The sequence below is a fragment of the Pleurodeles waltl genome, chromosome 2_1 (genome assembly GCF_031143425.1).
Source record: "Pleurodeles waltl isolate 20211129_DDA chromosome 2_1, aPleWal1.hap1.20221129, whole genome shotgun sequence".
Classification (NCBI taxonomy): domain Eukaryota; kingdom Metazoa; phylum Chordata; class Amphibia; order Caudata; family Salamandridae; genus Pleurodeles; species Pleurodeles waltl.
Genome location: NC_090438.1, coordinates 558,020,241 through 558,092,329, shown reverse-complemented (window position 1 = coordinate 558,092,329; position 72,089 = coordinate 558,020,241).

Here is a 72,089-nt window from a genome sequence, read left to right as displayed (position 1 = left end):
TTCTGGGATCTGAGGTGTGAGTGCAGATCTGCAATATTTATCCTTGCTCCTGGGGTGGAAAGCAGGGGGGCAACTCCACTCACAGGCAGGCCACCACCTACTTAGATGACCACTTCCTGGGAAGTATGGCAAAAGTCAATCACAGGGAGAAACATTCCTTAAAATTCCAAAATGGCAGGAATTCATTTTTGAGGGTTAGGTCTGGGCACTGGTGTGGCTAAACTTTCTGAACACACCCCTTTCCTGCCCTCTCTGAAATTAATCATGGGGGCACCTGGTTGTCTGGGTTTGCTGGAAAAGGGGGAGGTCCTGAGCTTTTCCAAATGTCCTTCCCTCCTTTGAAGTCCATTTTGGCTTCTCTCCCCTATCCTGTTTCACCATCTGCTGAGACAGGTCTCCTTCCCCAGGCACTTCCTTTGTGTTCTGTGCAGGCCACTTCACACCTCATCAAGGCATCCTGGCCAGGCTGCCAGAGGCTGGCCAATCAGAGAAGGGCACTACAGAGCTGAAACTAGTAACTTGTAGGAAGAGGTCTCAACTTATTTCTAGGTGAAAGCAATAATAAATTCAACAATGGCAAACAATAAGTTTGATGTCAAACTTGAAATATCTAGCTCATTTTGAGACTTTATTAATTAAAAATAAATTATCCCCATGTTTGCCTATGGAGCCCATTCACTACAATAGGGTAAATTAATTTAGCTATGTTTGCCTCACCAGGGCTTATAAAACACCTTTTATAAAGTCCCTGCTCATAGTTACACTACACTCAACCCTGGAGACACCTAGGTCACACTTTAGGGGTGACTCATATGTAAAAATCAGGTCCTTTAAGACTTTGGAATTACTTTTTAAAAACCACAAGTCCCACAATGCCTGTGCACTAATATAAGCAGAGATAATTGAAACATCATGTGTATGTGTACTCAAAACACCTGAGGAAGACTGAAAAGTATAAATGTTTTGTGGTGATATGGAGCTCGCAAAGTGATCAGTTGGTGTTGACAATTAAAATAAATTAGCCTAAAGAGTCCACGGGAGTGCAGCATTTTCTTTTTGTTGAAATATGCACAGAGGTGTTGGTCCTAACCCCCTACTGGCACCAGTAGACAGAGTGTACCGCTTCTTAGACCAAGTTGTTTCAATATTGAGTACAGCGGCAGCCCTTGGTATGTGGCATTACTTTGTGAAAACTACAAGGTGGTGAGGAGGTCCAAATCTCCTGCAGCTGTACATTAGAGTGGAAGACGATTTCCAATATGCCTTGTGCCATCATGAATTTCTGACAAAAGTATCTAAAAATACTGAAGCGGCCCGTGTATAAAAGAGTGTGTGGAATTGCTGTAACGTTTGCCAATACAAAGAGCGTACTAAGATCATTTAATTGGTGAGGCAATTAGGCTGCTATTGTGGGACCATTGTGGATATTAAAATCCATGGATAAAGAACTTGATGGCGGTGCTTTATAAATGGCGATAAGAACTTACCAGCAGCAGCAATATGTATTTGCATGTAAAGCAGGAGCTGATATGCATATTGAACTAATTTTGCATTACATGGATATGACTCCCACAGGTGGAGGCCACTGAACTACAAGACCCACAATGCCTTTGTGCTAATATAAGCAGAGTTCATTGAAACATCATGTGTATGCGACCTCGAACCCCCTGAGGAAATCTGATAAGTTGAAACAAGTTGCGTTGATATGAAGCTTGCAAAGTGATCAATTGGTGTTGACAATTAAATGAAATGCGGCAAAAGAGTCCCCAAGAGTGCAGTTTTTTTTTGTATTTGTGTGTATATATATATATATATATATATATATATATATATATCCCACTGTTTCCTTCTGGAAAAAGTCAGGATGACTGAAACGCGTTGGGCGGCTTTGTAATGTGTTGCTGTATGGATTAATAGAGTTCAGCATTAAAGCATGAGAATCATACAACAACCTTGGAGTGCGGTTAATCTTTCTTAAAAGAAGGAAACAGTGGGATAAAATAACGGCTTGCCCGACCCTAAACCAGCACCACCAGTAAAACGAAAGTGCACCGCAGTACGCCACCGAAGGGCAACAACAATAGTATTACGAAGAATGCGTAGGCAGCCGCCATGAAGAGGAGTGCAGACGGTTACAAATACCCGGAGAGTTGAGTTCGACAGGCAGCGACTGGAGAGTGGCAGTCAACAATGGAACAACAAACGGGGTAAGGAACAAGAGCGTAGTAATTATAGCACCCTCTATGAATGACTACAACATGGGACCATGAGATACAGTGCAAACTGAACAAAAGGCAGTTTAATATCTCAGTTAGGTGAAAGTTGTTGTATATATTTTTTGAGCTCCGTGTGCACACAGATAAAAGGCCGGATAGATCAAAGGGAAGCAAAACAGATGGCAATGGCTGCAGAAGTCTTTAATGATGTTACAAATATTTCAAGTTTAGGTACAGATGAAGCAGGTCGAGTTCAAGGTCAGAGCGATACCAAAATGAAATTTGTGAGAATAGGAAAGATTATCTCATAAAGAAATTAACAAATGTTGGGAAGTACTTACATTAAAGAAATATGTGGAGGTCAATAGAATACCAAGAGGTTTATGCATAGGAATCATGCCAAGTCATCAGGATGCCAGTAGTGCACTCTTGGATGAATGGGGTGAACATATTTTGAATTCTTCAAGAGGATTGATATTAATTCTGATTAAACATGCAGAAATAACGTTAGACAAAACCCAAATCAATTAAAAACTCTGGAACAAGAGATAGAACATTTAACATTAACAGAGGACTAATGTAAAATAAAAAGTGATCTCAGTTCTAAAATTAATAAACACAAAGAGACTGTAAAAACATGGAAGCAGTTTAAATTTCAAAGAGACAAACTGGATTATGAGGAGGGAAGAATGTTTACATTTGCCAGGAAATTTCAAAGCGTGAAACAAAAGGAACAAATTGATGCATCACAATCGGAAAAATCTAGCATGGAGTCTATATCAACAGATACTGATTTAACTGAAGGAGAGGGAGCTTCTGTAACATCAAAAGAACAAAAATCTACCTTTTTAAATTAAATGCGCCTTGCCCTCCAACAACAATCAAAGGATCAGCAAGTCAAAGCAAGAGGGAGAGGACGAGGACGGGGTGCAAGAAGAACAAACGTACAAGAAGGGGACAAAGAGGTAAAACAAAGAAATACCAGAGCACAAACAGCAGCATTGTTCAAGAACTAAATGTAATAATTTCGTCAAGTAGAGAAATGTGCCCTGCAAAAAAATCTTAATTGAAGAAGGGCTTGAGTTTTTATCCTGTTTGTGATATGGACTTGGTACAAACACGAATAGATCTGTACAAATATGTACACAAAATCAAACTTGGAAGAATATTTAAAGAGGTCAAGGAAAAAACAGAATTGCCAGAACCAAGGTATGACTTAACAGTAGGGGACAAAGACACACTTATAACTTTTGTGAATTTAAACATAACAGAAAGTGAGAATGTAATAAAAGATGCAGAGGCAATACCACCATTGGGAGCAGGCCTTACAGGAAAAAAAACAAAATCATTGTTTTATCCTGTATTACCAGCGGGCAATAAAGTAGATCTGTTTGCTGAAATGGTAATCCATGATCTATATCAACAACGATGGCACAGAGATGAGAGTAATTTATCCTTGCTGGAGAAACAAGCTCTTCGGAATTTACAACTTGACATAACCTTGGAAATTAAACCTGCAGACAAGGGAGGCAACATTGTAATATAAAACAAACAAGATTATGTAAAGGAGTCAATGTGCCCACTCTCTGATAAAACATGTTATAAACAAAAAAATTCAACCCAACGACGCAATTAAAGGATAAAATCTATTCACTTTTGAGACAATGGGAAAGTAAAGGCTTAATTCATTTGGCTGAAGGGAAATATCTAAAAGTGGAACATCCGACTACTCCTACAATGTACTTCCTACCGAAAATTCATAAACATCCCACAAATCCCCTTGGAAAATCTATAATATCAGCTAATGAATCATTATTGGAACCTACGTTAAATTATATTGACTTCTTTTTGGCACCTTTAGCATGCAATCTAAATTCTTATTTGCGTGATACAGGGGATCTATTCCGACATTTGGAAGGTATCCCCTGGCAGAATTCTTATAAATTAATAAAAATGGATGTGGTATCCCTTTACACAAACATTGAACATCATATAGGTATACAAGCATGCACATTTTTTCTAAGCCAACGTAATGTTCAGTTTTTTCAACATAATAAAATGCTGATGGAAATTATCAATTTATGTCTTACTAACAATTTCTTTCTTTTTAACCACCAATTTTATTTACAAACAAAAGGTACGGCTATGGGATTTTCTTTTTCCCCAAATTTTGCTAATTTAACAACGTATTGCTTGGGCTGAAGAAAATGGGAAGCATTTGCAAAATGTAATAAGCTGGTTCAGGTTTATAGATGATTTGTTTCTCATTTGGGATGGTACAGAGATGGAATTTAAGGAATACTTTAAAATACAACACAGCAAAACTGAGCTTTTCATATGAGATAAGTGCCACCAGGGTGACATTACTGGATACTGAAATATACATTAAGGAGGGCTCAGTGCAAACAACATTACATAGGAAAATCACAGCAACAAATTCAATTTTACATGCAAATAGCTTTCATCCACTTAATATAAAATGGAATATCCCTTACTGTGAATACATATTCTAAAGATGTCACAGGGATCTGGAAAAGTCTAAAAAGACATTGGCCCATACTGCAAAATGATCCAATAGTTGGGAAAATCATCGGGGACCAACCACATATGACATTCAGTCGGGTTCCAAACCTGAGAGATAAACTAACGAGAAGTCATTTCAGTTATGGAAAGAAAAAAATGGTTACAAAGACTGGACTTTTGGAAGTGTGCAGATTGTAAAGCATGCAAGATTGGGAGTGATAAAAAAGAATTTTCTATTGGAAATGGACTTGTAAAACAAATCAGACAACATATTACATGTTAAAATCAGTTTACTGTTTATGTTATTGAATGTCCTTGCGGTTTAAAATATGTAGGAAGCACAACATCTGAAACATAAAAACAGATTTTAGAACATATCCGGGCAACGACAAATTTGGATAGAAGCGATGCAACTGCAAGACATATGGAGCAAGTACATAATAGCCAATGGGAACTAATGACATATTATGCAATAGACCATGTACCTAAAAATGAGTGCAGAGGCGATAGAGAGAAACAATTGCGCCAACTTGAATCAACACATACTTTGGAGATTCGCTCACTGATTCATCTTGGTCTGAATCAGGATGAGGAGTTATTTGTACATTTGTAATAATTCAAAATTTGTTTAGAATTGTGGGAAGTAAGCAGAAGCCTAGATGAATAATAGGAATGGACTTTAACGTCTCAGCATTGCACTTTCTTAAAATAATAGAAAAATAATGAAATTATAAATGTGGTATAAGATAAAGAGTTTTGTAAATCCCTCAGTAATGTTTGTACATTCTAAACATAATATTTTTAGGCGGGCAAACTTGTATGAAATAACTAGCATTGCTTTTATAGAGAACAGCAAAAATAAATTAGAAATCAGCAATGGTGTATGAGGTGACATTGTAAGTAACCCCGATAGACATACAACAGGGACACTATAGATATCAAATTGATATGAGGAAGATTAAATATGGTATTATATTGAAAACAAAGGTATTTTGGGGATTAGATGCCTAGACAGGAAATCCTTAGATTCTTAGATCGATGGTAATTGTACCGGAGGAAGTTTAAAATAAAAGTATCTCCTTATATCGTAAATATGGTAGGGGTACTAATAGCCATAGATTATTGTTTTTGATTTTTGGTTTCTCGGTTACAAATTTGAAATCAAAATTGGAATCGTAATACATAACAAGTTGAAAAATTTCAGGGGAAGCCTATACAAAGGAAGGAGTATATATAAGTAACAACAAATAGTAAAAATAAAAAAATTAGAAAGAACGAATGGTTAGCAACATATGTGACTACGTTGCCCATAATTCAACTGAAAACACTGAACAAAATCAATATCACAAAATGTTAGAAAACAAAGTTTTTGTTGTGATTTTATACTTGATATAAGAGATGAGAAAGATAATAGTCTTCTACGTTTTTTTGTTTGAGTAAAACATGGTACAAGTGTGAAAAGAGGCATGGTGGATGTTTTTAATAGAGGTTTTTCTTGTATATAAACACTGAAAAGGGCTCAACAGGTAATGACTGTGAACAAGGTCAGGATGACCGAAATGCGTTGGGCGGCTTTGTAATGTGTTGCTGTACAGATTAATGGAGTTCAGCATTAAAGCATGATAACCATACAACAACCTTGAAGTGCGGTTACTCTTTCTTAAAAGAAGGAAACAGTGGGATGAAATAACGGCTTGCGCGGCCGTAAACCAGCACCACCAGTAAAACGAAAGTGCGCTGCAGTTCACCACCGAAGGGCAGCAACGATAATATATATATATATATATATATATCACTGAGAAGAAGTCCTACTGTTCTTCCTGCGCTCGCCTTAGCGAGGTTGGTGCTCAAAAATGGGCGCAGGACCCATTTGATATGTTCTGCCACATATAATTTAAACGCTGGCACTCCATGCAACTAAAGTTATTTATTCAGTTCCAAAAATCCATTTCATTTCAAAGGATTCATCATAACACAAAAACAAGAATGGGGCTACGTGTTTCAACCATCACGGTCTTCTTCATTGGCCCACAAATGAAAAAATGCACACACATATATAAATCTGCATGATTTTGTGATCCCTAACTGGGGTGCTGCTTTATTGTTTGACCAATATATGCAGGGCTTTTCTGGCAACATCTTTCCCTTTCCATGGCCCACCAACATCTGGGCCCACTAAATCTCCCTCAGCCGCAGAAAGGGAGTCCCTGCCACAAGAGGAAACCCCTGCACCCACCTCAGTCCCTGCAACTGTGGATCCACCAGTCCCCCTCAAAACGGCCTCCACCATCATCAGCAAGAGATGCAAAACTTAATAATCACTAGTCTGTGGCTAGCATCCACTGTGTGGACTATTGTTTGGATACGTTTACCTTTTTGATGCCAGTTGTAGTTTGTACATTAGATGTCAACCAATTTTGGCTCTTCAATATCATCTTCATTTACCATGATTGACTTATTATTTGTGTTTCTTTTTTTTATCTTGTATTCTTTTTGTTTAGTTGAATTAAATAAAATATTACAAATTCAAAGGGTAGTGTGTTGTATTTCTTTTCTCAATCTGTTTTTTTTTTGTTTAATCACACAGTTTGAAAAGTATAAATTAAACTTGTCTGTTCATAATTGTAGATAATGCTGTTCACATTTTTTTAAAAGGACAAAAAATAACAAAATTGAAAAACGAAAATATATTATTGTATTATAATAGAATAAGTAATAGTTTTTAGTATTTTGCAAACACATTGGGACCCATGCATAATACTTCCACATGTGGTTAGAGAAATTTAAGCAGCACATATTGATTTGGGGGCAAAATTCAAAATAAAAAAGTCTAATGCAATCTTGAAAACCTCAATTCAATCACTGTGCAAGTTCTCTTCATACAAGATATATACACCCAAAGTGTGTGTGTTTCACTGGATCAAGCCATATTCCTTTTGTACTTCGCAACAGCAGCATATAACTGCAAATGTCACACCTCTGAAATATCCAAATGAAGATGAGATGGTGAAGGAACCTAAAAAGATTAAAACAAAACATATTTTATCTTAGTTATATTACAAAATAGACACATTACAAATGACAAATTTTGAGGAAACATTTTCTAAAAAGAATCAAAGATAAACAATCTAAATAAACACAGTAGTCAATGTTTGAAAATGGGCCTGATTATGAAATTAGCAGTCCTAGAAGTGCTAATGCTTCGGTGGTGGTCAGACTGCTGCACGCGGTGACGGTCAGACTGCTGCACGCCAGGTGGTCTAACCGCCACATTCCGACCCTGGTGGTTGGATCTCCAGGGGACCGCCTTCCCCACCAGAAGCATGGTTCCCGATGGGCTGACAGCTGTTAGAGTCATGGTCAGCCGCAGTGACTCTGATCGTGAGTCCAGTTTCTGCCAGCCTTTTCATGGCAGGGACCCCGCCATAAAAAAGGCAGTGCAGGGAGCTATTGGGGGCCCCTGCACTACTTATGCCCATGGCACAGGCAGTGCAGGGCCCCCCTGCCCAGCACCCTCGGAATGTGGATTGTCTGCTTTGAAGACAGTCCTCATTCCGAGAGTGCTGGGGTGCTACGATATTGGCCTCAGCTCCCTTAATAGAAATGAGACCAATACCGTAGCACTGTTCCTACCGGGCTGACTGGCAGGAACATCATAATATGATATTCCTGCTAGTCAGCGTGGTGGGAACCTCGTAATACAGTGGGGGTGAGGCTGTTGGGTTTCATGGTCTCCTCATCCCCATGAGTTTGGTGGTCAGCTCGTCTGACACCAAAACTCGTAATGACCCCCTTAGATCAACAAACATCTTTTCCTCAACTTTCCCTTTCTAAAAAATGTCTATCCCTGACTTTTATCCTCATTATATTAAAAGTAGCTTTAAAATGTAATTTAATAACATGTAAATATATACTTACCCTCATATGAAGAGGTTGTCAACAACATTTTGACATACGTTTTGTCCTTTCCTCTTCACCACTATCATCTTCAATTGGCGTTTCAACATCCTCACCCAGTGGCTCATCATGATTTCCTTCCTCTGCAATGCACAGGATGTTCTGTTGCAGGGCTATGTTATGTAACATGCAGTATACCATGGTGATTTTGCACACCTTATTGGGTGAGTAGAGGAGGGCCCCACCAGTCTTATCTGGACATCACAATTTGGCCTCTAGGAGCACAAAAGCCCCCTCCACCGGCCTCTGTGTTCTTCCATTGCCTCATTGCAGGAGACGTCTCCTGGCGCTGTTGGATACCTCAAAGATGCTAATAAACATTGTTAGTTAGGATACGCTGAGTCACCTATATGAAGAAAAAAATAAGAGCCAAAAATCAAATACTATTTTTGATCATGAAACTTGAAATTAAGCAACAAATATAATAATAGATTGCACTTACCAACAAGCTAGGCCTTCTAAGGTCCAAGTTGTGCCATTTGCAGGGGTATGGTGCCGTTCTGTAGTACAAAGGAATTGTATGCTGATCCTGCAAAACACGCACACATGCTATTAATGTACAAATCTGGTGAGCACATAACATGCACATTGATTGAATGGAAGTTTTTTCATTTGCAGCTAGACTTGTTCTCTGTTGTGTGGTGGCACCAAGGCAATATGTGTGCCATTAATTGCTGCAACCACATTTGGTAGGTGACCCAAAGCATAAAAATCTCTCTTCACATTGGCAAAATCCTCATTTGTTGGAAACTGTATGAAGCTGATGATGCGTCTCATCACTGATGAAATAACTTCTTGTAGCACACCCCTGAAAGCTGGTCATGACATTCTACCAGATACTGCAACAGTGTATTGAGGTGATCCTGTGGCCATAAAATAGAGTACTGCCATTATCTTCACTATTGGCGCTATTAATGTAGGATTCTTATTGTAAGGGAGAATATCTGGCTCCAGCTGATGACATAAATCAATAATAGTTTGCCTTTTGATCTGACTTTTTTGATAATATCTAGTTCTTTCATGGTGGCAGGTTCTGGAAATTATCTCATTATTGGGGCCATCATCTTCTCACTCTCCCTGGATTCATATGTCTGTATTTAAAAGTTTTAAAATTGTTATAATTTTTGCAAACATAGGGACTCATTACGAGGCTGGTGGTCTTAAGACCGCCAGCCTCCCGGTAGTGGTCTGACCACCACGTTAAGACCCTTGTGGTCAGACCACCACGTTAAGACCCTTGTGGTCAGACCACCAGGGTTCCACAATTTCCGTCAGGATCAGTGATCTCAAAGGGTTGACAGCAGGTGCAGGTCGCAATCAGCCAGGGTGGGGCTGCATGCACCGCTGCCCTGCTGATTACAACCTGGCAGTATCGCCACCATGAAAAGACTGGTGGAGAATAGGTGCAGGGAGTACAGAGGGGGCCCTGCACTGCCAATGCACTTGGCACATGTATTTATGATTTCTTTCCCAAAATGTGTTTCTAAGATGTAAATTTCTTTTTTTTTAATTATAAATAATACATTTAAATGCATTATTTACACATTTAAAAAAAAAATTGTTATATCTAAATTGCCATCAATGTCAGTATAAAGAAAAATTTGCAACTATCACATTTATTCACAATAATACACTACATAACACATTTTTGCCAAAATAAAAATAACTTTAACATTCTGTATATTATTATGAAAATTAGCCACCATTTTGAGTGGTGGTGCCACACTTAGGGGGTCATTCCTACCCTGGCGGTCCGAGACCGCCAGGGTAGGGGACCGCGGATTCACCGCCAACAGGCTGGCGGTGCATCCAGGCCCATTCTGACCGCGGCGGTAAAGCCGCGGTCAGAAAAGGGAAACCGGCGGATTCCCGCCGGTTTTCCCCTGGCCTGCAGAATCCCCCATGGCGGCGCTGCAGGCAGCGCCGCCATGGGGATTCTGACCCCCTTCCCGCCAGCCTGGTTCTGGCGGTTTCGACCGCCAGAACCAGGCTGGCGGGAACGGGTGTCGTGGGGCCCCTGGGGGCCCCTGCAGTGCCCATGCCAATGGCATGGGCATTGCAGGGGCCCCCTAACAGGGCCCCACATTGATTTCCAGTGTCTGCATAGCAGACACTGGAAATTTCTACGGGTGCAACTGCACCTGTCGCACAAAAGCAACTCCGCCGGCTCCATTCGGAGCAGGCTTCATCGTTGCTGTGGGTTTCCCACTGGGTGGGCGGGAGGCCTTTTGGCGGTCGCCCGCCCGCCCAGCATGAAAGCCAGAATGACCGCTGCGGTCTTTTGAACACGGTACGGTCTTCTGGCGGTTCCCGCTTGGCGGGCGACGACCGCCGCCCGCCAAACTAGGAATCACCACCTTAATGTTCACAAACACACTATTTAACAATCTAAAATGTTCGAAGCCTGACCTAACCTTCAGGACATTTAGAAGTAGACTGAAGTTGGCGAATGTTGACTGGTTAGTGGGTATGAAACTCAATGACAGACACAGCCATAGGCTAATGTATGTGAAAGCAACATATGAAAGCTAATGAATGTATCAATTTCTGTGGACAGTCTGATTCGCCTTGTATATGTAAAGTGTGCAAAAAAAAACGCACTTGCCTCCAAGAACACTGCCTCAATTGTTGCAGCTGTTTCTGCCTGTGGAAGCTATAATGCCTCGAAAGTCATGAGACAGGGCACCAAATTTCACGTCAGAAAGCTGGAGATGCTGGCAGATGAGGTTGTCACTCTACCACAATCTGTATGGCTTCCCAAAGGAACAGGTACATGTTTTAAATGAAAATGTAATTATTAGTAACTCCTTATTTTGTTTACACATAGGCTACAATGTCTCTTTTAGTTCCTGTGTGAAGTGTAGTGATTGAAGTGAAGTTTCTGTTTACTTTTATTTAAATAGAAAATTGCTGTGTTTTATATATATATATATATATATATATACATATATATATATATATATATATATACATATACATATATATATATACACACACACATATTTATTTATATATATATATTAAAACATTTCTTTTACATTTTTTCAAAAATAAAACTATGTTAATTAAAAAATATATATATATTTATAATAAAATTAATATATACATATTTTAATTTTAGAGAATCTCATAAAGAACTCTGCCTAGATTATGTCACTGGCCTGCTAAAATAAGGATATTACAAGGGGTAAGGTTACTATTTTTATTTTGTAAAAAAAGAAATATTGAAAATAGAAAAAACATACGGTGTTTTAATTTTTAAGAATGTGATTGGTTTCTCAATTTTGTGTTATATCAAAACAAAAAAAATAGGTCTCCATTTTTCTTTCCTTTTGTGTATCCATAAAGGTCAAATCCCATCAGAAAGAGATTTGGAAGGCTATCGCCAAGAAGGTGTGGACCCTGGGACTCTACAAATGGTGCAGCATCCACTGCTGATAGAGTTAGGAGGACCTACAATGCTGAACCAAGAAGTCAGAAGAAGTTCCAACATTTCTAAACCTGTGCACTGCACGCTGACCCCACTAATGGCCTGCATACTTGGTAGCCCATCCTCAGCTTGGTGGGCAGTTGAAAGACTGACAGCAGAATGAAGTTGGTAAGTTTATTGTGTGTATTTCATTTCAGATAACATATTTTTGTGAAAATAAAGGTTGACATTTGACCAACACACGAGAAGAGTTCATGAAGGTGGAAGTTTTACACAAAGTGTATAATGATGTATTTTTTTAGGTAATTTATTAAAAAAGACATTAATATATTTTTGTTCACTTACAAAGGACTGTTTTGACCAGACATGTGTCTGCCTAAAATACATTGAATATAATTTTATTAGATTTTATAAGGGACAGTTGTACATAAAAGGCAATCTATTTTATTTCTGTCAAGTGTGATACTCCATCACAATTGTGACTGTTATTTCGTTCTAACTATTACAAGTGACATAGCATAAAATGCACTTATGATGCAGTGGATGTTCTAAACTTCACATTTGTGAGTTAGTAATATGAACAACCAATATTAAATGTGTGAGCCAAAATGACTAAAAACATAAGATTAAATGGGTACAATTTGATTAATCACATATCAAAATATGTTTTAAATTTAAAAAAAGTTTACATTCATGTTAAAAATGACAATTTTGCATAATGGCTTACTCACAAATGTGCATGTAAGCCAAGCTGTTTATTGAAAAATGAATTCTTTAGGCATTTTTTTAAATCAAAAATAAAACCTGACAAGAATGTGAAAACATAAGTGACAGGGTAACCCATACCAAAAAGACATCCTTTTTTATGTCTACATTAAAAATCAACAATGAAGAAAAATAAATTCCTTAAAGGGACTTCTGTGTGTGGAATGTTCCATCACAAACAAAACAGATATAATTTTCCTACCTATTCCAAGGGCAATATTTTATAATACACTTGGAATTTGTTGGAGGAAGATTCTGTTACATAAATGTTGGAGTTTCCCACCTGCAAAACACAAAATAGTCCCACACAATGACACATTTGAAATATTTGAAATGCGACAAAGTTTAACATTTTTAAATTGCATTTTGAATTTTTACATTCTATTTGAATCAATGCGTTTCAAAATGTACTGTATTGTTGTACCAATATTTGACTAGCCTGAAAGCAAGAATATTTTATTTTTGTTATTTTCACAATGGTGAAACAAACTAAAATTAACTTATAATATTTTAGAGAAAATGTTACATTTTTTCTATCTGCACTAAAGTGGACCACACACAGCCACCAGCCCACCCACAAGCATCACAGCCACCACCACACCCATAAGCACCACAACCACAACCACACCCACAAGCACCACAACTACCACCATACTCACAACCACCAACACACCCACAAGCACCCAAACCACCACTACACCCACAAGCAGCACAACCATCACCACTCCCACAAGCTCCACAACCACAACAATACACTCATTAAAACCAATACTCACACAAAACCACACCTACACACAAAACAACACCAAACAAAAACAAACACACACACTCTCACCAGAATATTACACACCGGTCAAAAACATGCATCCAAACAAACACAACAAATACCAGACCCACATGCAATTGTGAAACGTACAGATACATGCACATCCCCCAACCCAGCTCCGTCTCCCTCTACAAACCAATCCTCTACTATCCCTCCTACCCTTACTCCTCCTTCTGAATCCTTTCCTTACCTGTACTTCATCCCTATCAATCCTAAACCCAGCTTTCCCAAAGAAAAACCCTTGAGGTCCCTGCTCTCTGCCCAACAGATGTCCCTTCACGAGGACAGTACTTTTGGACTATGTTTGGAAGGCAAGTTATGGTCAACAAAGCTGTTGTGTTTGCAAACCTTTTTTTTTTTTGTTTTTTTTTTATTTAAAAAAGATTTTGCAGGAGAGAATTATCTCAGTTATGAATAAAAAAGTTTCATTTTACAAAGCTTGTCCTACCATTATTATTCATGTACAATTTATTGCTTATTAAAATTGTTAATGATGAGAATGGGAAATACGTATTCTTACTTAAATGTATAACAGTAAAGACAAAATATTTTCTAAATACCATATTTGTGAAGTTCAAACATTAAAAACAAATAAAATATATTTGACATTAAAATGTTGGTGCAAGCATTCATTATGATAAAGGACACTTACACCAAAAAATACATTTTCATTTGTATTTTTAAGTATTAATACAGGTTTTGTTTATTTTAACTTCATGAGTGAAAATCAAATAAGCATTACACCTTTAAAAACATTGAAATCAAATTTAATGAAATACAGAAAATGCAATAGACAAGCAGAAATGTAACGTAAATAAATACAAATTATGGCTAAAGTTTAGAACTAACATTGATTTTACATTTATTTTGAAAAAAATGTTTTATCTTGTCTAGTGCTTTTAATGAATTATATTAAATTAACATTTCTCAAAAAATGTGTAATGCATATGTTTACGATTTGTTACTTTATGAAAAAATTCAACACACCTTTATGAAGACATTGGCTCTCATTCAAACCCTGGCGGTAAAGTGTGCTGACCGCCCGCGCTGATGGCACCCAACATACCGTGTCCGCGGCGGAAATCTGACATTCACAATACAGACACCCACACAAGTCCGCCACACCAAAGGTCAGTGATACAATACAGTCAAAACCCACACCATTATGCCAACAGGAATACGCCCACACTATCATGACACACGAATCAACGCAGCAGTCTTTCAATCGCGGTAATCCTTGGGTGGTACACACCGCCGCGCTCAAAATACACACACACTAATAAAACACAACCACATTGGACAATTCAAAATACACACACCTGATACACATACACACACCGAAACCCACACACTCACACCACTATAAAACACACACCGACATTACCCACAACCCCTTACAACAACAATTTTGGAAGAAGCAGAGAGACTGAAAAGCTACAACAACACCAGCATTCAGAGGCACACAACACCATAACACATACACCATCCATGCACAAAATACCACACATCCTAACACATCACCCCACACATCACATCAACCATCACCTCACATATCACCCACAGCACATCATGGCACCTCAAAGACACCCCAGGTTTTCTGAGGAAGAGCTCATGGACATGGTGGAGGAAATCATCCGGGTAGAGCCACAGTTATTCGGATCACAGGTGCAGCAGTCCTCAATTGCAGGGAAGATGGAGCTATGGTGGAGAATTGTCGACAGGGTCAAAGCAGTGGGACAGCATCCAAGAACACGGGATGACATTAGGAAGAGGTGGAACGACCTACAGGGAAAGATATGTTCTGTTGGATCCAGACACCAGGTAGCCGTACAGAGGACTGGCGGTGGACCCCCACCTCCTCCCCCACAACTAACAACATGGGAGGAGCAAGTCTTGGCGCTCATGCATCCTGAGGGCCTTGCAGGAGTAGCAGTAGGACTAGACTCTGGTAAGTCATTTCTTTACTACTATATCCCCCACCCTACCTGCATGCCATCACAAACCTCTACCCCTACCCTCACACCCATCACCCCAACACCTCACAGATACCCCACTATCACAACCCACACATCCCAATACCAAGCCCTGCATGTGACAACAATGCATGGACACCCATCACAAACCTGCATGGACACCCATCACCACAGCATGTCCAAGGTAGAGACTCAGCCAGGGCACACAATCACCACTCACACAAGGGCCAAGGCAATAATGCAAGCACAGGAGTAGAGGGAAACACACCCATTGCACAAGATGACACACACAGTTACAATAACCATGCATTTACAGCCCAACAGGACCCCTACACAACGTCACCGGACAGGAGGTGCCAGCCATATCCAGTTGGTTCCCCTGCCACAGCCCCAAACCACCACTGAACCTCCCCCTTCAGGAAACACCACCACAGCACCCACTCAGCGAGCCCATGCCATGGTCCCCAGGGCATGTCAATCAGCAGTGTGTCCACAACTACAGGGACCCCAGGCAAACCCACTAACAAGGGACGATCAGGGACCGGGGGTCAGTGGCAGTGGGCACACAGTTCAGGGGACAGAGGCACAGGACAACAGGGAAACTGCGAGGACTACTGTGTGACAGGGGGAGGACAGGCCCTGGGAACCCACTCTCCACGAGGCACTCTCAAACATCATGGGAGCATACCACCATTCCCAGAGACCATGGGTATGGTACTGGACAAGTTTCAGGTGACCCAGCGGCTGCAGTAGGAACAGTACCTGTGGATCAGGGAGGACTTAAATTCCATTAACACCACCCTGGTCACCATTGCAGGGGTGCTGGCAGACATGGCCAACACCATGAGGGAGTCAGTGGCCTGCCACTGGGCCCCTAACACCAGCCCAAACGATGAACAGCCTTCCATGTCCGCTGGTGCTAGTGGACAGGAGGTCCCACCACAGGACCAACAGGCCACCAGCACCCCACCCCCTGCAGAAGGAGAACCACCCCGCAAACGGTCCCTGCGATCTAGGCACAAGACAGAGAACATTGCCAAGACCCCCGCCAGGAAATGAGACTCTCCTGATTGTAACCTTTCTGTCCCACTATGTCACCCTGACCACCTTGTACTGACAATGCTCCACTTACTATGCCCCATTGGACAATGCACCTGTGATACAAAGAGACTGGACTCTACCATGGATATTCCTCCATCATCACTCCAGCCCATTGCACATCCCCCTCTACTTATTAACACTTAAATAAACACCCTTGAATCACAAAACAATCTGGAGTCAGTCTGTACTTTCACAAATGTATTAGTACAACCTCTAAGACAAATATCAATGTCTATGTTCATTTGCACATACCAAAGTATGACAGTTGTTGGGCAGCAGTAAACATAGGAGAAGGCGGAATGTGGTACCCAGATCTGTGAAAAGGAAAGCCAAAGTGAAGTGTCAGGGTCCATACACAGAGGTAAATAGGCTGAGTTATACAATGTTATACAGTAGTGGGATGTGAGATGAGCAGTGCCAGTCTCTAACCTGTGTCTCACTGGAAGTACTGCATGATGATGTTGTTTCGGTTGTCAATATCTTCTTCCTCTGCCTCCCCTTCCTCACTGTCCACAGGCTCCACAGCTGCCACAAGACCAACATCAGGCCCTTCCTCCTGCAGAAAAGGCACCTGGCGTCGCAAAGCCAGGTTGTGCAACATACAGCATGCCACAATGATCTGCCACACCTTCTTTGGTGAGTAGTACAGGGAGCCAACTTTTAGATGGAGGCACCGTAATCTGGCCTTCAGTAGGCCAAAAGTCCGCTCAATAATCCTCTCAGTTCGCCTATGTGCCTCATTGTAGTGTTCCTCTGCACTTGTCCTAGCATTCCTCACTGGGGTCAGTAGCCATGAAAGGTTGGGGTAACCACAGTCACCTGTAAATGTCGAGGGATAGACATACACCAACCCTTAGGGACTACCCCATACCCAGACACCTATTCATATTGCGTGGGAACCTTGGGCTCACCTATTAGCCAAACACGGTGCCTCTGGAGCTGGCCCATCACATAAGGGATGCTGCTATTCCTCAAAATGTAAGCGTCATGCACAGAGCCAGGATACTTGGCATTCACATGAGAGATGTGCTGGTCTGCCAAACACACCATCTAAACATTCATTGAATGGTAGCTTTTACGATTTCTGCACACCTGTTCATTCCTGTGGGGGGGGGGGGGACAAATGCCACATGTGTACCATCATTGGCACCAATGATGTTGGTGTTATGTCCCAGGGAATATAAGTCAGCTTTCACTGTGGGCAAATCCTCTACCTGGGGGAAAACGATGTAGCTGCACATGTGTTTCAGCAGGGCAGATGACACTCTGGACAACACGTTCAAGAACATTGGCTGAGGCATCCCTAATGCCAGGGCCACTGTTGTTTGGAAGGAACCACTTGCCAGGAAATGGAGCACTAACAGGACCTGCACTAGAGGGGGGATACCTGTGGGATGGCGGATAGCTGACATCAGGTCTGAGTCCAATTGGGCACACAGTTCTTGGATTGTGGTACGATCAAGTCTGTATGTGATAATGATGTGTCTGTCTTCCATTGTCGACAGGTCCACCAGGGGTCTGTACAGTGCAGGATGACGCCATCTCATCATCTGCCCCAGCGGATGTGCCCTATGGAGGAGAATGGTGAGCAGAGGGTCATGTACCACATAGGTTGCACAAGGGTGTTTACACTAATGTGATTAAATCGGTGTGTGGCGTTGTCTGTCTGCATTTATGCCCAAATGTGCTGTGACACAGTTAGGTGCTCTGCCATGTGCCACCCTGAAATGGCGGCTGCCTGACCTGTAAGGAGGGACACGGGGAAATGAGATAACTGTGCAGCGTCGCAGTAGGCGTTCGAAGACCGCCGCGCAATTCAGCATTGGTTATCATTGGGCCCTATGAGTTCCAGGAGCCAATCATGATGTACGCCGGCGATGATGGTACGCACCACCGTTGACGTGACTGCCATTTTCTAGCTGTTCACTCACTTGATACCTGACCTTCAACAGGAGAGGACCTACACTGCAAGTGCTGCTGTTACCTCAGTCTGGAAGCGACAATGGCTCGAGTGTCTTGGGAAAGGGCCCCTGCCTTCACTGTGGAGGAGTTGGAGAGACTAGTGGATGGGGTCTTCCCCCAGTACACGCTACTCTACGGGCCTCCAGACATGCAGGTGAGTAAACTGTGAGCATGATCCGTGGGACATGAATGTATGGAGTGGTGTGGATGGAAGATACATGTTGGGGGGGTGGGGGCTGAGGCCTGCATGTGAGGTTGGTGAGTGTATGTGTGTCAGGGCATGGGTGGGAACTGGTGGCCAATCAGTATGACAAACTGGATGGGGGACTAAGTTCCTTTCATACTTTACCTTTCCTCTAGGTCAGCGCCCACCAAAAAAGGGTATTTGGCATGCCATCGCCAAGGAAGTGCGGACCCTTGGGGTCTATCATAGGCGGAGCACCCACTGCGCAAGAGATGAGAGGACCTGCGCCGCTGGAGCAAGAAGACGGCGGAGGCCCTGCTGGGGATGGCCTCCCAACGTGGAATGGGTGTCCGTCACACCATGACCTCCCTGATGTTCCGGATCCTGGTGGTGGCATATCCGGAGTTGGATGGGCGCTTGAGGGCATCACAGCAGCCACAAGGGGGTGAGTACAGTCTCATTCACTTGATTCTGCATGCTTTACAAGGTGTCTGGGTGCGGGATGTGGGCTGCGGGTTTCCCTAGGCCAGGGCGAACTTGCTAGGGTAGGTCCCTTGTTAGTAAGGCTCTGTGGCACTCCAACCCCAATAGTAGTAGTGGTCATCTACAACCAGTTAGGCTCCTGTGGGTTCCAGGTGTGCAGAAAATGGGGTTAGGCATTGTCCCCCATGGGCAGGTGATTTTCCAACGAACTGTTAGTGCATAGCCTAGTGCATAGGGCTGATCCCTGTGTGTTGTGTCCACCAACGGTAGTGGTGTTGCTGGCATTGACCATGTGTCTCCACTGTCTTTCCACCCCTTTTAGTTTTGTCACCTTGTACTTGTGTGCATTAGCATTATCGGGCGGAGAGCAGTGGCACCGGAGCAGGAGGGAGCTGCTACCCACATGGCCCACAATGGTGAATGTACAGAGTCTGAAGGCACCAGTGGGACGAAGGGAGAGGGGAGCTCCACGACGGGGACAGGAAGGGACACCAGCGACAGCGACTCCTCCTCTAATGGGAGCTCCCTTGCGGGGCTGGGCACTTCTGTTCCCAGCGCAACAACAGTTACAGCCGCCACCCCCCTATCAGCATCGCCCTCCCAGCAGCCCCTTAGTGTGTTTCCCATGCCCGCTCACCCAGGAGGGTGGGCATCTCCTTTGCCCCAGGCACCTCAGGCCCTGCCCCAGTCAGCCCTGCTGCCCTCAGTGAGGAGGCTATTGACCTCCTGAGATCACTCACTGTTGGGCAGTCAACCATTTTGAATGTCATCCAGGGTGTCAAGAGGCATTTGCAGCAAACAAATGCATACCTGGAGGGCATTCATTCTGGCGTGGCAGCCCAACAGAGAGCATTTCAGGCTCTGGCCTCAGCACTGATGGCAGCCATTGTCCCTGTGTCCAGCCTCCCCCTCCAACATCCACTACCCAGACCCAGTCCCCTCTACCTCAGCCTATCCCAAGCACACCATCAGACCAGCATGCACACATCAACACACATAAGTGGCTCAGGCAAACATAAGCACCACACATCTCACAGGCGCTCACACAAGCACCATACCCATGCAGACACACCAACATCCACTGCCTCCACTGTGTATCCCTCCTCCACGTCTCGTCTCCACTCACACCTGCATGCACTATATCCTCAGCCACTACCTCCATCACCAGCATGCCCATCACTACACACAGCTCACGTGCAAACACTACCCCAACTACCATTCACACGTCCCCTGTGTCCTCTCCCAGTGTGCCTGTGAGCCTTCCTCCCAAAGTACACAAATGCCGACACACACCCACTCAACAGCCATCCACCTCACAACAGCCCCCAACCCATGCACCTTCACCCAAACTCAGCAGATGTGCACCTCCTACAACCACTACCTCTTCCTCTACTCCCAAACCCCCTCCATCCTCCCATCCCAGTGTCTCTAAAAAACTTTTCCTGGCTACCATTGACCTCTTCCCACACCTCCCCTCCCCGTCCTTCCCCTAGGGCCAGGTTGTCTAGAGCCCAGACCAGCACCTCAGCCACCAAATCGTTGTCCACTGTGGTCCCTGAAAGTCCGGGAGGATCAAAGGGGGCACCGATCAGGGCTACCAGTGTGCCACCTACTGAAGCCAAGGAGCACCCTATTCCGCCACCTGCCAAGGTAAAGAAGGGGCCAGCAAGCAGGAGAGAAAAGCTGCACCACCCACCCAACAAGGCCTCATCCAGAACCAAAGAGGACAGTGCCAAGGTCCCAGCAGTGACTTCCAAGGTGGGGAAGGGACACAAGAGCAAAGGAAAGTCACCTCAGGGCATGGAGCCTCCTGGTGAGGGACTGGTGACCCCCATTTCTCAAGACAGGCCAGCAACCTGTACCGCAGTGAGCACCGCCGCAACGACCACCACCTGTGCTGCCATTTGCACTGCCACCTGCACGGCAGCTGCCACAACTACAGTCACCAGCATCATCCCCAGTGGGCAGCCTTCTGAGGCTGAAGGAGACGGTCTGGTGTCTCCTTCCACTACTACAGACACCTGCACCACAGGCACCACCGGCAGCATCTCCGCTGCAGACACTGCCGCAGCCACCGCCACCGGCCCCGCGACGTGCCCAGGCAGTGCCACTACAGCGAACATCAGCGGCATCCCTAGTGGGCAGCTGTCCGAGGCTGCAGGAGACGTCCTGGACCCTGCACACACTACATGAGGCACCAACACCAGCACTGGCACTACCAGCAGTTTGCAGCCTAAGTTGTCGCAAGGTGGACTATGGCTCTGCCTCCATGGAGTATCATGCTACCTGTTACCGGAAAATCTTGTGGCTCAGACACCCTGGTGAGGGAATGGGATCGGCCACACCCCTGGTGCAGCATCACTGGGCACAAATCCCCCTCCAGAACCAGTGGAGAAGATCATCCACTTACCCAGTCCTTGGCAGGATGAAGCACTCTGGGCACAAAGCCCCCTCCAGAACCAGTGGAGAAGAGCATCCACTAACCCAGTCCTTGGCAGGATGAAGCACTCTGGGCACAAAGCCCCCTCCAGAACCAGTGGAAGACGCCACCCACTATAGAGACTGTGGCTTTGCACTCCCCAGGGCCAAGCAGTGGGCATGGAGCCCCCTCGAGGAGCAGTGGCGTCGTCACATCATCCGGCTGAGGTGTCCCCCTCCCCTTCCCCCTGAGGTGCCTGTTTTTTTTCAACCTGATGCCCCTGCAGTGTTCTCTCAGTTTTGAGGCAGGTATCATGTGTGGGCTTCGCCCATGCTTTTTGGGACCAACGGTCCACAGACCTTTAATATAGTTGCTGTCAATATTTGTATATACTGATGATTTAAAGTGATCTTGGGTTATCTGATTGTTCAAATATTACACTTGTTAATCTCTTTTTATTTGGTCCTTGCATTCTTCCAGGGGGTGACGGGTGTATCTGTGATGTGATTGGATATGTGTGTGTGTATGTGTTGTCGTGGGTGGGGGGTGCGGGTGTTGCTTGTGTGTGTCACTCTCTTTTCCCTCCTCCCCTCCCCTGTGTGCTAGGTGCAGCACTCACCGTCGTCGTCGCCGCCGCCTTTGATGTTCCTGGTAGATGAGGAGGTAGACCAGCATCGGCAGGACCTGTAACTTGGGCTCCATGGCGTCCTGGTTGTTCGTTGACTGTTGAGAGATGAGTGGTTTCCCTTCTGTGTACTGTTTCTGCTGTGCTTTTGATGGCATTGCTACCGCCCCGCAAAAGCGAGTGGATTGGTGCCTTGTAATAGAGTGGGCGGTACATTGTTTTCCGCCTGGTTGTTGACGGTTACCGCCGCGGTGTTTGTTTCTACCGCAGTGGCGGTCGGAGTGTTAAAGCTGCTGTCTGTGTTGGCGGTTTCCGCCACGATGTTTGTTTCTACCGCAGTGGCGGTCAGAGTGTTAAAGTTGCTGTCTGTGTTGGCGGTTTCCGCCATGGACGTAATTCCATTTTTTTTTTGGGCCGGCCTGTTGGCGGTATTACTGCCGCTTTATCACCGACCACCAGGGTTGTATTGAAGGCCATTGCGTATTATGAATTTTATCAATGTTTGTGAAAGTGTCCATTGTCATGATGGAAGCTTGCAAAAATTTGAAAAAAGTACAAAAAAGACATTAATACAGGTGTCCTTCTATAAATTTCATAAATTAAAATATTACATACATATGCATTACACGTTTGAAAAAAAAAACTTTTATAAGAATTTTTTAAAAATGCACAAGCCCAGAATGTAAACTGACAATTCAAACGAAAACAGGTGAAAAAAAGCTTGGCTGCTATTTCGGAAACAACACAGGTTGATTTGCTTTGTGGTCAAGTAGCAGCAGCAAAGGAACTACTTGGATGATCGGGTTCATCATAGAAAAGGAAAGGGAAAAAAGAAAAACTGTATGTTTTTACCTTATATCCTTTTGAAAACACCCTTCGAAACCTCCAACTCAGGTGTGGAGGTATACCCACCAGAGTCATGTCAATGGGAAGGCACATTGTGATTGGTCTGGCCGAAATATTGGCTTTACTCCCTCTGATAGGCAAAAGTGACTATCATGCCACTGACGCAGGAGTGAAATTCTTGCAGAGATGGTGAGACTCTGATGTACTATCATCCATAGACCTGCCAGCATCAAAATTGAACAAGCATACTATCTAGTAAGCAGACAGATTAACCGTCAAAAATGTTACGTCAGGACAGGATCTGTCAAGATCTAAATCAGGCCTTTAGTCTGCCAGCAAATCATATTATGTTGAATATTCTGAAATGTCTCAAGCCAAGCACAAGCTGTGGAATGAAAAATCCCATATCTGTTGGATGAAGATGTGTTTTTACTGTATGCCACTGAAACGCTTTCATCAACCTTTCATCAACCTTGCACACTGTCCTTCACTTCCTGCTGCATTTGATTCAACTTCAAATAATTCAAATACTTGGGTGAAATTCTGCCTTTCAGAAATGTTATTGTCTTATTATATTTAGGGGGGTTTTATGAGTTTTGTGATCAGAAACATCCAACTGCCAAATTCCCAACAAGGAGACCGCCACGGTGCTGGCGGACTACCCACCAGCCCCATTATACCTTTCCCACTGGGCTCATGAGTGGAAACCAAGGTTCCCACCCATCAGCCCAGTGGGAAAGGTGCTACAGCATTGTTCCTGGTTCGTACTTGAGCCAGCAGCAATGCTGCCACACGCAGGGTGCACCAGCACCCTTGAAATACGCACTGTCTGCATTTGTTCTCTGCCAGCCTTTTCATGGTGGTCAGACAGCCAAGAAAGCTTGCGGAGAACATGGTTATAACCGGAAGGACTGCGCTGACTTCAGCACCATCCTGGCTGATCACAACCAAGACCATCGTCTGCCCGACAGTATCAGAAATCCTGGTGGAGTTGGTGGTCCCCTGACAGTTGGACACCCAGAGTCGTAATGTGGTGGTCAGACCGCCACAGCCATGGCGGTCTGACAACCACCAAGAGTCTGGCAGTCTTGAGACTTCCAGACTCTTAATGAGGCCCTTAGTCATTACCACAGGTGATGGTGCGCTAGTAATTGGATCTCTTCTCTCACTGGCTCTGCGTCTGGCCATTGAACAGCAACCTTACATTCTGCCTACAAATCACTTGGAACCACAATATCAAACAATGTATTAAAATCTTCCCATAGTATCTTTGAAATACAAATCTCTCCACTTGTGTATAGCATTACATTGGGCTTTCACTCAATTTAGGAAAATTGTCCCTAAATGCTGCAAGATCTCCCTTACTCTATGGAACATGTGCATATCCTCCACCTGGTAATTACCTTAAAACATTGCAAGGTCTAATGAGAGGTGCTATTTTAATTCCAGTTAGAAAAGGTGAATAAGTACCTTCTTAAGATACACCTTCATATAAATGCTTTAAATGGTAAGCTGCTGTTGTCTCTTCATTTTCTGATTGAGCTGCTTGTTTCTTTTATCTTCACCCTTTATAGCCTGATTATTTCCTTTCCATGGGGGTCCTTACAACATTGGCGGGCGGCTGTAACCACCGTGCGGCCGCCAATGTGGCCGCACTCCTGCGGTGCCCATTTGGACATCCCCGCTGGGCCGGCAGGCGGAAACCAAGTTTCCGCCCGCCGGCCCAGCAGGGATGTGGGCCGCAACATGGGAGCCGGCTCCAAATGGAGCCGGCAGTGTTGCGGGCGTGCGACGGGTGCAGTTGCACCCGTCGCGCTTTTCACTGTCTTCATAGCAGACAGTGAAAAGCCGCATGGGGCCCTGTCAGGGGGCCCCTGCACTCCCCATGCCAGTGGCATGGACAGTGCAGGGGCCCCCAGGGGCCCCACGACTCCCCGTACCGCCAGCCTTTTCCTGGCGGTTCAGACCGCCAGAAACAGGCTGGCAGCGCTGCCCTGGTGGATTACAACTGCCGGGGCCATTGTGGCGGAAAACCGGCGGAAAACCGGCGGCCCCGGCGGTGCGACCGCAGCGCTACAGCCGTGGTCGTAATATGCCAGGAAGCACCGCCAGCCTGTTGGCGGTGCTTCCGTCGGAACAGCCCTGGCGGTCTTGGACCGCCAGGGTTGTAATGACCCCCCATATCTTTTGTCCATTTGATTTCAAATCTGTCTCACTCCATTTTCACATATGTTTTATTAATTCTACAAGATGAATCTGCATTCCAAAAGGAAGAATGTTCTTTGTAATGGTATGCTTTTCAAAATATCAACCTCATAATTATTTGCCAATTCAGATAATCTGTCACGAACTGTTGCATCTTTCCTTGCAACTTCTTTATAGAATTAGATCAGTTCTTTTTCTTGGTACCACTCTATGTGGTCCAAATCTAAGCAAACTCCGATTATTTCTTCCAATTCAATTTTCAATTGTGACACACTTAAAAATTTCTCCTGTACATGAGCAGAAAAAACGCCATGGAAAGGCTGGAATTAAGGGGGACTCGGGTGCCCCTGGGGACCCCAGCACTGCCCATGCACTTGGCATGGGCAGTGCAGGGGCCCACAGGCACAGCCCCATCACTCATTTTACTGCCCGAATTATGGGCAGTGAAATGTGCGATGGGTGCTGCTGCAACCGCTGCACATCAACATTGCCGCCGGCTCTATTACGAGCTGGCTTCAATGTTGAGGTGACTTTTCTGCTGGCCAGTGGGCGGAAATGCTGTTTCCATCCGCTGGCCCAGCAGAAAAGTCATAATTGGGTGCCACGCATACTGCCAGCACTGGCGGTGTTGTGGGGCCTTCGGCTTCGGCAGTCTTTGTCAAAGACCACCGAAGTCGTAATGAGGGACTATATGCCTATTAAAGAAGCAAAGTTTGTTCATTTATCAAAGTTCAATAACTTAATAGCAGACTAGTTGAATAGAAAATAAATAAAAGGTGTAGCTTTCAATTGTTTTAGCAAGAAATACACGTCATGCAGAGGCCATGTTAGGGTTACAATAGAAACATTTCTCTTCAGTTGAAGCATGCTGGAGTTTCTTAACATTAGTGGTTTATGAACGCAAAGTTTAGAATTACATGCTATTTTAAATGCAGCTTCTAGTTAGGCCTACATAATACTCATGTTGATTTACTGATTAGTTTTACCTGACTTTAATAAGTTGCTCTACCACGCTCACCACAATTTTGGGAAGGGTCATGTACCTGTTTTAAGTGAACCTACTATGTGCTGAATTGGGAGAAGTGAAAAACAAGCTAGAAGTTGAAACTTACACATCACTCCTCTACTGAGGAATATATCATTTATTGGGTCAAAAGGTGCCTTCTGTCCAGATGTTATAAGTATGATGATCAGCAATTGTAAGTGGATCCTAGAAAAGCAAAGATATGGTGATATACCACAAATCATCAAGTCTAATTCTGCACTCAAATATACAGTGCTCCGTTTATTTTGATTGTATGAGTGGATGCCTCAAAGTGCCAGTTTGACCTGTGAAGGGGTCGCTAATGGTGCTGTCCATCACATCTAGGAAAGGATGATGACAGGGAAAAGAACAGATATGTAACACAAATCCCACTGGACAATAAAACACTATTTTTATTATTCACATTACATCACAATGCCAGACTGATATGTGCTTTCTGCTCCGGGACTCAATTTTCCAAGGTGTTCTTCTGGTGTCCGAAAATAGCATTTGATGACCTCATTCCACTAAGATCTCCTGATTCCTTTACTCACCATTCAGTTTGATGGGGAAAAGTAATTTTTTATAGCCCTTATAACAAATTTACATTATGACCGACATACCAGAGAAACTATATCTTGGTTGATGCTTGACTGTCTGTTACCAGCTAACCTTTTACACTTTGCACTAACTGACTTTGTTCCTTCGTGGTGCCAATTGTATTTGCAGGGTCCTTGCGCATGTGTTATACTAATGGTCGAAAACTTGGAGAATGAAAGCTTGCTGGCTGTGAAAAGAACATACAGAGAAACCATGTGGAGAACCCCCTAGAGCACGTAGGTACTTGGCCCGAATCCTTTGGACAAAGCATGTTAGCCACGCTTTTGTAGTGTTGAAGCAGAAAACTGTACCCAAGGTGACTGGTGGTTCTCACAAGATTTTTTCTTTTAGAATGATATTGCTTATGACGCAATGGCACGACATAAGTTGGTTTATAACAAGATATTTTTTTACCTAGGATAAAAGATCTCTCTGGCCAACAACATTTATAATATACGGTAAGGGGCCTCTCAGTGGGGCATGAGCTAAGGGGCCTTTCAGTGGGGTGATACAAAGGGTATATCGCAGAGGGGGAGAAATGAAGAATGCTGCTTCATTAGTGGCATACTCAAGACTCAATGACTGGAACAGTTAGACACCTAGAAACAGCACAGGTGGCCTTAAGCGGTCTTCTCAGTGTGTGCATGGGTGTGAAAGAAAACATATGCCTGTGTTTGTACATGTGCACATACGCAGGAAAGAATGTGTGCCTGTGTGCATATGTGAGTGTAAGTAAAAGTGAATGCATGAGAAAGAATTAGGGAGAAGTGGGTGAAAATATGTGAAGATGAGTGGCAGTGACTGTAACAGTGAATGAGAAAGATAGTGAAATATGAGTCAGAATGAGAGTGAGACTCTGAGAGTAGGAGTGGGTGCAAGTGAATATGAATGATTGTAAGTGTGAGGGAGTGAGAAGAAGTATGAGAGTGAGTGACAGTGGAAGAGTGTGTGTATGTGTGTGAGCATGAGTGAGTGAGTAAATGTAAGTCAGCATGAGTGTGATATGGTGTACATATACAAGTGTATTTTTCATCCAAGTATGCCCCTAGTTCTGACATTAGAGAGTTAGTTCATATGGGGCACGCATGGCAAAATACCAGCAGGAGCATAATGGAGGTAATTGGTGGCTCAAGGGTACCTTTGTCAAAATGCTAATGCTAGAACAGTAAATGTAATTCTATGCATGTTGTTCACCTGTGGGAAAATGCTGGTGTTTGCATACTGAACATAATTATTGACATAAGAGGAATCCATGTTAATTAAGGCCCTTAGTTATTAATTATACATTAAAAACTATTAGTTGGAGCGTGGTTTGGCTGCCGAGGAGAATGGCCACCTGAGGATGGAGCTCCGCGCACGTGGTTGGATTTCAGCTGTGGCAGGAGTGACGTCCGCCTCAGGCAGCCTCCTCAACAACCTCCCGGAACCGCAGGACACGCGGACTGGAGAGGCAACAGGATTTAACAGCGGGGCATAGCGGCCATAGCAGCGCCGAACGCCAAGCTGCTTAAGGCCTACAGACACGCGCCGAGCCGCAGCCTGAAGTAAGCGACCCATCCGTCCGGAGGAGCGGCCGCAAAAGGGATTTGCGACGCTGCCGCTCCTCGACAGTGCGGCTAACAACAAGAGAACTGGGCCGGACGCAGAGGGGCGCACATGTAAGAAATAGGGGGGCTGGAGCTCCTCTCTCCCCCCACCCTCGCAACCCATCCCCACGGGCAGCGCTGCAAAATACATTCTGCTCTTACTATGGCTTGGCACCAAGCACTGACACTACAGTGCTAGCAGCATGAAACACAGCACAAGGTGGACCCCAGAATAACCAACAAATATTGCAGGGCATACTTGAGTGAGGAACTCTGAACTCTAGCCACATAACATTTATGCCCTAAAGGGAGGAACTATCTATATGCACACACGTGGCAGGAGTCCAAGAGAACATTGCAAATATAAATGGTATCCCCCTTCTTGATACAAACTACTAGCTTGTTCGGAGACCCACGTAAAGGGCCCCTCGCTGAAGTAGTGAGACAGAACATCACAACGGGACAACACGAAAACAGAGGGGCAGGACCCAGCACCCACCTGCAATACCGACCTACTCGATGTAGTAGGTGCTCAGGCCCAACCTACGGGACCCCTTCACTGCAGATGTCACCTCCTTCATAATAGTCTCAACACCTGAAAAGGACCGGAAGGCAGATCGAGGCATAGAGCGCAAAGCACTAGAAAACGCAGGACACGAGGTGTATCGACACACAGACAGCTTGAAAGGAAAGTGAGAACGCCACCCACAGCCCGCACAGTTTCTCAACTGTCCCATACTCCGTGTCAATTCACCCTTTCTCAACCATCACCTACGGAGACTAGCCCCCTGCAACCGATGCAGTCTCAACACCTGAATCAATAGACAAAAGGACAGTGAGCGGCGCAATTTGGTTCCACCACGCGCCCGTACACTAATTAACCCCCTCTAGAGACACTCACACCCTGAGGGAAATGCCCAACGGGAAGTCCTCAGGCAAACACTCCCAGCAACTCCTGTTCTCGGAGGCTATTACACAATCAAAAACCATGGCTGCACAAACGGCAACACCCTGCCCCACGTCTTCGCTAACGGACCCCCCTGCACTGGAAGCTACAAAGCGTACATTGCAGGAGATCGCCTCAGTGGGACGTCGTCTCGTGGCAATGGACCTAAAGATAACAGACTTAACTGTAGCCTCCTCCTCCATCTGAGCAAACATTGCCGGTTTCCGGGAGACAGCGAACCTCTAGATCAACGACTCACAGCTGTGGAAGACCAAGTAACGGCATTACCTGATCAGGAGACAGAGCTACGATCCCTCCGAGCAAAGGTTACTGATCTGGAAGATCGAAGTCGCCGGGACAACGTACGCTTCTTTGGCATTCCAGAACACAAAGAGGGATCTGATATCAAGACCTTCCTCAAATCACTCCTGCCTGGTCTCTTTGGTATAGAGTTTTCACCACCACCAGAGTTCTAGAGAGCACACACGATCGGCCCACCCCATAAAGCCACCTTCGACAAACCACGGCCTATCATAGCATGCTTTTTACGCCATGAGCAACCTCGCCAAGTTCTTTCTGCAGCTAACACACATGGCCCAGTCTCCCTGGACGGTCATGAGATCAGAGTGGCTGTGGATTTTTCCAGACTGACAAATGAAAAACGATGGCATTCCTAGCTCTTCGGCCGCAACTCAGGAACCTAGACATTAAATATGGCCTTTTTGAACCAGCACGGATGTGGATCACTTACCATGGTAAATCCAAGGACTTTACCGAGCCGGAACACCTCAGCTCCTTTCTGAATTTCCTTGCTTCACACCCCATGGACATCTCACCCGGACACGTGGATCCTGATTCCTTTCAGACTGGGACCAACCCTACTGCCACAATCTTACGAGCCCAACCCCAACGCCCTTCCTCACAAAGAAGAGGCAGAATATATGAACGCCCCCCTAAATCACAAGACAACCGTGATCATATATTACAGGCAGTAATTGACCACACCCAAGACATGGGCAGAGACAAATCCCGCTCCCCCCTGAAACAGTCATTGGACGATCATCCAGGTCATTAAGTATCCAGACCCCCGGAGAAATGCTGGATTTATACCCATCGCCAGGCCCACCTACCTCCAGACAGCTAAGTGGCACACCAATTAATCTAATCAAGGACTGTCTTTTTGGTGGTGAGGGATCCGGGTGGAATCTGGGTCCTACTTCTATCCTTTTGTATGATAAAGATCCATAACGGTTGATGTTTATTAGCCAGGCTACTACCATACTAGCTCAGGGCCACAGTTGTGACTTCTGCCCGGACGTATAGTAGCAATTTTAGGAGATGTAAATGTCATGTTAAATATGTTATTACATATTGTACTCTTTATTTGTCTACGATCAGGCCTCCTTGATATACTCGTTACAAGGTTGAAAGTACCCCTCTCCCATGAGGAGTCCACTCCACACCCACCCCTCAAGGATATTTTACGAATTAGATACAGGAAAGGACAGCTCCACATTAGTAAAACATTCCCTTCACACATGATAGATGGGGAAAATATGCAGGGTACTAGCATAACAAAACCCCACAACCACACTATGTTACTGGTAGACCTATCGGTCCCCCCTAAACACCCCCCCCAGACAAAAGACCCACGGCTAACTTGTGACGAATAGACCACCACTGAGGACACAAATATCAACCACTAAATGAGATTTATTCGGCAATACCCTCCTCAGATAAAGACAATAATAATGCTATCTCTATCCCGTATTTACCAGAATGGGGTCCATACCCTCCGAATTTCTATCTGGGCACTCCCACAGACTGCAACACTATCCACCACAATTTTTGGTACTTTGCACCACCTAGCAATACACACACCATGAACTACATATACTCATAGATATGAGAGGTACCGAATGCCCTACCTTCTCCAGTTCTCCAAGCCTCAACCCTCACACCTAGAATCCCTAACGCCCCATCACCTCCATGACACGAAACACATACAATAAGGAGGCTGTCTGACGGACCTTCAAAGGTATTTAAGAACCATCAATCCCCCCACTTTACCCCCACCCCATAACAACATCCTTTCGGCTCGCGAACCCTACAGGTTCAAACCCGCAGTTTAATAGAATTTTCGGTAGTGAGTTATTTCTTGCTACTGGTCTCTCCCCTACCCCTCCTCCCACTAGCACTCAATCCAGCTCTCTCATCCCAGAGCTTCTTACCCCTTCCCCCATCCGTATACCAACTTAGGTCACCAGCCACTTCCAGACCATTTAGAGATTAGTCCTCCTTCTATTATACCTTCCTATATCCCTCACTGCATCCCATTTACTATTGTTCTACTCTCTCCTTTTATCTACTTTATGTATCCCTTTCGGTGACCAAGGGTTCTGGATCCACTGCATTCTTTACTCCTCACAGCGTCACCCTTACTGCACATTCAAGTGGGGCTATCCTACATGTGACACCCCTTCTTCCTATTTCTCCGCCCTCTTCTTTCATCTCCAATCACAAAACACAGATACACACCATAGATTAAACCCCATCTACAAGGCACCCATGGGAACGACAACTCCACTTACAATCCTATCCTGGAATGTACATGGTATGACCCACCATGTCAAACGACAGAAGGTATTATCCTATCTCCGCTCTAAACATGCTGATATTGCCCTGTTGCAAGAAACGCACCTCACCTCAGTAGAATCTGAAAAACTCCGTAGAGATTGGGTGGGCAAAGTGCTCTATAGTGGACGGCCATCCATACATGACGGAACACAGGGCACTGGGAGGAGATGCAGGGTAGCAATTCTCATACGTCGCTCACTACAGTTTCGGCTGCTCAAAACATGGCATGATTCCGAAGGACGTTATGTACTCTCCAAACTCAGGGTAGTCCCCTCCACAATTTGGATAGGTTCCAGATATGCTCCGACAGGCTCTAAACGCACCTTGGCACCTCACAAAATATATTGGGAGGAGATTGGAACATTGTACGAGATGCCATTCTTGATCGCTCAAGCGGTCTTGATGCAGGCAAAAATGCAGATCAGGCTCTTCTACGTGACATTCTTTCTGATCATGGCCTGTTAGACTGTTGGGGTCTATCACACCCCTCTGACCACGAATACACCTTCCTCTCCTCGGTCCATGGGACCCAATCATGACTAGACTATTTCCTGATTGATCAGCGACTGATGCAATCGATACGACTGTCGGACATCCTCACGACCGCACTATCCGATCACTCCCCGGTTTTAATAACATTGGAACTAGGGAGGATTATGCCCGGCCGTAAGCCCTGGCGTCTCCCAAACTCCAGATATCGAACCCCGAAAGGAACAACTCAACGCTCATCCAACCACATACCTTAAGGATAATAAGGGTTCAGTATCCTCACCCCAACTCTTATGGGCAGCGGCAAAAGCAACTATTAGAGGCCAGCTAATGAGAGATGCTGCCATCTCCAATGCTCAAAAAATGGACCAACAGGCCAAACTAGAAGAAAGTGTAGCCCACGCGACCAGGGAATACACTCGAGCCTCTACTTCACTTAACCGCCGCCACCTAGAACAAGCTAAAATGGAGCTCAACTTGCTTTACACTTCATGGATGGAATATGCATTACAGAAGCTAAAGGGCCACCACTACGAACACGGTGAGAAAGCGAGCCACCCACTAGCCGCCCAACTACATCAAAGAGAAGCCACACTAGCTATACCAGCAATAAATAACTGAGACAACAAACTTCTTACACACTTGCAGGCAATTGCAAACGAATTCAGTCGCTATTATCAAGCCCTCTATACCCCAGAAACAGTAGAAGCCACTGACCGTTTAGATGCTTTCCTACAGAGAACGCATATACCTCGTCTCACGGCTGAAAGTAGGGCGCTATTAGAGGGTGACATCAGTAAAGTAGAGATTCAACAGGCGATAGCCAACCCATCATATCATAAAGCACCAGGAGAGGACGGGTTTACATCTGAATTCTATAAATGGTCTGGGGTCGACATTGTGGAAACCTTATACGAGGCATTCCAGGGGGCCGACCACACGGGATCCCTACATCCTCTCTCCAATAAGGCCACCATCACAGTTCTACCCAAACCAGGGAAGGACCCTCTTCTCTGTGGAAGCTACCGCCCTATCTCCATACTCAATGGAGACATAAAAATATTAGCAGGGATATTAGCGACACGGCTCAAAAAAGTAATTCCTTCCCTAATTCACCACACTCAAGTAGGCTTTGTACCGGGTCGCTTATCGAGGAACCATCTCCGTACGTTATTCCACACAATCTGGACAGCGCGAGACTCACGGGAAGAGGCTCTCGCCCTCTCATTAGATTCTGAAAAGGCATTTGACCCAATAGAATGGTGGTATCTCTTCGAAGTCCTAAAACGTTTTGGATTAGGGACTAACTTCAACAATAGAGTACGATTACTCTATGACTCCCCGACAGCTCAGGTAAACTGTGGAGGGTTTCTTTCAGACACCTTCCCGATCCACAGAGGAACTCAACAGGGCTGCCCGCTATCCCCTCTACTATTCCTGCTGGCCGTAGAGCCCCTAGCAGCGGTAATTCGGAGCTCCAACCTTATATCAGGAATGTCAATTCCAGGCGGAATCTACCTCTATGCAGATGATATTTTGCTCACCCTCACTGACCTACCCAATTTCCTCCCAGCCCTCAAGCAGATATTAACGGAATTTGAACACCTCTCGGTCTACCGTATAAACTTGGATAAAGGCGAAGCACTACCTCTATCCCCTATAACAGTCAGCGCCTCCCTACAAGGCTTACCGGTTAAATGGAAACACTCACGTCTTCGTTACCTGGGCATTGACATAAATTGAGGCCTAGAAAAAATAGTGACAGATAACTTAGACCCCTTAATTAATAATATGAAGCAAGATTTTGATAAGTGGAAACAACTGGGATTCTCCATGTGGGGTAGAGTGCAAGCGGTGCGAATGGTAACCCTCCCAAGATTCCTCTATGTACTGGGTATGCTCCCCCTACATATACCACTAGCTCTACTCCAAGGGATTGACTGCTGTATCCGCGCTTTCGTTTAGAGATCCATGCGCCCACGATTACCTAGAGCCACAGTACTAGCCCGGCGTGAATTCGGAGGTTTAAACCTCCCCTCAGTTGAACATTATGCCTCCGCATTACATCTCTCACAGTTGATCTTCCTACTCCCGAACGCATGAGACCCACCACTGTGGGTGGAAGTGGAAAGAACACTTGCAGACGTTCTGCACGGCCTCCAGATAATATACAATACAGGCCTGACGGATCAACGATCCACCAACCCCATAATTGGAGCCATGAGGAAAGTTTGGCGACAGGCACATCGCTCCCTGAAAATAGACCCACATCTACATGATAGAGCCCCTTTAGGGGGCAATAAAGGGTTTCAGATAGGGGGGAAGACTATTTACTGGAAAGACTGGTACCTAAAAGGTATCATGCGGATAGACCAGCTAATTTCTGGAGACATCTGGAAGACGTTCGGAGAACTCAAAGACAAATTTGATCTCCCTGAACATTAATCGCGGCGTTATCTACAACTACGACATTGTCTAGTGTAGGAGGCTGGACTGGTTTGTAGTGAGTACCAAGGGGTACTTACACCTTGCACCAGGTCCAGGTATCCCTTATTAGTGTAGAGGGGTGTCTAGCAGCTTAGGCTGATAGAAATTGGTAGCTTAGCAGAGCAGTTTAGGCTGAACTAGGAGACGAGTGAAGCTCCTACAGTACCACTAGTGTCATATGCACAATATCATAAGAAAACACAATACACAGATATACTAAAAATAAAGGTACTTTGTTTTTATGACAATATGCCAAAGTATCTCAGTGAGTGCCCTCAGTATGAGGATAGCAAATATACACAAGATATATGTACACAATACCAAAATATGCAGTAATAGCAATAGAAAACAGTGCAAGCAATGTATAGTCACAATAGAATGCAATGGGGGCACATAGGGATAGGGGCAACACAAACCATATACTCTAGAAGTGGAATGCGAACCACAAATGGACCCCAAACCAATGTGACCTTGTAGAGGGTCACTTGGACTGTAAGAAAACAGTGAGGGTTAGAAAAATAGCCCACCCCAAGACCCTGAAAAGTGGGTGCAAAGTGCATCTAAGTTCCCCAAAGAGCACAGAAGTTGTGATAGGGGAATTCTGCAAGAAAGACCAACACCAGCAATGCAACAACGATGGATTTCCAGGTGAGAGTACCTGTGGAACAAGGGGACCAAGTCCAAGAGTCACGATCAAGTCGGGAGTGGGCAGATGCCCAGGAAATGCCAGCTGTGGGTGCAAAGAAGCTGCCACTGGATGGTAGAAGCTGTGGATTCTGCAAGAACGACAAGGGATAGAAACTTCCCCTTTGGAGGATGGATGTCCCACGTCGTGTAGAAGCTTGCAGAGGTGTTTTCGTGCAGAAAGACTGCAAACAAGCCTTGCTAGCTGCAAGGGTCGCGGTTAGGGTTTTTGGATGCTGCTGTAGGCCAGTAGGGACCAGGATGTCGCCAGTTGCGTGACAAGACACGTGTCAGCAAGACAAGGAGCCCACTCAAAAGCAAGCAGCACCCGCAGAAGTGCCGGAACAGGCACTACGAAGTGGAGTGAACCGGAGCTCATCCGAAGTCACGAAAGAGGGTCCCACGATGCCGGAGGACAACTCAGGAGGTCGTGCACTGCAGGTTAGAGTGCCGGGGACCCAGGCTTGGCTGTGCACAAAGGAAATCCTGGAAGAGTGCACAGGAGCCGGAGTAGCTGCAAAACACGTGGTTCCCAGCAATACAGTCTGGCGTGGGGAGGCAAGGACTTACCTCCACCAAACTTGGACTGAAGAGTCACTGGACTGTGGGAGTCACTTGGACAGAGTTGCTGAGTTCAAGGGACCTCGCTCGTCATGCTGAGAGGAGACCCAGAGGACCGGTGATGCAGTTCTTTGGTGCCTGTGGTTGCAGCGGGAAGATTCCGTCGAACCACGGGAGATTTCTTCAGAGCTTCTAGTGCAGAGAGGAGGCAGACTACCCCCCAGCATGCACCACCAGGAAAACAGTCGAGAAGGCGGCAGGATCAGCGTTACAAAGTCGCAGTAGTCGTCTTTGCTACTTTGTTGCAGTTTTGCAGGCTTCCAGCGTGGTCAGCAGTCGATTCCATGGCAGAAGGTGAAGAGAGAGATGCAGAGGAACTCTGATGAGCTCTTGCATTCGTTATCTAAAGAATTCCCCAAAGCAGCGACCCTAAATAGCCAGAAAAGGAGGTTTGGCTACTTAGGAGAGAGGATAGGCTAGCAACACCTGAAGGAGCCTATCAGAAGGAGTCTCTGACGTCACCTGATGGCCCTGGCCACTCAGAGCAGTCCAGTGTGCCAACAGCACCTCTGTTTCCAAGATGGCAGAGGTCTGGAGCACACTGGAGGAGCTCTGGGCACCTCCCAGGGGAGGTGCAGGTCAGGGGAGTGGTCACTCCCCTTTCCTTTGTCCAGTTTCGCGCCAGAGCAGGGCTGGGGGATCCCTGAACCGGTGTAGACTGGCTTATGCAGAAATGGGCACCATCTGTGCCCATGAAAGCATTTCCAGAGGCTGGGGGAGGCTACTCCTCCCCTGCCTTCACACCTTTTTCCAAAGGGAGAGGGTGTAACACCCTCTCCCTGAGGAACTCTATTGTTCTGGCTTCCTGGGCCAAGCCTGGCTGGACCCCAGGAGGGCATAAACCTGTCTGAGGGGTTGGCAGCAGCAGCAGCTGCAGTGAAACCCCAGAAATGGCAGTTTGGCAGTACCCGGGTCCGTGCTAGAGACCAGGGGAATCATGGGATTGTCTCCCCAATACCAGGATGGCATTGGGGGGGGCAATTCCATGGTCTTAGACATGTTACATGGCCATATTCGGAGTTACCATTGTGAAGCTATACATAGGTAGTGACCTATGTATAGTGCATGCGTGTAATGGTGTCCCCGCACTCACAAAGTCCGGGGAATTTGCCCTGAACAATGTGGGGGCACCTTGGCTAGTGCCAGGGTGCCCACACACTAAGTAACTTAGCACCCAACCTTTACCAGGTAAAGGTTAGACATATAGGTGACTTATAAGTTACTTAAGTGCAGTGGTAAATGGCTGTGAAATAACGTGGACATTATTTCACTCAGGCTGCAGTGGCAGGCCTGTGTAAGAATTGTCAGAGCTCCCTATGGTTGGCACAAGAAATGCTGCAGCCCATAGGGATCTCCTGGAACCCCAATACCCTGGGTACCTCAGTACCATATACTAGGGAATTATAGGGGTGTTCCAGTATGCCAATGTAAGTTGGTGAAATTGGTCACTAGCCTATTAGTGACAATTTGTACAGAGAGAGCATAACCACTGAGGTTCTGGTTAGCAGAGCCTCAGTGAGACAGTTAGGCATCACACAGGGAACACATACATATAGGTCACAAACTTATGAGCACTGGGGTCATGGCTAGCAGGGTCCCAGTGACACATAACAAACATACTGAAAACATAGGGTTTTCACTATAAGCACTGGGCCCTGGCTAGCAGGATCCCAGTGAGACAGTAAAAACACCTGACATATACTCACAAACAGGCCAAAAGTGGGGGTAACAAGGCTAGAAAGAGGCTACTTTCTCACATCTAGTACAACCGCTAGGGCACTCCCCCCTACAACTTGTACACTCCCCGATACTCCAGTATCTAGAAACATGGGGCCAACTGAAGGGAGCTGTATCTGGACTACAGGCAGTGCTGAACCGGCACTTCTTCTCACTAACGCTTCTTAACTCCCTTAAGACTAAATGGCAGACTCGCCTACAGAATGACTATGTCTTAGAGGATTGGGCTGACTTGATTGAGGCCAGACATCGAGGAGCTTGTGAAGCCCGCCTAAAATGTTGTCTTTTTAAGACTCTACATGACTGGTATTGGACCCCCCAGAAACTATGCACGGCGAGACTCTTACCCCATGCGTCCTGCTGGAGACGTACTCTTAGGGAAGTGCTACCTCTACTGCTACTCCTCACCCCACCACTTCTACTATTGCATGATACTGGGGAGCTACATCATCTCTCCCGACCCCAAGGCCAACTACTACACACCGCATTGGCTACAGCAAAATTATGCATCCTCAGACATTGGCGGGCAACAGCCGTTCCTTCCCACGAAGAATGGATTTTTGCAAAGTATCAGGCGGCCTCCCATGAGCAACTCATATATGATTTGCAGGATAAAACTGACGTATTCTTACAAACCTGGTCACCCTTTCTCCCCGAATTGACGAATTAAGTTTACCCTACAAGGGCCCACAACTAAACTACACAAACGAAGCCCCACCGCTTCTCCATTAACTCATGCAATATTACCCCCGCTGCACCATGTCCCTCTTCCTGCCCCCTTGATCTGCCTCAACAACGATACCCTATTGAATGCCCACTCACAACCTAGCATAGATGATTCATTCGCCTAACCTCACCACTCCCTGTATCCCTTATCTCTACATCCACACCTCCATTAACCTGTTATCTCCCATCCCCCCTTCTTCGTAGGGACACCACCCTGCCTACCCTATGACTCTGACTCTACCTTTATCACCTTTACTCCTTTCCTATAATCTTGGCTTTCCCCCTTTGGTCACCATTATTATTAGTATTATTATTATTATTATTATAATAATTATTATTAGTATTATTATTACTATTATTATTATTATTATTATTATTATCATTATTATTCCCTTTTCAGGATTACTATCATCGTTACCTTTACCAACACTACCTTTCTGACCTGAACATTCCCTGCCCATAGGATTATTCCCACCCCTTGCGTTAGATTATCGCATCGTCGATCTAAATAGTGCAGCGAATTACCTGTTCTTGTTCTTGTTATTTGTACTATTACTTCTAGTGAACTCCAACACTCCCATGTTTCATATCCCTAGATCCCTAACCAGAGTCCCACCCTCAAACACTTCCTCCCATATCAAGAGAAGAACACTACTTTCCTCCATATTATGATAGAACAACTCCTCTACCCTCGGCCAGTACTCCCTTAACGGAGATCGCGCGGAATTATTCTCCCCGCACCATTACCCGCCAAGCCCCTATAACCCCCCTTTGTACAATTACCCTCTTCTGCTCCCCCAGTTTAGCTAGGAAAGGGTTACTCCTAGGGGTAGAAACAAAAAGCAATACGTTGGCCCCTTCCTCATGGAGACACAGAATAGGCTAGTGAGAGATCATCAGACTACTACTGAATCCTACCACTAGTATAACTCTACTGCCATATAGCTGTACCCCGGAACGGATGTACCCTACACCCACAGTTATATCATAATAAGATAAGGTACGAGAACCTCCTTGATTTATTATACTCTAACTATTTATTGCTATGAGATCAACATACTGGCAATAATGGTTCTAAAATGCAACTATTAATATTGGTTTAAATTGTTTCCTGATTTGACATGTATGTATACGATGGATCATAGACTGTAAGTGTCATGCAAGCCCTGAAGGGTACAACTCTGTTTGCTTTATACACCTGTTTAATGATGTGAAATAATTAAAAAAATACAACACAAAAAAAAACTATTAGTACCTGTTACCTAAGCCAGTTTTATAGCTCTAGCAACCTGGAATAGTCCACATTTTCACACTTGCAGTAATTTGATGGTTAGTAGCATCTAGTATTCAATCCTACATGTGTGTGAAATAGTCTCTGATCTATACCAGTAAGACATCTTAGTAAACCACAATTTGCTAGAATCTATGGGTCAGAAGGCTTTAAAATGTGTCATACCTTTTCGCAATGTGGTAAGTTAGGGCCAGATGTAGGAAGAAAAATAATTGCGAGTCGGAAATAGCGAATCCTTGCAAATCGCTATTTCTGACTTGCAAAACGAGATGCATGAAAAAAACGCAATACCAAATTGCGATTCAGTGCGGAGTAGCACTGCAATTTGCAACCTCGCAATTTGCGAAATCGCTATTTGCGAGTTCGCAATTTGCAAGCTCACAAATTGCATAAGGGTGTGGTCCGGAGTCACAAATTGCAACTGGGTCGCAAATTGCACGCAGGTGCAAAAAAAGTATTAAAAACACACTTCCTGGTTCTGAGTGATGACATCAGTACCAAGAAGTACCCCCATTGAACAGGGAGGAGCCTACCCAGCACAAACAGCAGAGTCACACCCAGCTGAGAGGAGCTAGTACAACCGTGGCATCTCAGTACAAGGAGACACCCAGTGCTGGCAGGAAAAGGAAACTGAAGTTTTCTGAAAAGGAGCTGGATGTCCTAACAGAGGAGTGCTGCCTGCACCATGATGTCTTGTTTGGAAAGGCAGCAATGAGTGTCCCTGACACCCAAAAGAAGAAAATCTGGCAGGGCATCCTTACCAAGATAAATGCCATTGGAGTCAGCCATCGCACAATAGATGAGGTCCGCAAAAGGTGATACGACCCCCGGTCCAGGACCAAGGAAAGGGTGGCCGAGCGTGTGAGTGAGATGCATGGCACGGGAGGACCATATACAGTACCACCCCTTACAGCCATAGAGACCATGGTGGAGACCATTCTGGAGCTGGAGGCTATAATTGGGATTGGATACCTTGACAGTTCTGCTCCAGGAACATCCAAATGTAAGTACCAAAATTCACTTGTTTACACCACTCAATGCACCATGCACTCAACCACAGTACACATAAGCATGCATCCTCCAGATTTGCTCCATGCCTATATTGCAACCTATAGAACAGTGCATTATGGGCAATGTAGTACAGTAGTCCAACTTTTGAGGAATATTTATTCAGAGACATAAAAACATATGTGAGGCACTGACAGTGTATCCCCTGTGTCCCACAGGTGTCCCACAAGGACCCACCAGCAACCCTACTGTGCAGGGAGATGAACCAGCCACAAACACAGCAGACAAGGCAGCCACTGTAACTGCTGGGGAGTGCATGACAACACCACCCGTCCAACATGCACCAGAAAACATCGATGAGACTGATCTGGGTCTGGAGACAGGCAACCTGACACCGGGACAACTGATGAGCGGGAGTCAGCCACATAGGTCAGCTGGGTCTGTGCGGAGACAGCAACGCCCAATGCAGTCAGCCAGTGAGGAGGATGCCACCGACGAACAATTTTTAGGACTGGAGGCATCCTTACTGCAAAGTCACTGGCTGCAAAAAATAACACATGCAGGTGATGAATAGGAACCTGAAAAGACTGCAGCAGACACTCTCCCAAGGTTTTGCCAATGTGGACAACCAATTTACTGCAATGAACACAAACATGGCAAACCTTACAAGCTCCATAAACGACTTGGTCAGATAAATGGTGGCAGATAGGGCACATGCAAGGTGCAGAGAGCGCAACACTGCTGCCTGTTTGGACTGACTGGGTGTATCAATTGGGCGCCTTGCAACCACAACAACCTGCCTGTCAAGGTGCACAGTGAAGCTGCTGGTTGAACTTGGCCATTTTGCTAGTGATGTGGCAAGAGGACTAGGGCACATCAGCCATGCAGTGGACCTGATAGAGACCAGCCAGGTAGCAAGGGGCATTGGCGATACCCCTCAGGATAGCGAGGAGATCTCCAGCGTCAGCAGTGTATCTGTCTCTGATGCATGGATCCTGGGAGTAGCAGTGCCCGGCAAGGATCAGGGGACCAACCTGGATTGGGCCATGGTGTCGTAGTCGCAGGAGACTGTGAGCTACCAATCTGTGTTTTGACTGAGGCACATGAACTTAATGTGTCAGACATTACTTTTTGCTTTTTCGTGCAGTTGAGTTGACAATATTTTCTGCATTATATTCCTGAAATAAGAAGGATAATTTGTTGTATTACACAACTGGGCTATGTGTGTCTTACATTTGTGAGTGTTGTCACGGTTGCCACGTACCCGCCAAAGTAGTGAGTTGCAATGTGGTTCCGTCTCTGTCTGCCCTCCATTGCAATGCTTCCATCCCCAGGCTGTCAGTGTGGTAGCTCTTGCTCCTCATCCTCCAAATCTGTGTCGTCGAGGGTGAGATGTAGCCTACGTATGGTGGCAATGCTGTGTAGGATGGCACAAGTTGCAATGATCTTGCATGCAGTTTCTGGGGCATACTGGAGTGCCCCTCTACTTTTGTGCAGGCATTGGAAACGTGACTTCAACAAGCCAAACGTCCTGTCAATGACAGCTCTGGTCCGGGGATGTCTTATGTTGTATCGTCTCTCATTCTGATTGCCAAGTGTTAGGTATGGGGTGAGTATCCATGGTCTCAGGGCATATGCACTGTCACCTGTGTGACAAAAGCACCAAAATTACCAGGGTTTCACAGGGTTACGCAGTGACATGTGTTTAAGGCATTAGAGTGTACTCGACAGTACCTAATAAATATCCTTCGCCAAACTCCCCACGTTCTAGGCGTTGGTGTATCCCACTGTGCCTGAATATGTATGCATCATGTGTACTCCCTGGATATTTAGCCACCATGTCAGTAATGACATTATGGGTGCTAACGCAGCCCAATCTGATTAATTTATTCACTCTGGGACTCGTTTTAGGCCAATGAATCTTTTGACCCTGATTGAAGACACCTTAGGATGAGATAACTGATCAACATGTCAATCAACAAGTCAATAACGTTATCAATTAGACTCAGAAACCACCATGACCTTTCAGTCATGAATAACCACAGCAGTCTTACGATTTTGTGATGTTTATTCCCTATTGATTACAATTCTACTAGCAAGTTTATTAGTCTCAGAACCATGAAACACATCAGCATTGTCATAACATGGCAACTCGAATAAGGTTTCATCAAAGCAAAGATCACAAACATTAGAACACAGCACGACGTCAACATAGGTTAACCTTAGCAGAGTATCATTAGCGCATTATTCAACATAGCATTGAACCAGTCATTTATCTGTTTGCGTCTGTTTCAGTGTACCCCTTAACTAACCTCGAATTAGCATCGGCATGTTGGGCTTCATGCAAAACAGTTTGGTAACACGAATTTGGAAAACATCTATCTATGGTCTCTGTTAAAAGAAGCAGTTGGTACCTAGAAAGGAAAGGCAATCAGTCAATTATTATTTCATCATCATATAGTTACCCTCCATAATGGGTCAGCATACAGATTCAGTCTTCGTCCTCAGGACATCAGTTGATTCGCCATCAGCCAGGGAATACAGCAAGACAGGTAAAGAGGGACACTTCCCTCATAAGGAGGAAAAGTATATAACGGGCAAGGTAAGGCAAGGATGGTTTGAAGAACCAAACAGCAAAGTCTCTATGCAGAGTGACAAAGTGTCTGGGTCATAACAAGTTTACAATGGCATCTCTCTATTGGTTCCTCGTGTCAAAGGTTTTAATCCCTTTTCTGTTGTACAGTCCCCTAATTCTTGATTGGTTAGGGTTGGCACCCCACTATCTTCATCCAATGGGTTTACAGGGTTAGTATAAAATTTTGTCACCTCATAACAGTTATCACTTAGTTTATTGGTTCTTATGATTGACGTCTCCAGCGGGCAGAATGTCTGGTATGATTTCATACTCTCGTGGTCTTTTTGCATCTTCAGTCAGTAGGTCCATTGTCTGTACCGGTTCAGGTGACCTTATATTTGTAACTAGTCTACAGTGTTGCATTCATCAAAAAGGTTTCTTCTAGTAAGTCGAATTTCATGAGAACGGATCTACTACGGTTACATTCATCCTTTAGCTTTGGAAAAATACGAGTACATGTCCTTCAGCAAGTCAGCACACTGCACGTTAGAAAAACACATTTAATATGAAACTGGGCAGCTAGGCCTCGACTCATGCTAACTAAAGTCTAATGATTTATTAGCAAAACCTTAACATATAATTCTTAATATTAGTGTAAAACCATACATTAAACATCTCATTTTCATTATAATTAGCCAGTTTCATTAGTCATTGTATACTTTGGTGGCCACTCCCCGTGGGCACATTTCAAGCGCGTGTTTAGCAATAACACATTAACACATTTTCTATGCAGCATTATTGTGCATTAGTTCAGAAACATTTCATGTTAATTTTGAGTATAGGTGCTATGCTCTCTCATGGGCATCGCATACCACCTGGATGTTTAGTGAGTCGGTACATTTCCTATTGCGGAACACATATTCCAGATTTGCTGGTGGGTAAATTGGTATATGTGTCCCGTCCACACATCCGATTACATGGGGGAAGTTGGCAATTCTGTAGAAGTCCAACTTGGTGCTGTTAATTTCCGCCTCATTCCTGGGAAGGTATATTTATCTGGACATGTGTGCGAGTATGGCATCTAGGAAACGTCTGAAGAATCTTGAGAGGGCACTTTGGGATATCCCACCTGCCACAGCAATCACCCCCTGATAGCTACCCGAGGCCAAGAGGTGCAGTGAGCAGAGCACTTGCACATGTGTGGGGATGGAGCAGCCGTGCATTGTCTGGCGTTCAAGCTGAAGTTTCAGCAGTTCAATGATCTCTAGGATAACTGCGCTGCTCAGTTTGTATTTATCATAAATCTCATCCTCAGTTTGTTGAAAAAGTGTATGCCTGGTTCGGTATATCCTCTCCTGTCTCTGCCTTCTCCTCCTCTGCTGGGCAGCCTGGACTCTCCTCCTCCATGCAATCAGGTATAGTGCAGCCATTTTGAGAAACCCAGATGCCTTCTGGATCTCCTTTTATACTTTGGTTCTGGTTACCACCTGTTCGGAATCAGTGGTAATCCGGGTGTGCAAAACAGGCTTTTTGTGACTTGTCGCAATTTGCGACTGCCTTGTGCATTCGATTTGCGACTCGCAATTTGCAACTTCGTAATTGCGAGTCACAATTTCAGGTCGCAATATTTGCGCGTCATAAATGGGATGCATCGCTATTTGAACTCTGAAATGGCATTGGTACATACCATTTCACTTTTGTGAGGTCCCAAATAGCGCTATGACCCAGTTGTGACTCGCAAAACTTTCATACATCTGGCCCTTAGTCTTTTTATCATAGGAGACCTAGGAGAAAAAACACCCCAGGAATAAATTGGTACCTGGAAAAGATACATAGGTGTCTGTAATCTGACATGCCATGAGGAAATGCCACCTCAATCAGTTACTTAGCAAGGGTGTCACGGACGAAAATGTGCCCATACACCCGGTTGGGCAGCAAAGAACCCCTATAATTGGGATACAGTGCCCCAGAGTCACTGGACCTGCTTCCCTATTGATACCTATAGCCCTGCCATCAGCATAAGCCAATGCGGTAACCGAAATACCACATAGAATAACGCTGATCAAAGAATCATTCAAATTAACGAAAATGTAATTGCAAACGAGTCCACGTTGAGAGCAGTTCCTCGAAAGATCGCCAGTGCAAACTAGGTTGTCCCGTGAGCCAACAGTTGCCAAGAATTTAGCTGCCCCTCTCCATCCCACTGCTCTATCGCTATTCATATCTAGACCATTGATTTTCACAGCCTAAAAAATGTCAACACAGGTGGCCATGCTAATCTGGCGCTTGCCTTGATTTAGGTCGTATTGATCAGTGTACGATAAGGGTGGAGAAACATTCTTCGAATAAGGTTGCTGTCTGAGGGGCAGCTCGCCCTTTCGACCCTTTCAGGAACACAAGCTCTTCTTGGAAGTCTCAAGAGACTGCTCTACAACGGCGCATATCCCTCTGACAGCTGTATGTGCATAGGAGCGCGTGGGCACGCTTCTATATCTTCGGTCGCCGGTTTAGGCCTCAGGGTAAATATAACGGCATTGCGTGTTCAGTACACCGAATGTACCCCGACACTTGGTTTTGTCACTGGGAGTGAAAACAGAAGCCACGCTTCGAACTGGATATGTCGCCTAGGCTTGCCAGGCATTCCAGCTCTTGCTTATTACTGTCTTCGCCTCTCCCACGCGGCACATGCCGCTGCCACTCCAAACTATTAACATTTTCTCTTTAAAGTGGCTACTCAGTGCATTGCTTGCCTTCCTCTAGGGAGATCACGCTTAACTCTCCTCGGAGAGCGTCCTCCGTCCCTACCCAAACGTCTGCCAAGGAAGCCCAGTGCCAAGATCATAAAATATTCTCGAATGGCACTATTTCATGTCTTTCATGCTTCTAAAGGCAGTGAATGGTGAAAACACAATTTACCACTGTATTATGAAAGCAAGTTTGAAGCGCTGGAAATGTGTGTCAAAAAAGTTTGTGTACTTGTGTTGTGTGGCATTTTATTGTAGTGTGATGTGTTCTTTGTTATTTTTTTTTTTTTTAGTTGGCTGGGTAGTTGTGTTGCATTATTTTAACTTGCTGTCCTTGATTTGTATCCTGATTGAAATGTTGGGTTCTGTTTTGATTGTTTTGTTGAGCTGTGCCCTGTTAGTTTTTAATTATGCTGGCATTAAAAATACCTGGCATTGGCAGTGCAGGGCCCCCCCTACCCAGCACCCTCACAATGCTCACTGTCTGCACTGCAGACAGTGAGTATTGCGAGGGTGCTAGTGCACCCTGCTGACTACAGCATTGCCAGTGGCTCAATTAAGGGTAGGGTTTCTGCTCACCAACCTAGCGGGAAACTCATTGACTCTGGCTGAAGGGTCAATGCTTAAGCGACAGCCACCCTATCAGGAGTTTGCCGCACAGGCTTTTCTGTCAGCCAACCTTCAAATGAGGTCCTATGTTCCTATTGCTCAAATGTGTTGCTTAGAACACAACCACCCATTCTTTGTAAAATGCAATGTGACATAAGTGGTTAGACAAGAAGAAACACGTATATCCAGACAAGCAACGTCAACTAGCTAATTAGTTATTGCAAAATTAGATGTAGACCACTCACATGTGCAATAACCACTATATCAGTGTTTCGCTTTTGAAGTCTACAAACAATCATAATCACAATTAACAAATCTGCTAAGTATCAGCAGGCAGGCTTGTGCTGTTAGCTTTACCAAGACCAATTGTCTGTCCACTTGTCAGTGCATTTGGCCATTCATCTATACATTCATCCAGATCAGTGGCTGTTAGACTTTTCATCACTTGGCTTGGTCTCCCCTAACTTTTTGCCTCCGTTTCCAAGGTTGGTGGTGTGTGCTGGACTCTGTTTTTGCTGTTTTTGTTACTCTGGGCACTTTACCACTGCTATCCAGTGCTAAAGTGCAGGTGCTCCTTGTAGGAAAGTACCATCTTGCTTGGCACGTTACCCCCATTTTTACTTGAATGTATGTTTGTTTTTACCTGTGTCACTGGGATCCTGCTAGCCAGGACCCCAGTGCTCATAAAGTATGCCCTGTATGTGTTCCCTGTGTGGTGCCTAACTGTATCACTGAGGATCTGCTAACCAGAACCTCAGTGTTTATGCTCTCTCTGCTTTTAAAATTGTCACTGGAGGCTAGTGACTATTTTTACCAATTCTGATTGGCACACTGGAACACCCTTATAATTCCCTAGTATATGGTATATAGGTAACCAGGGTATTGGGGTTCCAGGAGATCCCTATGGGCTGCAGCATTTCTTTTGCCACCCATAGGGAGCTCAGACAATTCTTACACAGGACTGCCACTGCAGCCTGAGTGAAATAACGTCCATGTTATTTCACAGCCATTTTACACTGCACTTAAGTAACTTATAAGTCACCTATATGTCTAACCCTCACTTAGTGAAGGTTAGGTGCAATGTTACTTAGTGTGAGAGCACCCTGGCACTAGCCAAGGTGCCACCACATTGTTGAGGGCAAATTCCCCGGACTTTGTGAGTGTGGGACACCATTACACATGTGAACTACATATAGGTCAATACCTATATGTAGCGTCACAATGGTAACTCCGAACATGGCCATGTAACATGTCTAAGATCATGGAATTGGCTCCCCAATACCATTCTGGTATTGGGGTGGCAATTCCATGCATCCCCTGGGCTCCAGCATAGAGCCCGGGTACTGCCAAACGAACTCTCTGGGGTTTTCTCTGCAGCTACCCCTGCTGCCAACCCTCAGACAGGTTTCTGCCCCCTGGGGCCTGGGCAGCCCAGTTCCAGGAAGGCAGAACAAAGGATTTCCTCTGAGAGGGTATTACACCCTCTCCCTTTGGAAATAGGTGTTTATGGCCTGAGAGGAGTAGCCTCTCCTGGCCTCTGGAAATGCTTTGAAGGGCACAGATGGTGCCCTCCTTGCATAAGCCAGTCTACACCAGTTCAGGGATTCCCCCAGCCCTGCTCTGGTGTGAAACTGGACAAAGGAAAGGGGAGTGACCACTCCCCTGACCAGCACCTCCCAAGGGGAGGTGCCCAGAGCTCCTCCAGTGTGTCCCAGACCTCTACCATCTTGGATGCAGAGGTGTGAGGGCACAATGGACACCTTTGAGTGGCCAGTGCCATCAGGTGACGTCAGAGACCCCTCCTGAAAGGTGCTTACCTTTCTCTGCACCCAATCCTCCTCTGAGGGCTATTTAGGGTCTCTCCTGTGGGTTTCTCTTCAGATAACGAATGCAAGAGCTCACCAGAGTTCCTCTGCACTTCATTCTTTGACTTCTGCCAAGGATCGACCGCTGACTGCTCCAGGACGCCTGCAAAACCGCAACAAAGTAGGAAGAAGACTACCAGCAACATTGTAGTGCCTCATCCTGCCGGCTTTCTCGACTGTTTCCTGGTGGTGCATGCTCTGAGGGCTGTCTGCCTTCACCCTGCACTGGAAGCCAAGAAGAAATCTCCAGGGTCGACGGAATCTTCCCCCTGCCAACGCAGGCACCAAACTTCTGCATCACCGGTCCTCTGGGTCCCCTCTCATTTTGACAAGTGTGGTCCCTGGAACACAGAGGCAGGATCTAAGTGTCCCCGACACTCCAGTAGCCCTTCTTTCTAAATTTGGTGGAGGTAAGTCCTTGCCTCCCCACGTATGACAGTAATCCTGTGTACTGTGCGAACTGCAGCTGCTAGGGCTTCTGTGCACTTTTGCAAGACTTCCTTTGTGAACAGCCTAGCCCAGGTCCCCAGCACTCCATCCTGCATTGCCCAACTCGCTGAGTTGGACTCCAACTTAGTGGGATTCCCATTTGTTGTGCTGAGACAACTGCCATGCTCAGATCTTCTGAATGCCTGTTCAGGTGCTTCTGCAGGTGCTGCCTGCTTCTGCATGGGGTGTCTGTATTTCTGAGCGCCCCCTCTGTCTCCTCCTCCAAGGGGCGACATCTTGGTCCTTCCTGGGCCCTGGCAGCACACCAAATCCTCAACCGTGACTCTTGCAGCTATCAAGGCTTGTTTGCGGTCTTTCTGCGTGGAAAGAACTCTGCATCCTCCAGCACACCATGGGACATCTTCTGACCAAAGGAGAAGTTCCTGGCACTTTCTGCTGTTGCAGAATATTCAGCTTCTTCCACCCAGAGACAGCCCTTTTGCACCTTCATCTGGGGTTTAGTGGGCTCCTGACCCCCCCCCCCAGACACTGGCATGACTCTTGGACTTGGTCCCCTTCCTTTACAGGTCCTCAGGTCCAGAAATCACTCTTCAGTGCTTTGCAGTCAGTGGTTGTCTTTGCAGAATCCCCTATCTCGACTATACTGTCTTTCTGGGGTAGTAGGGTAACTTTACTCCTACTTTTCAGGGTCTTGGGGTGCGGTATCTTGGACAAGCCTTAGTGTTTTCTTACACTCCCAGCTACCCTCTACACACTACACTAGGCCTGGGGTCCATTCGTGGTACGCATTCCACTTTTGTAGTATATGGTTTGTGTTGCCCCTAGGCCTATTGTCTCCTATTGCATTCCATTGTGTTCTACAGTGTTTTCACTACTTTTCTAGCTCGTTATTTTGGTTTGTGTGTATATTTTGGAGTACATTACTTACCTCCTAAGGGAGTATATCTTCTGAGATACTTTTGGCATATTGTCACTAAAATAAATTACCTTTATTTTGAGTAACCCTGAGTATTGTGTTTTCTTATGATATACAGTAGTGCTACATGATATAAGTGGTATAGTAGGAGCTTTGCATGTCTCCTAGTTCAGCCTAAGCTGCTCTGCTATAGCTACCTCTATCAGCCTAAGCTGCTAGAACACCTCTAATAAGGGACAACTGGACCTGGCACAAGGTGTAAGTACCACAAGGTACCCACTATAAGCCAGGCCAGCCTCCTACATTGGTGGTGCAGCAGTGGGATAAGTACTTGTAACTGCTTTACCTCTTTGTCATTTGTGCTTTTCATAAGAAAAACATATACCAAATACTTCAGAATATACACAGTAACCTACACAGTTTAACTTTCCTTCTCTAAAACATTCTAAAACATTTCTGAAAAGTTTCTGAAAACTTTCAAAAGTTTTCAAAAGCTTTTCTCTGTCTGTCCTAAACCTTTTCTATCATGTCTGCATTAGAGCTTACTCCCACAGTTGTCCAGGCAACATAAGGGAATCTAAACTTTAAAAGTTTGAGTGGTCTCTGCAATGAAAGAGGTTTAGCAATTGGAAAGAATCCTACAAAAGATCTTCTCCTAAAAAGTGACCAGAACCAGTCTGGCCCATCCCAGGATCAGGAGGTAGAGGAGTGAGGTACCCAGTCAGACTCAGAGGAGTCCCCTGAGGTTGCTGGGGAGGGTTCTTCCAAGGAGCTGTCAGCTAACAGGCCATCTAGTGACACTGGTAGTGGGAGGGGGGGTCACACATTAGTAGGGTACCTTTCACTCCTAAAGGCCAGGTTACTAGAGTCCAGTTAGTTAGGGACAGGTCCAACTCTGCCAATTCCCACATAACTTCTATGTCTCACAATTCCCAAGCCTCCCACCCTGAAGATAACTTAATGGAAAGGGAACTCAGAAAGCTGAGGTTGGAAGAGGCCAGGCTGAAGCTTAAACAGCAGCAGCTGGCCTTAGACAGGGACTCTCTGGATGTGGAAAGGGAAAGGCAGAGGTTGGGGTTAGTTCCTCATGGTGGCAGCAGCAGTGTTTTTGATAGTAATCCTGTTAGAGAGCAAGATTCCAGAAACCTGCATAAGATATTCCACCCTTACAAGGAGGGGGATGACATTAACAAGTGGTTTAATGCACTTGAGAGGGCCTGTATGGTACAGTTGGTCCCTCAAAGGCAGTGGCACCTCTATTTTATGGCTATCTTTCACTGGTAAGGGTAGGGATATGCTCCTTACTGTCAGAGAAAGTGATGCTAATAACTACAAAGTTTTGAAAGATGCACTCTTGGATGGATTTGGCTGGCTTAACCACTGAACAATACAGGATTAAGTTCAGAGACACCAGAAAAGAGTCCTCTCAAGACTGGACAGACTTTGTAGACTGTTCAGTGAAGGCCTTGGAGGGTTGGTTACATGGCAGTAAGGTGACTGACTATGAAAGCCTGTATAATCTAATCCTGAGAGAGCATATCTTGAACAATTGTGTGTCTGATTTGTTGCACCAGTACTTGGTAGACTCAGATCTGACCTCTCCCCAAGAATTGGGAAAGAAGGCAGACAAATGGGTCAGAGCAAGAGTGAACAGAAAAGCTCATACAGGGGGTGACAAGGATGGCAAGAAGAAGGGTGGTAAGTCTTCTGACAAGGGTGGGGACAAAGATAAAAAACATTCTGAGTCTTCATCAGGCCCATAAAAATCCTCTGGGGGTGGTGGGTCCAAATCCTCTTCTCACAATCAGAAAAAGCCTTTGTGTTATTTATGTAAAGTAAAAGGCCGTTGGACAAGTGATGCCACTTGACCAAAGAAAAACACCAAACCTCCCACCACCACAACCCCAACTTCAACCTCTAGTGCCCCTAGTGATAGCAGTAGTGGTGGGAAGTCTACTACAAATAGCCAATCCAAGGGTGTAGCTAGGCTCACTATTGGCAGTGTATTTGTGGTTGGTCTTGTTAGGGAGACCACAGAGGCTGTTTTAGTCTCTGATGGTGGCATTGACTTTGCCACCTTGGTTGTTCGTCCCCTTAATATGGGTAAGTACAAGCAACTACCCCTAATTAATGGTGTTGAGGTTGAGGCCTACAGGGACACAGGAGCCAGTGTATCTGTGGTAATAGAGAGAAACCGGTTCACCCTGATCAACACCTACTTAGTCAGCAGTACCAAGTGACTAATGCTCACAATAACATACTTAGCCACCCCATGGCTGTTGTGAACCTCAACTGGGGGGGGAGTTACTGGTCTAAAGAAAGTTGTGGTAGCCACTGAATTACCTGCAGATTGCTTACTAGGCAATGATTTAGAGACATCAGCTTGGGCTGAAGAGGAGTTGGAGGGTCATGCAGCAATGCTAAGCATTCCTGGGCATATTTTTGTTTTGACAAGGGCTCATGCCAAAAAGCAAAAAGGACAGGTAAACTTGGATCCTGGAACAATTGACCAAGTGCTCCCAAAAGCTAGGGGGAGAAAGGGTAAATCCTTGCCCACTATCCCTCCCTCACCAGAAGATTCCCCTTTTGAGGAAGAGGAATCCTCTCCCTGTGCAGAACCTACACCGGATGAGCTGGCAGTAGACACTGCTGAGCTTTTGGGTGCAGGGGGGCCTGCTAGGGAAGAGCTGAGTGTGGCACAGCAGACCTGTCCCACACTAGACGGTTTAAGACAGCAAGCTGTCAAACAGCAGAATGGGGATGTCAGTGATAGCCATAAGGTGTAGTGGGAAGACAACCTCCTGTATACTGAATCAAGGGACCCCAAACCTGGAGCTGCCAGGCGGTTGGTCATCCCTTTGCAATACAGATAGTTTCTTCTTACCTTGGCACATGACATTCCCTTGGCTGGGCATTTGGACCAAAGTAAAACTTAGGACAGGCTTGTTCCCATTTGTCGTTCTTGTGTGACCTGCCAAGCCAGTGGCAAGACTGGTGACACTCCAAAGGCCCCCCTTAATCTCACTTCCTGTGGTTGGGGTGCCTTTGAAAGGGTAGGGGTTGACATAGTTGGCCCCCTTGACCCTCCAATAGCTTCAGGCAATAGGTTTATCCTGGTGGTAGTGGACCATGCCCCTAGGTACCCTGAAGCAATCCCCTTAAGGACCACTACAGCTCCTGCAGTAGCAAAGGCCCTCCTGTGAATCTTTTCCAGAGTGGGCTTCTCTAAGGAAGTGGTGTCAGACAGAGGTAGTAACTTCATGACTGCATACCTCAAAGCAATGTGGAAGGAGTGTGGTGTAACATACAAGTTCACTACTCCTTATCATCCACAAACAAATAGTCTGGTTGAGAGGTTTAATAAAACTCTCAAAGGTATGACTCCCTGAAAAACTCAGAAGGAGATGGGATGTCCTGTTACCTTGCCTACTTTTTGCTTACAGGGAGGTACCCCACAAAGGAGTGGGCTTTAGCCCCTTTGAACTCCTCTTTGGGCACCCTGTGAGAGGTCCCCTTGCACTTGTTAAGAAGGGTTGGGAACAACCTTTAAAAGCTCTTAAACAGGACATAGTGGACTATGTACTTGGCCTAAGATCTAGATTGGCTGAGTACATGAAAAATGCCAGTAAAAACCTTCAGGACAGCCAGGAGCTGCAAAAGCAAGGGCATGACCAGAAGGCTGTCCTGACCCTTTACCACCCAGGACAGAAGGTGTGGGCATTGGAGACTGTGGCCCCAAGAGCACTCCAGGACAAATGGAGTGGACCCCATCTAATTGTAGAGAAAAAGGGTGAGGTTACCTACTTGATAGACCTGGGCACTGCCAGGAGTCCCCTTAAAGTGCTCCATGTCAACTGTCTGAAACCCTACTATGACAGGGCTGATCTCACCCTGCTCATTGCAACTGATGAGGGACAGGAAGAAGAGAGTGACCCTCTCCTTGATCTCTTCTCCACCACTGAAGCTGATGGCTTAGTGGAGGGAGTAGTATTTGCAGATTGTCTTACTGCTGTGAAGAAAGATAACTGTGTAAATCTTTTAAGTCAGTTTTCTGAACTCTTCTCACTAATATCAGGTACTGCTACTTGGTGTTAGCATGCAATCAATACCGGATACAGTTTACCTGTCAAATGTAAGATTTATAGGCAGCCTGACCATGTCAGGGACTACATTAAACAAGACGTTCAGAAAATGTTGGACTTATGAGTAATTGAGCCTTCAGAAGGCCCATGGGCTAGCCCAGTGGTGCTGGTTCCAAAACTTCACAGTAAGGATGGTAAAAGAGAAATGAGGTTTTGCGTTGACTATGGAGGGGTCAACCAAGTAACCAAGACAGATGCTCAGCCTATACCAAGGGCAGATGAGCTGATAGATACACTGGCTTCAGCCAAGTATCTAAGCACTTTTGATTTAACTGCAGGGTATTGGCAGATTAAGTTATCAGAAGATGCAAAACCTAAAACTGCATTTTCAACCATTGGAGGGCACTATCAATTCACTGTGAGGCTCTTTGGTCTGAAGAATGCACCTGCCACTTTTCAAAGGTTGGTGAGCACAGTCCTGCAAGGTTTGGAAGCTTTTAGTGCAACATATCTAGATGATATTGCTGTCTTTAGCTCCACCTGGGATGATCATCTGGTCCACCTGTGGAAAGTTTTAGAGGCCCTGCAAAAGGCAGGCCTCACTATCAAGGCCTCAAAGTGCCAGATAGGGCAGGGGAAATTGGTTTATCTGGGCCACCTGGTAGGTGGGGAACAGATTGCACCACTGCAGGGGAAGAGCCAGACCATTATGGAATGGGCTCCCCCTACAACTCAAACCCAGATGAGAGCCTTTTTAGGCCTCACAGGAGGCCTATAGGAGGTTTATTAAGAATTATGGCTCCATTTCAGCTCCTCTTAATGACCTCACTAGTAAAAAGATGCCTGAAAGGGTATTGTGGACAGCTAGCTGTGAAAAAGCTTTTAATGAGCTCAAACAGGCCATGTGCTCTGCACCTGTCCTAAAAAGCCTTGCTACTCCAAAAAGTTCATAGTCCAGACTGATGCTTCTGAATTGGGGGTTGGGGCAGTGCTATCACAGCTTAATACTGAGGGCCAGGATCAACCTGTTGCTTTTATCAGCAGAAGGTTGACCCCTAGAGGAAAGCGTTGTCCTGCCATAGAGAGGGAGGCCTTTGCTGTGGTCTGGGCACTGAAAAAGTTGAGACCATACCTGTTTGGTACTCACTTTATTGTTCGGACAGACCACAAACCTCTATTATGGCTTAAACAAATGAAAGGTGAAAACCCTAAATTGTTGAGGTGGCCCATATCCCTACAGGGAATGGACTATACAGTGGAACATAGACCTGGGAGTACCCACTCCAATGCAGATGGACTCTCCAGATATTTCCACTTAGACAATGAAGACTCAGCTGGGCAAGGTTAACCTTATTGACCCTCGTTTGGGGGAGTTGTGTAGGAAAATACCATCTTGCCTGGCATGTTACCCCCATTTTTACTTGTATGTTTGTTTGTTTTTGCCTGTGTCACTGGGATCCTGCTAACCAGGACCCCAGTGCTCATAAAGTAAGCCCTGTATGTGTTCCCTGTTTGGTGCCTAACTGTATCACTGATGCTCTGATAACCAGAACCTCAGTGTTCATGCTCTCTCTGCTTTTAAAATTGTCACTGCAGACTAGTTACTAATTTTACCAATTCTGATTGGCACACTGGAACACCCTTATAATTCCCTAGTATATGATACCTAGGTACCCAGGGTATTAGGGCTCCAGGTGATCCCTATGGGCTGCAGCATTTCTTTTGCCACCCATAGGGAGCTCAGACAATTCTTACAGAGGACTGCCACTGCAGCCTGAGTGAAATAACGTCCACGTTATTTCACAACCATTTTACACTGCAGTTAAGTAACTTAGAAGTCACCTATATGTCTGACCCTCACTTAGTGAAGGTTAGGTGCAAAGTTACTTAGTGTGAGAGCAGCCTGGCACTAGCCATGGTGCCCCCACATTGTTCAGGGCAAATTCCCTGGCCTTTGTGAGCGGGGGGACACCATTACACACATGAACTACATATAAATCAATTCCTATATGTAGCGTCACAATGGTAACTCCGAACATGTTCATGTAACATGTCTAGGATCATAGAATTGTTACCCTAATACTATTCTGGTATTGGGGGGACAATTCCATGCATACCCGGGGCTCCAGCATAAAGCCCGGGTACTGCCAAACTAACTCTCCGTGGTTTTCTCTGCAGCTACCGCTGCTGCCAACCCTCAGACAGGTTTCTGCCCCCCTGGGCAGCCCAGTCCCAGGAAGGCAGAACAAAGGATTTCCTCTGAGAGAGGGTGTTAAACCCTCTCCCTTTGGAAATAGGTGTTAAGGGCCTGAGAGGAGTAGCCTCTCCTGGCCTCTGGAAATGCTTTGAAGGGCACAGATGGTGCCCTCCTTGCATAAGCCAGTCTACACCAGTTCACGGATCCCCCAGCCCTGCTCTGGTGCAAAACTGGACAAAGGAAAGGGGAGTGACCACTCCCCTGACCAGCACCTCCCAAGGGCTTGTGCCCAGAGCGCCTCTAGTGTGTCCCAGACCTCTGCCATCTTGGTGTGAGGGCACAATGGACTCCTCTGAGTGGGCATTGCCAGCAGGTGACGTCAGAGACCCCGCCTGATAGGTGCTTACCTTTCTCTGTACCCAATCCTCCTCTGAGGGCTATTTAGGGTCTCTCCTGTGGGTTTCTCTTCAGATAACGAATGCAAGAGCTAACCAGAGTTCCTCTGCACTTCTCTCTTTGACTTCTGCCAAGGATCAACCGCTGACTGCTCCAGGACGCCTGCAAAGCCGCAACAAAGTAGCAAGAAGACTATCAGCAACATTGTAGCACCTCATCCTGCCGGCTTTCTCAACTGTTTCCTGGTGGTGCATGCTCTGTTTGCTGTCTGCCTTCACCCTGCACTGGAAGCCAAGAAGAAATCTCCTGCGGGTTGACGGAACCTTCCCCTTGCCAACGCAGGCATCAAACTTCTGCATCACTGGTCCACTGGGTCCCCTCTCATCTTGACGAGCATGGTCCCTGGTACACAGGAGCTGGATCCAAGTGTCCCCGACAGTCCAGTTGCTCTTCTGTACAAATTTGGTGGAGGTAAGTCCTTGCCTTCCCACGCCAGACAGTAATCCTGTGTACTGTGTGAACTGCAGCTGCTAGGGCTTCTGTGCACTTTTGCAAGACTTACTTTGTGCGCAGCCTAGCCCAGGTCCCCAGCACTCCGTCCTGCATTGCCCAACACACCGAGGTGGACTCCGACTTCGTGGGACTCCCTTTTGTTGTGCTGATATGACCACCATGTTAAGATATTCTGAATGCCTGTTCAGGTGCTTCTGTGGGTGCTGCCTGCTTCTGTGTGGGCTCTCTGTGTTGCTGAGTGTCCCCTCTGTCTCCTCCTCCAAAGGGCGGCCTCCTGGTCCTTCCTGGGCCCTGGCAGCACCCAAAATCCTCAACCACGACTCTTGCAGCTAGCAAGGCTTGTTTGCGGTCTTCCTGCGTGCAACCAACTCTGTATCCTCCAGCACGCTGTGAGACATCTTGTGACCAAAGGAGAAGTTCCTGGCACCTTCCGTTGTTGCTGCATCTTTGGCTTCTTCCACCCGGAGGCAGCCCTTTTGCACCTTCATCTGGAGTTTAGTGGGCTCCTGCCCGCCCCGGACACTTGCGTGACTCTTGGACTTGGTCCCCTTCCTTTCCAGGTCCTCAGGTCCAGGAACCCGTCTTCAGTGCTTTGCAGTCAGTCGTTGTCTTTGCAGAATCCCCTATCTCAGCTTTACTGTCTTTCTGGGGTAGTAGGGTAACTTTACTCCTACTTTTCAGGGTCTTGGGGTGGGGTATCTTGGGCACCCTTAGTGTTTTCTTACACTCCTAGCCACCCTCTACACACTACACTAGGCCTGGGGTCCATTTGTGGTTCGTATTCCACGTTTGGAGTATATGGTTTGTGTTGCCCCTAGGCCTTTTGTCTCCTGTTGCATTCTATTGTGTTCTACAGTGTTTGCACTACTTTTCTAACTGTTTACATACCTGATTTTGGTTTGTGAGTATATTTTGGTGTATATTACTTACCTCCGAAGAGAGTATATGCTCTGAGATACTTTTGGCATATTGTCACTAAAAGAAAGTACCTTTATTTTTAGTAACCCTGAGTATTGTGTTTTCTCATGTAATAGTGCTATATGATATAAGTGGTATAGTAGGATCTTTGCATGTCTCCTAGTTCAGCCTAAGCTGAAGCAACTTCTATCAGCCTAAACTGCTAGAACACCTCTAACCTACTAATAAGGGATAACTGGACCTGGCACAAGGTATAAGTACCACAAGGTACCCACTATAAGCCAGGCCAGCCTCCTACACTCCTGCATAAAATGTGTATGTACTTGACTTTCCATGACTGGCATATTTGATTTACTGGTAAGTCCCTAGTACAGTGCACTAAAGGTGCCCAGGGCATGTACATCAAATGCTACTAGTGGGCCTGTAGCACTGGTTGTGCCTGCCACATTAGTAGCCCTGTAAACATGGCTCAGATCTGCCACTGCAGTGTCTGTGTGTGCAGTCTTAAACTGCAAATTCAACTTGGCAAGTGTACCCACTTGCCAGGCCTAAACCTTCCCTTTTCCTACATGTAAGACACCCCTAAGGTAGGCCCGAGGTAGCCCCATGGGCAGGGTACAGTGTATGTTTAAGGTAGGACATATACTAATGTGTTTTATATATCCTAACAATGAAATACTGCCAAGTTCGGTTTTCACTGTTGCAAGGCCTTTCCCTCTCACAGGTTAACATGGGGGCTGCCTTTAAATATTATTAAAGCATAGATTCCCTTTGGGAGCGGATAGACATGTGGAGTTTGGGGGTCTCTCAATTCACAATTTAAAAATACATATTTTAGTGAAGTTGATTCAAAGATTGTGTGTTTGAAAATACCACTTATAGAAAGTGAGCATTTTCTTGCTTAAACCATTCTGTGACTCTGCCTGTTTGAGGATTCCCTGTCTGGGTCAGTTTGACAGTTGGGCTGTTTGCGCCTCTCCCTAGACAGTGACCCAAAGGGAGCTGGGGTGTAGCCTGCATATCCTGATGAGCCATCTGTGCTAAGAGGGAGGGGAGGAGTGGTCACTGACACCTTAAAGGGCTGTGCCTGCCCTCACACAATGCAATCTCCAACCCCCTGGTGTGTGTCTGGGGCCTGGCCTGGGCAAGGCAGGATTTCACAAACAAGAGAGACTTTCCTTTGAAGTAAGCCTCCTTCAAAGGGCAAAATGGGTATAAGATGGGCACCCAAAACCGCAGACTGTAGATTACTTCTGGACATCAAGAGGAACCTCTGCCTGGAGAAGAGCTGAAGAGCTGAGGAGAAGTGCTGCCCTGCCTGAGACTGTGCTTTGTGGAGCTATCCTAATGTTGCTGCTTCTGCCTGGGCAAGAGGACAAACGCTAGACGACTTTGTGTGCCTTCCTGCTTGTGAAGAAATCTCCAAGGGCTTGTCATGAGCTTGCCTCCTGTTGTTGAAGTCTCAGGGCCATCAAAGACTTCTCCTGCCAGAACCTGGACTCTCTGCTGAGACTCCTGCCCTGCCAAGTGGTGCCCTATCCAGTTCCTGGGGCCTTGGAAGGTGAAGCTGGCAGACCAAGACTGAAAATCTACGCACAGACCGCTGTGCGGGGAAAATATCGACACACCTTCCGAGGCACGACAGGCCACCGGCTTCCCAGCAGAAATCGATGCTCCACTGGCATAGGGGCTGGAAAATCGACACACATAGCTGGAAGAATGACGCACAACACCCGCTGGAGGAGGCTGTTAACATCACAACCCACATTGTGCAGATTTGCTGATACCGTGCGGCAGGATTTTCGACGCAAACCTTACTGGCTGCAGATAAATTACGCAACGCCTGCCTGGACCCAAGTGCTGCCCGGATCGACGCATCGCTCCCCTGCGGGGAGGAAAAATTATGCACGCCAACCCGCCAGGAGAAGGAAAAATGACGCACGGTCTCACTTGCGGGTGAGAAATCGACGCACTGCTTACCTTTTTCGACGCACACTCGCCATTGCGTGTTATTTTGATGCTACCCAGGTACTTTTCAATGTTAACAGTATTTTCCCTGTTTTCTCAAGGATTTAAGACTATTTTTGCTTTTGAATTAATACCTTGATTCGTGTATATTGGTTTTTGTTGTTTTTGTCTTGTTTTGTTTAGATAAATATTTCCTATTTTTCTAAACCTGTGTTGTGTCATTTTGTAGTGTTTTCACTGAGTGACTATGTGTGTTGGTACAAATACGTTACACCTAGACTCTAAAGTTAAGCCTGCCTGCTTGTGCCAATTTACCAAGGGGATGAGCGGGGGTTAACTATGGGTGAGTCCTTTTGAGCTGATTTATGGCCACCCTGTGAAGGGACCTTTAATTCTGGTCAAGGAGGCTTTGGAAAAAGCTCCTGGTAAACCCACCAGCATGTACTTAGTTACATGCTGGCTCTGAGAACCCAGACTGCCCGCTTCAGGAGTCTTGCACAGGAGAACCTAGAAGCAAGCCAGGAGGTTATGTCCTTTACCCTGACTAGAGTGAGGGTCCTTGCTTGGACAGGGGGTAACCTGACTGACAACCAAAGATCACATTTCTAACAGTGGCATAATAAATTCAGAGGGGGCACCCCTGCAAACTACATTTAGCACCCACCAGCCCCCCAGACCAGGCACAAGCTCTCAGGTTGGGGTCCTCCTGCCCGTGCCCCGTGCAGGTTGTGCTGAGGGGGCTCCCTGGAGTTCCTGGAGTTTGGCCCCCCCACACCACAGGGGCTGCTGAGGCTAATGTTGCTTCACTGATCCAGATATGGGTCTATCCTCTGTCCATTCATCTGTTTTTCCATGTACTCACTCACATGCATACCCTTCTTTTTGTGAAACCTTTTCTCTATGTATCGGTTCTCCAACTATAAATTTGATGTTGGTTTATTTATACACATATTTTCTGCACTCTCTGGGTCTGTTCATTAATTTATGAACTGTAAGAAAGTGTTAATTAGTAAGGACGGATGGTTACCTACACTGAATAATAATAACCCAATCGCAAATAAGGTCTACTCATGGTCTCAATAAATTAACTCTTGCTCTACCCTTGTTAGGTTGGCTCACAAGCGTCAGGCTTAACTTAGGAGACAAGTGTGTAAAGCATTTAATATCAACAAAACAGTAAATAAGTAAAACAGAGCACACAATAAAAATCCACCACCAATTTCTAAAATTAGAAAATATTTCTATCCTTAAAATGACACCCAATGACTAAAAAATCAATGTCAGCAACTGGAGATATGAATTTTAAAAGTTTAAATACATGAATGTGCTTTCTAGTGTCTAAAGGTGGAAAGTGCCAATTGCGGCCACCTGGTCTTACCTGAATGGGTCAATGCCAAATTTTGAGGCTAAATGTGATGGGGCCAGGGTGGATACACTGAGTGGTAGGACTCAGCCAAATTTTTACTGTTGCACTTTTTCCCTCGTCGTCGAGTGGGTATCCTCGGCAGGCGGGCTTTTAAGTCGGCAATGGTGGCTTGCTTCCACGCAAGGCTTTGGTGATGTCCTGGAGATCCTGGAGCTTCGGAGCTTTCAGTTGGACAAACCTGAAATCCAGACTGGGTCATGGCTTGTCTTCGGCGGTTTGACTCTCAATGACAGGCCGGTCAACATATTTAGGTTTTTCATAAAATGTCTCCAAAGGTCTACAAACTTCTGCATCTTCTTCCTTCTCCAAGTGTCTGCAACACCAGCCAGTGTTCCAGAACCTCTGCTCATCAGAGAGTTGGGACAACAATTCCCACAATGCACCTGGTCAAATCATTAAAAGTCTAATGTACGCTGGTTAGCTGGGCTCTTCTTGCAGGATTTGATGTAGGGGACTCTTGGTTGCTTACAGGCAACTCCTGAGTTTTGGAAGCAAGTTAAAGTCCTCTTTTGGTGAAGTTCAGAGTGTGCAGCAGGTGCAGTCCTTGAGGATGCAGTCCTTCCTAGACCAGGGGTTCAGCAGGTCATTGCTTCTTCTTCAGACTTCTTTCAGCAGGGATTTGAGGTGCTGGGCAGCTCTCCCATATTTATCCAGGTTTCTGAGGTGGCAAGCAGGGGGGCACCCCTCACCAATGGGGTACCGGGTGCCATCCTCTGTGATGAACACTTCCTTAGAAGTGTGGCACATTTTTGTCCCAGAAAGCACTGTTTCTCAAAAATCTAAGATGGGGAAAAAAACTGGAAGATCAGATCTGGCTAAGCCCACCCACACTTGTGACTAACTTTTCACAACACTGAGCTTCCAGACCCTCTCCTTTGGGGGTTCAAGGCAACCCCAAAGTTACCACACCAGCAGCTCAGGCCCAGTCAGGTGCAGAGGTCAAAGAGGTGCCCAAAACAATAGGCGCCTATGGAGAACAGGGGTGCTCCGGTTCCAGTCTGCCAGCAGTCCTGCGTCATCGGGGGGCAGACCAGGAGGGCTTTGTAGAGCACTGGGCAGGGACACAAGTAGGCACACAAAACACACCCTCAGCGGCACAGGGGCGGCGAGGTGCAGTGTGCAAAGCAGTTATTGGGTTTCTGGTAGGAAACAATGGAGGGACCCGGGGGTCACTCTAGCGGTGCAGGCAGGCACAGGGGGGGCTTCTCCGGACAGCCACCACCTGGGCTAGGCAGAGGGTCACCTGGGGGTCACTCCTGCGCTGAGGTTCGGTTCCTTCAGGTCCTGGGTGCTGCAGGTGCAGTGTTGGTTCCAGGCGTCGGGTCCCTTGTTACAGGCAGTCGTGGTCGGGGGGGTTCTGGATTGTCTCTGCAGGCGTCACTGTGGGGATTTGGGGGGGTCCTCTCTGGTTATTCACGGGCTCACAGTTACTGGGGAGTCCTCCCTGTGGTGTTTGTTCTCTGGATCTCGAACCCGGGTCGTCGGGTGCAGAGTGTGAAGTCTCACGCATCCGGCGGGAAATGTGCAGTCTTTGAAAATTGCTTCTTTGTTGCAAAGAAGTAGCTGGTTTTGAACAGGGCTGTAGTTCACGGGAGTTTCTTGGTCCTTTAGTCCAGGGCAGTCCTCTGAGGCTTCGGAGCTCGCTGGTCCCTGTCGGATGCGTCACTACTGGCAGGTTTTCTAAGTTGGAGACAGGCCGGTAGGGATGGGGCCAAAGCAGTTGTCGTCTTCCTCCTCCTGTGCAGGCTTGTAGGTCAGAAGTCTTTGTTGCAGGAATCTAGTTTCCTAGGTTCTGCGGTGCCCCTAAATACTGAATTTAGGGGTGTGTTTAGGTCTGGGAGGGCAGTAGCCAATGGCTACTGTCCTTGAGGGTGGCTACACCCTCTTTGTGCCTCCTCCCGGTGGGGAGGGGGGCACATCCCTAATTCTATTGGGGGAATCCTCCAAAACTAAGATGGAGGATTTCTAAAGGCAGGGGTCACCTCAGCTCAGGACACCTTAGAGGCTGTCCTGACTGGTGGGTGACTCCTCCTTGTTTTTACCATTATCTCCTCCAGCTTTGCCTCCAAAAGTGGGGGCAGTGGCCGGAGGGGCGAGCATCTCCACTAGCTGGGATGCCCTGTGGCACTGTAACAAAAGGGGTGAGCCTTTGAGGCTCACCTGCAGGTGTTACAGTCCCTGCAGGGGGTAAGTGTGAAGCACCTCCACCCTGTAAAGGCTTTGTTCCTGGCCACTGAGTGACAAAGGCACTCTCCCCATGAGGCCAGCAACATGTCTGGTGTGTGGCAGGCTGGCAGAAACTGGTCAGCCTACACTAGAAGTCAGATTGGTGTTCGGGGCATCTCTAAGATGCCCTCTGGGCTGGGTATATGTTACAATAAATTTCACACTGGCATCATTTATTGTGCTGAGAAGTTTGATACCAAACTTCCCAGATTCCATTATGGAACTCTGGAGTTCGTGTTTGACAAACTCCCAGACCATATACTCTTATGGATACCCTGCACTTACAATGTCTAAGGTTTTGCTTAGACACTATAGGGGCATAGTGCTCTTGCACATATGCCCTCACCTGTGGTATAGTGCACCCTGCCTTATGGCTGTAAGGCCTGCTAGAGGGGCCACAGGCAGTGTGAGGTTGGCATGGCACTCTGAGGGGAGTGCCATGTCGACTTAGTCTTTTTCTCCCCACCAGCACACACAAGCTGTGAGGCTGTGTGCATGTGCTGAGTGAGGGGTCCCCAGGGTGACAAAAGGCATGCTGCAGCCCTTAGAGACCTTACCTGGCATCAGGGCCCTTGGTACCAGGGGTACCAGTTACAAGGGACTTATCTGAGTACCAGGGTTGTGCCAATTGTGGAAGTAAAGGTATAGTTTAGGGAAAGAACACTGGTGCTGGGGCCTGGTTAGCAGGGTCCCAGCACTCTTTCAATCAAAACCTAGCATCAGCAAAGGCAAAAAGTTAGGGGGTAACCATGCCAAGGAGGCATTTCCTTACAGCCCACCTGAAACAAAGTACCTTAAAATCCTGAGGTAGAAGCATTGTGGTGGTTCTGAACAAGGCGTTGAGTTTTGATGAGTGCAGTGGCTGCGATGTGGAGTTCATCATAGAAGCTGTCGTCAATGGCGAATCAGAAGCCTTCGGCTGAAGGAAACACTGAAGGGTTGGCTCAGAAAGCGATGCACCAATTTTATTCATGTAACTGTGGAGATGCTCTGGTTCTGCCCACATAACGGCTGTGATGCAGTGGTTCTGCTGGAGCAACACCTGTAGATCTACCTCCAAGGGTCAAGGACTGGGGTGATACCACTTGGCAGTTCAGACTCACAGTTATCCAGTTGGGTTGGTTAGAAGTATTTTGTGTCCCTGAGAGTTCAGAAAACCAGAGACCAGTCTGCTGGCCCCCGGAGGCACTGTAGGTTCTGGGTTCAAGTGATGTGGTTCCAGTCTTTCTCACCCAGGCAAAGAGGGCAGTAGATCATCAGATCAGCACAACATGAAAACAGTTCTTCTAGAGCAGCAGTCCAGCAGAGTGGCAGTCTTTCAGCAGCACAGCTGTCCTTCTTTCTGGCAGAGTATCCTCCATAAGTGCACTGAGTTGGTGGTATCAGAGGTCCAGTGGGGGAGATTTTAAAGAGATGCATCTGAAGTGCGCATCATCACTGCTCTTCTTGCTCTTCTTTCCCTGGCTCAAAACTCACTCCACGGGGTTATGCAGCCTATTCAGGTGTAAGTGTGGCAGTACACAGCTCTGCCCCCCATCAAGCCAGTTAATGTCACTTTTAGAAATTGGGTTTCTGGTTGGCTAGGGTATGCACCTAAGCCAGGCAGAAGCCACCCACTCTAGTCAGGGCAAGGTAGTTACACGTCCAAGATAACCCCTGCTCACCACCTTGATAGCTTGGCATGAGCAGTCAGGCCTAACCCGGAGGCAATGTGTAAACGTTTGCACAACACATGCAAGACACTTAACGCAATATGTACACCACAAAGTAAACACAACACTGAGCTATGTAAAAATAATCAGTTTTGCACAAAACATAATTAGACCAAACATTACATGTCAGAAATACCCTGCTATCTTAGCAGTTGTCAGAATATTTTCAGGAATAAGGCCATGCGCGGTCCAGGTCCCACCCGAAACTCTGCTGTGCGGCTCTGCGGTGCTTTATGCGCACCACTTGTCATCCCCTCTTGTTCCAAAGGTGGCCATCAGCGTTGTCTGCCCTGTGGCAAAGCTCATAGAGCTGCAGGTTCAGGACATTGGTGGATAAGATGCACTTATCAGTGCTATTCCATGAAGGGACTACAATTCCCATGTTTTTAGAGACAGCGGCCATCTTGGGGTGTGGCAGGCCTAAAAAGCCCAGCCACACAAAGCACGTTGCTGACAATTTTGAAGACTTCGATGCAGTCAGACCTCGTGGAGGTTACTATGAAGAAGAGCAGAGTTCCTGCATAGCAGAGTGACATCCAATCGAAGTATCCTTGTTTCCATGGTGAATTCAAAAATGAGTAGGTCGTACTCGTAGCGGTAAGTCCTTGATGAATCCAATTTTGGAGGAAGTTGTTACTTCCAGAAGTAATGCGGCCCTTAGCACAATGAGCAAAGCGTTTTCAGTTTTCAGAGTACAGTGGCCTTGGCGCGACGATCAAAGACGTTTCAGAGCACAGGTGTAAAGCGCTCTTTGCACAGCAATTCAAGCGCTTCAGTTTACAGATGTAAAGCGCTCTTGGCACAGCAATTCAAGCGCTTCAGTCCACAGGTGTAAATCGCTCTTGGCACGACAATTCAAGCGCTTCAGACCACAGGTGTAAAGCACTCTTGGCACGGCAATTCAAGCACTTCAGTCCACAGATGTAAAGCGCTCTTGGCACGGCAATTCAAACGCTTCAGTTCACAGATGTAAAGCGCACCTGGCACGGCAATTCAAGCCCTTCAGTTCACAGGTGTAAAGCGCTCTTGGCACAGCAATTCAAGCGCTTCAGTCCACAGATGTAACGCGCTCTTGGCACGGCAATTCAAGCACTTCAGTCCACAGATGTAAAGCGCTCTTGGCACAGCAATCAAAGCGCTTCAATCCACAGGAGTAGAAGGCTCTTGGCACAACAATCAAAATGATTCAGGCCACATGAGTAAAGAACCCCCTTAGTATAATGAGTGTAGTGCTTCAGGCAAGACAAGTAAAAGCACTTCCTGGTATTATAAGTCAAGCCCTTCAAGTTCAATGAGTAAAAACTTTTCAGCCTTTATAGTGGTGAATGTGAAAGTATTTTTGGAGATAAGCAAATCATAGTTTTCATTGTTTTTTGGAAAGCATAATATTTGAAAAGCATATTTAATTCTTTGAGATTTTCTAGGTCATGATCAAAGGTTTATGTTATGAATGCATAGATGTTACAGCATATTCTGAGTATGATAAAAGTCCAAAGCTCTTGCCATCTCTTGGTTCTGAGGTTGTAGGTTATTCTTGTTCCATGTTTCAAAGAAGGGGCTTTGCCCTCATTTCAAAAGGGGTCTCCATCTGGTATATCTGAGATGTATTTAGTCAAGAGTCTATTGATGAGTTACATTTCTATGAATGAGTAAGTGCATATTTGTTCTAACCTTTTCTTTTCAGATCTCTCTCTCTGCTGGTCCCTTCTCTAATTCCCTTCCCCCTGACTGGCTTCATCATAACTCTGTGCTATAATAGCTTTCTGAGTTGGTGAAGCCGGAAGGTGGGCCTTTTGTTCAGCAACGTGCAGATCCAGAGGAAAGAACACTGTGACAAACATTACACAAGTTACTAATACTCTGCAAGAATAAGCAGTAGTCACATTAGAACACATAAGTACTCAGGATTCTGCAACATAAGAAGTAGTCAGAAATCACAGTAAATAAATAACTGCACTTGTCATAAAAGTATTATAAATGCCTACATCAGGAACATTATAAAACCATATGGCAAGTAATCAACACAAAACAACATGTTAGACCCCTAAAAGGCATATCAGTAAGTATATGGTGCAGAAAGACACAGGTTACACTAATCCATTCAAAAAGCTCCATCATAGGATCATTAGAAGCCTTAAGAGCTGTTGGAAGTACCTGGTTTATTCTGCCAAGGCACCGCTAGTGCGGCGATGTGGACAGGCGGGGGGGGGGTCCCCGGTGCTCCTTGTGCCAAACGCGGGCCATGTGTTGATCATAGGGGAGGGGGCAGTCTGCACCCCTTCCTGTAGTTATCTCAGAGCCTCTCCAGGGGACCTGTGATCTCCAGGGGTGTTTGGGGCCCTCCTGGGGTCCACACCTACATCGGCGCTGACAACTTTGGGGGCCCATCCCACGGGTCACGACTGGCCCTCCTGCTAGGAGGGGGTGAAGTTTGGCAAATGGTGTTGGGGCGTCCACACCACTAGGGCAGTGGCCGGGGAGAAGGAACTCCCTTTCGGCCCGTGCCCTGCAATGCCAAAGACAGCTGCCCTCGTCCTTGGTGCGGCTGCCGGAAGAAAGGGGGGAGAGTCCGACACCTCTCCCAACTAGCGGCGCTCCTCCTGGAAACAGCTGAGAACCTCCGGCGGCCTGCGGCGGTGAAGCTCCCTTCCAGTAGGAGCCAGCGTGTGCCTGGGGGCACCTCTTATGGCCACCAGATCCCCAGGGTCACAAACAGGAGTGCTCCGGCTCCAATCTCTGTTGTGTGGTGCCCTGGGAGCATGCAAGAGCGCTCAACCAATGTGCTTGTTGATCTCCAAGCACCCGGGTTGCGGAGGTGAATTGTGAGCCCCGATGAGTGCTTCTCAGTGTGGGGCAGTCTTTTTTAGAGCCCGGGTCGCGGTGGTGAAGGGATCACAGTGAGGCGTTCTCCCACAGTGCCTGGGGACAAGTCTTAAGAGCCCCAGTCACGGTGGTGAAGTATCGGCAAAGCGCTTACGGAGCACACAGGGGCCACACAGGCAGCGCTCTTCAGTGCGCTACACCCAGGTTGCGGCTGTTATCCTTCCTCACCACATCGCGCTCCTCCAAAACATGTAACATCCCCCTACAGGCGCTAGTAAGGTGCTTTAGGTGAAAAATGAAGCACTCCTTGTGCTGCAGTTAGTTGCAGGGGTCAGGGGCCATAGCACCCTGCTCCAGGAGACAAGAAATGGAGGAAGCACAGGACTAGCAGACCCAGCAATAGGCCAGCACAAGGGATGCAGATGGTGGCAGTTCCTCCTTGTGACCAGGCAGATCACAGGTCAGCAGTAGTCCAAGGTGGGTCGTGGTGAGTCAATTCAGCAGCGTCCTGTGTCCAATTCCAGCAGAGACTCTGGAGTCCCAAGAATGTCTAAATTATGGGGAAAGTTCCCCTGTACTTATACTCAGTTTGCAGTGTGTTTTACAATGAGGAGGAGAGGGGGTTTCAACCAGTTACAACTGGTTCTGGGAGTGCCCCCTTTTCCCCTCCAGCACAGGGTACAAACATCAGTGGGGGGTAAGCGACCCTATTGTGTGAGGCCAGGGCACAGCCTTTACAAATGCTGCTGTGCTCTGCCTCTCCCTTCTCTCAGCCCAGGAAGACTATTCAGTATGCAGATGCACCTCTGTGACACCTCTGCCCTCCCTGTGTACAGGCTGTCTGAAAAGTATGCAGAAAGCCCAACTGTCACTCTGCCCACGGATTGGAGTCAAACTGCAAAACACCAGAGTCATAAGCACAGAGAAGTGCTCCCTTTCTAGAAGTGGCATTTCTGTAATAGTAATAAAAAATACACATAGACCAGTAAGCAGCATTTCTTACCACCATTGCAACCATACCAAACATGCCTACTCTACTCCTAATAAATTAGCCAATATCCCTTACACATAAGGCAGGGCATTTCCAATGCAGCAGTGAGAAACCAAATGGGCTGTTTGTCACCACCAGGACAGGCCACATTACTAGGCTCATGTCCTGCCCTATACATACATTGCACCCTGCCCATAGAGCTAGCTAGGGCGTACCTTAGGGGTGACTTACATGTAGTAAAATGGAAGTTTCTGGCCTGGCAAGGAAATTTAGATGCCGTGCCCCTGTGGCAGAAAACTGCGCTAGCAGACCAGAGACAGGTTTGAAAGGCTACTTTAGGCCCACTAGTAGCATTTAATTTACAGGCCCTGGGTATAGGGGTACCAATTTACACGGGACTGATAGGGAAATTTAATATGTCAATTAGGTATAAGCCAATCATAACAAGTTTACAAGGGAGAGCACATGCATTTGAGCACTGATTAGCAGTGAAAAAGTGCTCAGTCATAACGTCAGCCAACAAGGGTCAGAAAAGTAAGGAGTAAAAAGGCAAAAGGTTTGGGGAATGACCCTGTAAAAGGGCCAGGACCAACAGGCCCATTGAGGCCCATCAATTCACACCTAAGCTCCCATTGTGTGTGGCTGTCTAGAGGAAATACACAAAGCCCAGCAGTCACCCACCCCAGAGAAGTGATCTGACACAGGCAGCAGACTCCAAGGGCCAGAAGTAGCAAAGTTTTTTACCCATTCTGTGTCTATAGGAAAAAGTGTTCGTACATATGGCCCCAAATCCCTAAAATAAGAAAATGCCAACTTTCTAAAAATGGTATTTTTAGAATTGTAATTTAAAATCTGACTTTGCCATAAATTAGGATTTTAAATTAGAATTCTAGTGACACTAAACTTGAAAGGTCGATTTCTTCATAAATGGAAGTTACACTTATAAAATGTAATAAGGTAATCCCAATGTATCCTTTGGGAGATTTAGGCCTTGCAGTAGTGAAAAACATGTAACATTTTCTCACTGACAGGAAATGTAAAACATAAAGTACGTATTCTACTCTTTAAATACATTGCACTCTGACCTCTGGGTTTTCCAGGGCCTACCCTTTTTCAGGGTGATTCAGTGACGGTTGTTACCCCAGATGAAGACACAGAGCAGGAAATTTAGGTTGCTGAAGAAGGATTTTGGTGGGAATATGGGAAAGTGCACAAAATATTCTAGGAGGAAAAGGAGTATGACCATCTTTGCCAGCGCTATATTACCTATAGAGTCAAGAGGCGAGTTCCTCAAAAAGTGCACTTGTGATTTGATACCAGACAGAGAGGCTCATAGGTTCCCCTCATAGAGATCCCATGGAGACTGATAAAGATGATCGCCAGGTAGCGAATAGCTTCTGTGCACCAGCGAAGCGGAGCCTCACCAATGTGTATTTCTCATGGTAGCTGGTCGGGGCAAGGCACATAGGCTGATGATTTCGCTCAGTTAACCTGAAGGCCTGTGGATCTAGCAACCTCGGTCAAGGAGTCATGCAGTGGGTAAAGGCTAGATGTTATCCTGCAGATGCGAGTAAATTGTCCACATACAAGGACACCACATGCATTCTGTCCATTAGAGGTATGCCCCATGGCTGACCTACCCCTGCAGCCAGATGGCGAGGGGCCTTATGGCCATCACAAACAACAGGGGGCGGGAGCAGGCACACCTGTCTGGTTCCCGACCCACTGGAAAGGATGAGGAAATAAGACAGCCTCAGCGTATTTGGGAAGACATTTTGGTGTAAAGCAGTTTGGTGTAGGCAAGTTAGTACCAGGAAGAGGTAGTCTCACATCTGCGTGCCAAACACCTTCTCAGGTCTAGTATGAGGTAGGCGGCATGTGGAAATCACCTCTGTAACTGATCTTGAATGTGAAATAGGCATCTAATGTTTTGGGAGGTGTTATGCCCCGGGAGAAAGCTGATTGGAATGTATGAGTTCCGGAATGACCTGGGAATATCGACTAGAAAGGATCTTATAATCTGCCCTAAGGATGGCAAGGGTCAGTATGATTGCAGTTGAACTGGGTCCCTATCTGGTTTGGATATAGAGAGTAAGAGTGATTCCTGGAGTGACTGGGGGGGTTTGCCTGTGTGGAGAGTGGCATTAGGCATCTGCGCAAGGCAGAGTGCAAGGACAGGCGAAAAGGTGACATAATAGTCTTTGTGTAGGTTCATCAAGACCTGGAGTTTTGTTTCAAGCATACTTCCAGATTGGCTGTGCCACATCCGTTGTTATGATCTTGGCATCTAGGGAAATGCTAGCGGCATCTGTGAAGTGCAGGAGGAT